This window comes from Prunus avium, chromosome 3, assembly GCF_965620075.1.
Source record: "Prunus avium chromosome 3, drPruAviu1.hap1.1, whole genome shotgun sequence".
NCBI lineage: Eukaryota > Viridiplantae > Streptophyta > Magnoliopsida > Rosales > Rosaceae > Prunus > Prunus avium.
The window spans coordinates 7192446-7257741 of NC_142286.1; the positions used below are offsets into that span (position 1 = coordinate 7192446).

The 65296-nt window shown below is 37.5% G+C and overlaps 3 protein-coding genes, 1 long non-coding RNA gene and 1 pseudogene across 7 annotated transcripts; 4 read left to right on the forward strand and 1 right to left on the reverse strand.

Moving 5' to 3' along the window:
- Positions 1-24335: 24335 nt before the first annotated feature.
- On the forward strand, positions 24336-28904 carry LOC110750406 (phospholipase D alpha 1). 3 transcript variants are annotated; one of them, XM_021950730.2, is made up of 4 exons: positions 24336-24656; positions 24791-24896; positions 25839-27738; positions 28241-28904. In XM_021950730.2, the coding sequence occupies exons 2-4, from the start codon at positions 24798-24800 to the stop codon at positions 28672-28674; spliced, it is 2433 nt and encodes an 810-aa protein (XP_021806422.1). In that variant the 5' UTR covers positions 24336-24656; positions 24791-24797; the 3' UTR covers positions 28675-28904. The 3 variants fall into 3 exon arrangements, with proteins under 3 accessions (XP_021806422.1, XP_021806420.1, XP_021806419.1); XM_021950728.2 differs by having other exon boundaries at positions 24336-24546; XM_021950727.2 differs by having other exon boundaries at positions 24553-24691.
- Positions 28905-34886: 5982 nt separating this feature from the next.
- LOC110750401 (cytochrome P450 family protein) lies at positions 34887-35857 on the forward strand. The gene is made up of 2 exons (XM_021950717.2): positions 34887-35283; positions 35429-35857. The coding sequence occupies exons 1-2, from the start codon at positions 35106-35108 to the stop codon at positions 35635-35637; spliced, it is 387 nt and encodes a 128-aa protein (XP_021806409.1). The 5' UTR covers positions 34887-35105; the 3' UTR covers positions 35638-35857.
- A 4209-nt stretch (positions 35858-40066) lies between these two features.
- LOC110750420 (putative disease resistance protein RGA1) lies at positions 40067-43667 on the forward strand (annotated as a pseudogene).
- Positions 43668-43732: 65 nt separating this feature from the next.
- On the forward strand, positions 43733-46067 carry LOC110750421 (putative disease resistance protein At3g14460). Its single transcript, XM_021950753.2, has 3 exons — positions 43733-44321; positions 45643-45738; positions 45840-46067. Exons 1-2 carry the CDS (start codon positions 43748-43750, stop codon positions 45702-45704), a joined length of 636 nt encoding a protein of 211 aa, XP_021806445.2. The 5' UTR covers positions 43733-43747; the 3' UTR covers positions 45705-45738; positions 45840-46067.
- Positions 46068-48663: 2596 nt separating this feature from the next.
- Positions 48664-51060, reverse strand: LOC110750403 (uncharacterized). Of its 2 annotated transcripts, none has more exons than XR_002525719.2 (3): positions 50792-51059; positions 50520-50677; positions 48664-48859 (listed from the first exon to the last, which is right to left on the reverse strand). It is a non-coding gene; the product is annotated as an uncharacterized LOC110750403 (long non-coding RNA). The 2 variants fall into 2 exon arrangements; XR_015834354.1 differs by lacking the exon at positions 48664-48859 and adding an exon at positions 48868-49877 and having other exon boundaries at positions 50792-51060.
- Positions 51061-65296: the final 14236 nt, after the last annotated feature.

A 65296-nucleotide genomic window follows, 5' to 3' on the forward strand; every position in this document is an offset into this window, starting at 1 on the left:
AAGTTAGGTCATGCACCAATTTGCCAACCACAGATTTTACTGGTCCTCACAACTAGAAGAAGAAATTTTGAGTTATGAGAGGTTGACGATGGCCCAAAATATGCTTTTTGGGTTGGTTGAGGTTGAAAGGTGGAGGATCTGCAACGTTAGGTAAGTAGCTTAACCCATAGCCACTGTTGAAGAATTTCCCATACCCAATTTCTTTCAAGTCAAAGACTGTAATTAAGTTGATCGCATCCACAGTACACAGATCATAATGGGTTTTTTCCCGTAACTGATTTCAATTTTCAGTTTCAGTTTTGAGCGGGGATTCGTACCCATGCCACAACTGAAGCTTCTTTTGGTCATTGTCATGCATGTTATTATATTTATATACAAGTCATTGTAGCTGAATATTATATGTGAAATAACATCTCCATCAAACCTCAGTATGATTGAACCAAAAACAAAAACAAACAAAAACCTCAGTATCCTATATAAATTTTTATTTTTCACATACCCAGGTTTTCATCACTTATTTATAATATTCAATACAAATATCATCCTTCATTATTTTTCATAATAATCTTCCCTATAAAACATCTCTATCTCACGCAAATATTAATGAGAGAGAGTATTTGTGAGCGTACATAATATTCATCTTAAATCATTAGAAATTTACTTTGCAATTGATCCATATCTTATCATTAGAGTGTGTCTAAATGAATTGGATGTGTATAATTAAAATTTGGTAATTAGTGAGTATATTTTGTAAGTAATAGAGCCTGCCGGCCGGCATTAGATGCAATTTTAGTCATACAAGCCCACCATACAATTAAGTTTTATCAATTTATTTTGTTAAATTAGTAGATTATTAATTAAATAAACATGTCTCAGAGTTTCGTTCATATTTTCCATAATTTTTTTAACAATTTTCATTATTTTTATTCAATTTTATACATCGAAATTTCCACATTTTCATAACATAAGATAACTAATGGTGGGCTTTAGTGCCCGTTTGGCATTGCTTATTTTGAGTGATAAGTGATTTTTTTTTTAAATTTGGGAACCCCAGCCCGTTTGGTAAACTATGAGAAAATCACTTATTGTTAAAAATTGTTGTGAGAGAAAGCTATAAGGGAAAGCAACTAATGAGGTGCTTTCATTTTCTGATTATGTAGGAATCAATTTCGAAGAGGGGTGATGGGTTTAATGATTATGCGGCAATCATTTTCTGATTATGCAGGAATCAGTACCAACAACACTTTTAACAAAAAGTTTACCAAACTCCAAATTGCTTTCTCTCACAGCAAATCTAACAGCAATTATTTTCACAGCACAGCAATGCCAAACTGGCCCTTAGTGTGTGGTCTTCTAAAGTTTTGGGTGTTTGAAGTTTAGTAAAAATGAACATCTCTCATTGATCTCTTATATTATTCCTTTTATTTATTTATTTTGTTAAATTTGGAAGGCCCATACCCTTATTATAATTCTAACACATTTTCTCAAAACCCCCTCCCTCTTCAACTTGAGCTGACCAAAATTGTCATTTTCTTTATCTTTTAAATTTAAACTAAAAATAAAAGAAGAACAAGAGCTTTATTGTTAGGGCTTGTAGTTCCTACACCCAATGTCTTATCTTTAAATTCCCCGTTTTCTAATATCACTTGTATTAAAAAAATAATTATTATCAAACTAGACCTTAGATTTAATTAGTTTTCAATGCCTATTACATATAAGATTACATATGTGATTTAATTATTAGAAAATTTTCAACTAAACGCATTATTTGAAATCAAATTAAAAATAAAATTGAGTTTTGAGAATTACCATGGGATAGGATGCCGAATTTTAAGGGCTTGTTTGCTTATACTTAAGAATAAGAAGAAACGTGGTTGGCCCAAGAGCTGTATGTAGATTCTTCTTTTTGGTTACAACTTACAACATTAATGTGGGTTATGGGTCTGATTTTTGTTGGATAGTTCCTGTGGGTTATGGTAGGATAAAATATTGTTTCTAGGCACATAGGTAACTATCTTTCAGACTTTATTTGTGCCCACAACCTTGAGGGGATATGCAAATATAAGCCCGGACTAACATTGTGTGTGTCAATGTTTTGCACACCCAAAGACGAAGGCAAACCCAAACACGCTAATGATAAATTAGAAATTGTAACTGCAAAAATTAGTTTCTATAGTAGTTTAGTTTTTCTAGAAAACAATTGAGGTATTGTAGAGAGAGTATATATATGTATATATGAAGTGGGAGAGAGGGGCAAAGGGAACAAGAAAAGAAAAGGAAATAGCTAGTTTAGGGTTTTCTTTTTAAAATAAGTAATGGTTTAGGTTTTTTTTTTTTTTTGGTAGCATAGGGGGCAAACGCCCAAAGAGACAAAACAGCTAACTAAAGAAAGATAAGACGAGACCTGGGGTCTCCCCTTGTATCAGCAGCCAGGAAGTCAGTAATGTAAGCAGGAGCCTCATCAAAGATATGCAGACCTGGGTTAAAATCAAAACTTTTAGCAGCCAAAGCATCAGCAACACAGTTCTGTTCACGAAAAATGTGTCTAACTGAGCAATTCCAATCAGCACCCATTTTTAGTTTGCAGCAATTAATGATGCTGAAAAAGGGGTGGGTAGAAGAAGTGAGGGTGTTGATAAGAGTCACAGCAACCTTGGAGTCACTTTCTACTTCCACAGTCCGGAACCCAGAGTCCCAAGCTAGGGAGAGTCCCCAGAAGATACCCCACAACTCAGCCTCAAGGACAGAGCCAATACCCAGGTTCACAGAATAGCCCTTAAGCCAACCACCATTTGTGTCTCTTAAAACACCAGCAGCGCCAATATGACCTGTAGTGTTATTCCGACTACCGTCAGAGTTGATCTTACAGCTTCCAGGATTGGGACTATTCCAAGACAGCTGGGTCAAAGCATGAATAGAGGTACCAAAAAAAGGTTTGTTGGCAGCGTACCATTCATTAGCATACTGAAGGATAATTTGCCTTGGTTCAGCATGCAAAGTAAAGTTTTGGTCAAAAACACCTTTGCATCTCCATTTCCAAATAAACCAAAGGGTTAACGTAAAAATCAGATGCCAAGGTAGACCATGAAATACCTTCCTTTTATTCTTCAGATTCAGCAGGATCCAATCATCAAAGTCAAGGGAGCCAAGATCCCCAACATCAATGCCAATGCCAATCCAAGTAGCAATAGAGCTAGGACAGTCTTTGGACAGGTGCTCAATTGTTTCCATAGGAGCAGCACATCTAGGACAGTTCATGATTTGAGTGAGGCCCCTTTTCTGTCTTTGAACATTTGTAAGTAACTTCTTGTGGCAAAAAAGCCAGAGGAAGGTTTTAGTCTTGGGAGGGAGGTGCAGCTGCCAAATAAACTCCCAAGCCCACTTGAGTGTGGGATCATCAAGAGAGAAAGTATTGTAGGCAGAATTAACAGAAAAGTCACCATTAGGGGTGAGCCTCCAAATATTTTTGTCAACTCCACTACCAGGGAAGCCAGCATGGGTGCTTAGAATAATCTGGATAATATTATCAGGGAGACATTCCCTCAAGCAATTAAGCTCCCAGGTACCATTATCAAGAAAATCACTTACATTCAACTGGAGCATATCTTCAGCTAGATCAAAGAGGGCATGCTGTTGGAGGGGGCCACAACTTAGCCAATTATCTGTCCAGAATCTCACATTTTCCCCAGAACCTACTCTCCACTTGAGGCCTTTAGAAAGAGTTGAAATACCATATAAGACTCCCCTCCAAGCACTAGAACAACACTGGAAGTTAGAAACCGTAGCAGTTAAGATGTCACGCTGCTTTAGATATTTAGCTTTAAAGACCTCAGCCCATAGCCCTTGCTCATGTTGAAGGAGTCTCCAACCGGATTTTGCCAAGAGAGCTTGGTTCATCCAAGCCATTTTCTTAATACCCAAACCACCAGCTGTCTTGGGTTTGCAGGAAGTTTCCCAATTCACTAAATGAATTGTGGCTTTATCCGCAGTGTGCCCCCAAAGAAAGTTTCTGTTCAACTGATCAAGCCTATCACAGACAGAAACGGGCAATTTGACAGTTTGCATGGTATACAGCGGGATAGCAGCAGTCACAGATTGTAGAAGAGTTATTCTACCAGCCATAGAGAGGGTGTGGTGTTTCCACGAAGCTAACCTTTTTTGAACTTTAGCAATGACCTCTTGATAAGTTGTTTTGTCCACCCTAGTGTGAATAAGAGGGACACCAAGGTACTTTCCAAGGTTAGAGCTGTAGGGGGAGCCACTTATAGCAGCAATAGAGTTGGCCAAGTCGGAGCAGATGTTTGGGGAGACACAAATTCTAGATTTATCAAAGCTAACTTTTTGGCCAGAGAGTTGACAGAAATCCTCCAAGCAAAGTTTCATCAAGTGAGCTTGATGGATGGATGCTTCCCCAAAAAGGATAAGGTCATCTGCAAAAAAGAGGTGAGAAATCTTTGGACCTCCATGACAAATTTGAATCGGTTTCCAGGTCCTATCATGAATTTTTTGCTGAATGAGGTGAGAGAGTTTTTCCATGCAGAGAACAAATATGTAGGGGGAGAGAGGATCCCCTTGCCTTATACCGCAATGAGGAGAGAAAGCAGCAGTTAACTCACCATTAAGAATGGCCTTGTATTGAACAGTAGAAATACACTGCATTAATAATTCCAGGATTCTCCCTCTAATTCCCACCTCCCACAACACCTCCCGAATAAAGTGCCAGTGCAGCCGATCATAAGCTTTAGAAAGATCAATTTTCCAAGCAATAAATCCTTTTTTACCTTTAGCAGCTTTGAATTTATGCAGCACCTCTTGAGCAATAACAATGTTATCTGTAATCTGCCGTCCAGGGACGAAGCTTACTTGATTCAGACTAACAAGCTTAGTCATACAAGGGCGAAGCCTAGCCACAAGGATTTTAGAGACCACTTTATAGAGCGTGTTGCAGAGGCTGATAGGCCTAAGTTGAGTCATGGAGACAGGTCTCTCCACTTTAGGGACCAAGGCAATAAGGGTTTCATTGATGTGATCAGGAAGGGTGGCAGTTTGGAAGCACTCATTGGTAAACGAGATGATATCATTAGAGCAAACCTCCCAGAATTTCTGATAAAAAATAGCAGGGAATCCATCTGGACCAGGGGTCTTTAAACCACCAATGTTGAAAAGGCTCTCTTTAATCTCTTCATTAGACACAGCACAATTCAACCCTGCAAGGTCAGCCTCCTCAAGCTGAGGAAATAAGTGAGGGAGTAAGGAATAATCACCAATTGGGTCAGAAGTGCAAAAAATACCTTGAAAGTAATCAATAACAATTTGCTTCATGCCAGTTTTGTCTGTGGTCCAAGCCCCAGCATCATTGTTAAGGCCTTCCAATTTATTTCTCCTCCTCCTGATAATTGTGGATAGGTGAAAGAACCGAGAATTCTTATCACCTTCTTTAAGCCATGTATTTCTTGATTTCTGTAGCCAGAAGAGCTCTTCTTGTTCAAGAAGCAAATTATAATTGTTGGTTAATTCATCTTCAAGGTCACAAAGATGGGGATTATGCCTCAAACACAGCTTCCTTTGGATACCTGCAAGCCTAGCCAGGAGCCGTCTTTTATTCTGGAAAAGACAACCAAAGACTTGGCGGTTCCAGGAAATAAGAGAGGACTTAAGGCGAGCAGCTTTTTGACTGGCATTACCATCTCCAGTATTCCAATGAGCATGAATAAAGTCAGGGAAGTCAGGGTGAGACATCCACATTGCTTGGAATCTGAAAGGGGTACAATTTCTCTCAGGATAGTGGTTGGAATCTAAGGAGACCAGAACAGGGCAGTGGTCAGAGTTCACTCTAGGAAGGTGAGATAGATGAGCCTCCGGGAATAAAAGCCGCCATTTAATGTTGCACAGACCCCTATCAAGCCTTTTCCAAATAATACCCTCAGCATTCCTCTTATTGCACCATGTAAACTTAGCACCAGAGAAACCCAAATCCACAAGTTGATTACGATCAATCCAATCAATGAAGCTTCTACCACCCTGGTCCAGGTTGCCTCCACATTTTTCATCTGCACTTACAATATCGTTAAAGTCACCTAGGACTAGCCATGGCAGGTGGGAGGCACGAGCAAGGCCATCAAAATAATTCCACAAGGATTCTCTAATTCCCTGGCAAGGGTTAGCATACACCACAGTTAGGAGCCACCACTGATTCCCCAAGGTCACTAAGGCAGTAATAGATTGGCTGGAGTGGGCAACAACCTGGAGAGACACAGAGTTCCCATTCCACAGTAACCAAACACCTCCTGAGAAGCCAATAGCATCAACAATGTGAAAGTGAGAGAAACCCAAATTTTGAGCAACAGTTAGGGCCCTAGACCCACTTATTCTAGGTTCCAAAACAGCCAGGATGTCGATGTCAAAAGTTTTTTTTAGATCCTTAATAGTGCGAGCACAACTATTCTTACCAGCACCACGTACATTCCAAGCAGCAATATTCATTAAAAGATGGAGAATGAGGAAAAGTGACCTTAGGGAGACCCTAATTCTGTGTATGCCCAGTCTCAACGACTGCAGGGGCATCATGATAAGGAAGCATACCAGCTTCAAGTCCACTGACCGAATGACCTTGGTCCAGGCATTCACTTTGTTGTTCCATGTCATCAGACGTATCCCTCATCTCTGTATTCACCCCTACAATAGGCTCCATATTGTAATCATCAGGGGGTTCAGGTCCAAGCAGAGTGCCACCCTTAGCCAAGTAGAGATCATAGGGGAGGGGCCCATCTACATTGAAGGAGAAGGCTCCACGAACATCATCCTGCAAATCAGAACCATTTACTTGCATGCCAAAAGTTTCCACAACTGGGAAGTTCAGAGGTTTAGTACCACCTCTATTTTTCCAAAGTTTCTTCGAGCCAGTACCAAACCTATTTAAATCCCTTCCCCCAAGTGTCCCAGTAGAGTTTGTGATATCCTTGAGAGGCTTTTTAAAGACCCAGGGAGAGGAGCCATAGGAGGTTGGGCTTTTGTTCCCATGGGGTGTAGCTTTGCCATCAAGGATCTCTGCAGGCTTAGCCACGGTTTTGCTAGTCTTGTTTGAGCTAGAAGCAGTTGCTTTGCCAGGGGGGAAATCTTCCATGACTGTTCCGTTTTCAATTTTTCCTTCCTCATTCAGGACATTAAACCGAGAGCCATTGTTTTCATTAGAATTCTTTGGGTTCCTCTTGCTAATTTCAGCGCCCTTTCCTGAGTCGTTCAGGATCTTCTTCTTAAAATTCCTTGTCTTCATCAACATCCATTCTCCATGTATCTTAGCTGGATTTTCAGCAGCCAGAGTAGCAGGGCTATCAACTTGTGGCTCATCATTTTTATTCGTAGTGCTCACTTCCATACCTTCAACAGAGTCAGCTATCTTTTGTTTAGCTTGCACAATAATAGGACAGGTATCCCTTCCATGGCCATAACATCCACATTCAAAGCAGACCAGGTTAATGCCTTCATAAACAACTCCAAAGGTACGGCCTTCAATCTCAATAAAAGGGGTGAGGGGTTTACTTAAATCCAGTTCAATGCAAATTCTGGCAAACTTACCACGGGCTTGGCTCATTGTGTTGGCATCAACCTTGATTGTATTCCCTATCAGATTCCCAATTTTCTCCAACACATCATAGCGGAAGTATTCAACATTCAAACCATTGATACGCACCCAAGCAGTCATATGAGAGATTTTTCCCTCCTGGGCATTAAATCCAGGTTTCCATTTTTGAGTCACCACGTACTGACCAGCAATTTGCCAGGGACCGCTGGTGAGGACATATCTCATATCTTCTTCATACACAAATTTAACTATGAAATAGTTGTTGTCTAAATCAATAAGGCTCATTGGGCCCTTGAGCGCCCACTTCTGGAGAAGACGAGCTCTTAGGAAAGTGAAAGCTAAGGGGCGACCCATGAGCTTGATAATCACTGCCGTACGCCAGGGCCGATACAACGCATTCTTGATTTTCTCAGAGAATTGGATTGAGGGAATCGTTCCTGATTTGATAGTAATATCATCATCGCCAATTTCCATTTGTTCTTCAGCCATACCAAAGTCTCCAGCCACTTTGTCTTTAAAGCTCATAGGAATTGGGGGCAGTTGGGGGGGAGGTAAATCAGAGTCCAATTCATCGATAGCCAAGACTTCTTGGGTGCGGGCGCGTTTTCCACCAGCAGATGGGCCATCCTTTGTAGGACCTTCAGCAGAGAAGACAAAATCAGTCATGGTTGGTGTTGCAGTGGGCGGCGACGTCGACGTTAGGTTTTGGAGGTGAGGCAGCAAAGAGTTGAAAAGGAAAGCAGGGGAGGCAGAAAGGTCAAGGCGCGTGGGGCGCGTTCTCTTCCATCATCTTTCACTCCAATTTAATGGTTTAGGTTTTTTGGGCTGGCCAAATGGATGATTATTGTCCCTTGCTTTTTTTGGAAGAGTAGCTGACACTTTCTATTTTTGTTTTATTTTATTTTTTTGCCAAGTAGCTCATGCTTTCTAATAGATGTCACCAAAATGTTTCTTTAGTTGATGTTTTCGAATAAGTGTCAGGTATAAAAGGTTTTTTCTTGATGGTTTTTAATGGGCTTATTTATGGATATGCCCCCTGTGCTTTCAAAGTAGTCTCAGATTACTTTGAAATGTCTCAATATACCACCAACACTTTCAATAAGTGTCTCACGTTAGCTATTCCGTCAGATTTAAGAGAAGTTTCATTAGCTAATGTGGCCCCCACTTCTTTTCAATCTCTTAACAAGGGAGAGGAAGGGTTAGTTAGGTCGAGAAAAGGGGGTATTTGGGAGAAGAATGTTAGGGTTTAGGAATCTCTGAGGTAGAGTTCAGATTTGGGAGAATCATTCTAAAAAGGTTGGAGAAAATGCAACAAATGAATCGCTAAACGTGCAAATATACAAATGTGAAATCAAAATCAAAACCCAAATTAAGTTCAGACGTTGAATCTTGGATGGGTCTCTATGAAGCAAGAGAAAGGGAAAGAAAAAAGTTAGGGCTACAGAAATTAAACAAAAAACAAGAAACAGAGTGCAGAATCTTACCCAGAGGTGACGACTAAAGTTTCGAAGAGAAAACGAGGAGGCAAAATTGGAGATAGTTGATTATGTTGGTATGCTGGTTATGGCTCTCTATATGTTTGTCGACGGAAGCTTACGAGTGACCGTGAAGTACAAAAAGAAAGCGAGAGACATGAAGGAGCTAAATCTGAACTCCATCTCAGAGATTCCTAAACTCTAACCTTCTTCTCCCAAATTCCCTCTTTTCTCTCAAATACTCCCTTTTCTCAACCTGACTAATCGTCCCTCTCCCTTGTTAAGAGATTGAAAAGAAGTGAGGGCCACATCAGCTAACAGAGCTTCTCTCAAATCTGACGGAATAGCTAACGTGAGACACTTATTGAAAATGTAGGTGGTATATTGAGACATTTCAAAGAATATGTGGTAATCTAAGACTACTTTGAAAGCACATGGGGCATATCTATAAATAAGCCTTTTTAATAAGTGTCATGTATAAGGGGTTTTTCCTTGATGGCTCTTAATAAGTGTCAAGTATAAAGGGTTTTTTCCTTAATGCTTTTTAGTAAGTGTCATGTATAAAGGGCTTTATTTGACGTTTTTAAAAAAGTCTTAAAGTTTAGTAGAATAGTTGATGGTTTTTCAACAAACGTGAACTATGAACTATCAACTGAGGCCTAATTTCTTGTCGTGATGCCTCCCAAGTTCACTCTCCTGTTTCTTGCGGTTGAGAGGATATGCTACTAGTTGTAGAGCAGCAAGATGACCAAACTGTTGGCAAGTCCAACATTGACGAGGAGCACGAGAGAATGGGGCAGGACCCAAAATACCATTGGCAACGGTGGATGAAGAGCGATAGGTAGGAGGCCGGTGAGGAGCAGCAAATTGAGACCCACGAGGATGAGAAGACCGAAAATTGGTGGAGCGACGAGGAGTGGAGCCACGAGGAGAACTAGGAAGCCGCTGAGATGCAACAAAAGCAGAGGGTTGAGGAGGCAAGAACAATTGAGCGGTCATGGCTTGTTGAGCTTCGAAAGAGAGCAGACGAGTGCGAAGATCCGGGAAGGAAGGAAGTGGTGGGAAGAAGAGAGTAGCAGTGACTAGAGTGCTATAGTCAGGGCCCAAGCCGCGAAGAACATACGTAACCAAGTCAGTAGGAGAGACGGGGTCTTGAATGGCAGCAAGTTGATCAGCAAGTGCTTTGGCAAGATTGAGATATTCAGAGATAGTCTGGGAGCCTTTGGTGATGGACATGAGGCGCATCTTCAACTGAGCAGAATTGGCAACAGAGTATTGAGAGAAATTTCGGGCCAAAGAGTCCCAAATAGCCTAGGAGGTGTCAAGACCAACAACTTGAGAAAGAACAGATTCCGAAAGAGTGGCACGAAGCTGACTGATGAGAGATTGATCGGTTTGATACCACGAGATGTAGTCAGGATTGGGGAGAGTGGCAGGCGTCGCATCAGTAGTTTTAGACTTAGGATCAGGAATGGTGGCTGCAGGACAAAGATGAGAGCCATCAACAAAACGCCAAAGATTTTGGCCAATTAGAAAAGGTTTAACTTGGCTTTCCCATAGAAGATAATTGGTTTCATTGAGCTTGATGGAGACAAGAGTAGCAATATTAGGGGTCGAAGAATGAGAGGAAGATGAAGATGCCATGGAAAAGAGAGGGAAACTGACGAAGAATAGAAGTCAGAAACTGGAAAAAGGAGAAATAAGAAGTCAGAAACTGGAAAAAGGAGAAATAAGAATTGGATGAAGGCTATTGCTCTGATACCATGTAGAGAAGGCTTATATTCCAATGATATTGAACTATACAGGAACACAATATTTATACAGGTATTGCTCGAGTAACAGTCCTATACTAATTACAGAGTAAATTACAGAGTTAATTCTATAACTGAAAGCTGTTACAGATTATATTGAATGGGTGTCATTGATTGGGGGGTTACTGGTGTAACTCCCTAACACTAGTAATTAATCCGAGGACCGAAACTCTTATGTGTAGAGATGTTTGCCTAATCCTCTAAGATGTAGCCTAGTTTTTTCATACTTGTTTTCAAATCCATCTCATCAATATATATATATATACAGTTATTCTCTTATCCGGATGTCCGCACGTTATTATCGTGCGGATCCTATTGTAAACAGGCAGGAAAACAAAGAGGGGTAGTACAAAATACACTGCGTCCGCACGATAATAACGTCTGGATGTCCGCATAAGAGAATTTCTGTAATATATAGCATTTGTACAACCTCTATTTATAAAGTATGCATTCTAGTGTTGAGTTGGCATGTAAAGTACTTTAAAACATTTTTGTTGTGACTAGTCATTAAAGCACCGCTTCCCTTTGGTTATATCTCTTCATTAAGAGGTAACCCTTCATTAAGAGTTGTACTCGTTGAAGCTTATTAATTATTTGGAGATTGAGAAACCAAAAGACACAACTGAAAGATCCAAAAATCCTTCAGAAGGTAAATCCAACTGTTTGACCGGTAGCATTTCCCCACCGGCCGATTTTTAAGAAGGCACGGATTTTTCCGACCGGTCGATTTTGAAAATGACAACTTTTTCCTCCAATTTGAGAAAAATAGGGGACCACGTTTTTGCACATTTAAGAAAAACTTCTTTAGCATCTCCCAACTAGAATAATTTATGTCTAGAAAACAATTGGCGGACCACAACATTGAATCATTGATGCATATGCATGGGAGGGGATTTCACTAGATTAATGGTTCAGATGAATATCGGACTGTATATAAGGAAAAAAAGGAAAAACAAAACACATTTCTCCCGTATGGAGTTGCAAAGAAACTACACCATCAATTGAATGGTTCAGATGAATCATTGATGCATAAGATGGTAGGATAAAATATTGTTTTAAGGCACGTAAGTATCTTATTTATGCCCCACAACCTTTAGGAGATATGCAAATATATATATATATATATATATAGGTTATGTTTTCCTGCATATTTACAACCTCTATTTATAAAGTATCTATTCTAGTGTAGTTGAGTTGGCATGTAAAGTCTTTAAAGCACAGCTTTCCTTTGGTTACATCTCTTCATTAAGAGGTAGATTCAATTTCTCAACCATCTCCCTTCTCCCACTTTATCTCTCCTCTAACCCCTCTCACTTTGACAGCCACATCTCCACCATCCTCCCTCTGTCTCTTTTCCAACCACCAACCTACCTGGGTTTTATTTATTTATTAACAAACTGATTTTACACAAAATTGGATTTGAGATGGCTGTGGGATTATGGGGTTTGAAAGAAAGGGAACAACAACACATAAAGATCAATTGAGGAAGTACTCAATGTTGTTATAAAAAAATTAAAAAAAGCGAAGATGTCAAAGAACTCTCATGATATTGATTACTTCCTTGGAAAATTTGTTCTCTTTCTGCACTTTTTGCTGTATTGTTATTTCTTTGTGGTTGGTGGTGCGCAGTTAAATACACGAAAATCAAGCGTAAATATGCCCTCATTACTTAATATACATTCTTGATTAGGTGCGGTGGTGGTGGAGTTAGGCGGGGAGAGAGGTGAAGAGTGGGGGACGAGGGGTTGGGTTCCGGGTGGGTGCGGGGTGGTGATCGCTGGGATGTGGGGTGTGGGTTGACTGCTTCTTATTTTCACGCCTTCTGTTTGCCTCACAAACATACAGTATCAATATGAAGAGGAAAACCAAACACATATTATATTAGAATTAAGAAGTTTTAGGATGAAAGCCAAACACAAATCGACCACTATGAACAATAAGACATGAACTGCAGTAAATACAGAGACAATTCACATTGAAACGTCAAAAGAAACAAACTCACCAAAGCCATAGATTTTCGAGAAACAAACTCATAGAGAAACACAGAGAATGAGGGGGAGACCTGTCACCTCTGCGGGCGGAGCGTTCAACACAACCGATGCAAATGAGTGAGACACAATGCGGGCTAGCTAGGGTTTGAAATAATTGGGCTTCGACAAATGGGCCAGTATTATCAACCAAAACAAACAAGTTGGGCTTTTACCAAACCACCCGAACTCCATATATATATATATAGGGGGCGGATTCGTGGCATTATGTTTTTGACACAAATTTTGACACAATTTTATAACCTTTGGATGCAAGCACTTTCAACGGTTAAGATTATATGTGATTTCACTATTTAACTTACAAATTAATGAATAATAAAATATTAAACTCCCGACTTTTCTATTTTTGGGGTCAAATTCTCCACTTTTCTAGGTAACTTTAATGTGCCAATAAAAATCACTCTCTCTCCTCAATAAAATTCGCAATAAACAGTAATTAATCTCATTCTCCTCAGAAACAATCGATTTTTAGGAAGTTCACCGTCGGGGGCAACCATCTTGACGTTTGTCTCAAGGAGTCTGGAGGGGCAACCCAACTTGAGACTTCAAGTCTAGTCTTCACTCCCATGAAATATCTGAAAGCTCGCATGGTTCAATCAATTGTAACAGTAGGATCGATTTTTTTTTTTTTTTTTGGTCGAAACACACTTTCAATTACGAAAGGGAAAGAGAGGGCCACTGCCCAAAACAACCAAAAAAAGCACCAGGCAAAGCTAAACCCTGGGTTAACAACTTAAACACCCCAGGGGACTAAAGGAGGAGGCACACACGCCTACCACTCCAGACTGAAACCAAAAAAGCAACAAAAGTCACCAACCAGGTAGGAAAAACAACCTAGGACGCCGCCTCAGAAGACGAGCGTCAGCTCCTAACTGGCCAAACTAAAAATTAGTTCTGTGGAGGACAAGGAAGACCATCACTTTGTAGAACAAACACCAGGGAGGATGGGGGTCTGTTGAGCCAGACTTCATCGCACATTCTCCGCTTTGCTACTTGAGCTGCAGCATCCGCTGCTCTGTTGGCTCTCCTCGAAATCCACTTCCAGGAGCAAGTACCAAACCGTCTACTCTTTTCCTTTAAAGCTGCAAGGATTGGGTAGATTGTCCATCTGCCTCGACATATATTCCCTTTTATGCTTTGAATCAACTCCTTTGAATCAGATTCACACTCTAAGTGTATGTTGCCCAAATCTGAGGCGACCTCCAGACCATTTAAGGCTGCATGCGCTTCAGCTTCAATAGGAGAAGAGGCTAGATTAAGTGGCCTTTGAAGATGAAATTACATCTGGACTTCCAAATTTCCCAGCAGGTAAAGCTGATCGTTGAGAATAATTTCATTATCTCCTTTCCCATGTCCTTCAGGCTTAAGACTTCCAACAACCATCTATCAAACGTTAAAAGAAGAACCATTAAAAGAACAATAGGGTAACCACAGATGCATCCTTCAGAAATTCTTTAAAACAAATATTGAAAGCAAAACTAACCTAACCACTTTGCACAAAGAACAAAACATTTCAAACAAATTAATTGATGGAAATGTCATGTGTCAGTGATGTAAAAGGTTAATCAAGGAGAATTGTTACTGACACTTCAAAATACAAATAACACATAACTAGAGTCCTATTTCATGAACTTGTGTAGCCTATCCAAGTATGGCGTAAGAAATGTAGTGTCCGATCAATGTTTCATTCTTGAATAATGATAAAGTGAGGGAATCTTTTGCCACTGTTAAAGTAGATTTTCATGCTTCTTAAACAAGACTAATGGATAATGGAATGAGAGCTAAGCTGGCCTCACACTACTCTAAGGGGGTGTATTCAATTAAGATTTTAAAAGAGTTTGAAAGAGTTTAAAAGTTTGGGTGTATTCAATTCAGATTTTAAAAGAGTTTGTAAAAATTTGGGTGTATTCAATTCAGATTTCAATTGATAATAAAAAAATACATCGAAATCTAGGTGTATTCAATTATGACTTTTTAAAAATCAAACAAAATTTAGGTGTATTCAAAAAGTCATTTATTTTGAAGGAATTAATAAGTTGCCCGATTTCGTTAGAAATTAAAGTGGTAAGTATATATAAAAAAGGCCCTAACAAATCTTATGTCAACCCTAGAAACTTTGAACATGCTCTACGCTTTCCAGTCCTTGAACGTGTGTGCTTGTCAAGTGGATTTATGTATGTATGATCTTTGATCATGTGTTTGAATATTTGTTGTTGCTACATCACCATATTTCGATGAACAATAGCATATATATATCGATGTATATATAATCTTCACGTGGCATGTAATCGATGTACACACTACTACGTTTTTCTATTTGCGCGACGAAGGCCAAATCGTCGCATAAAAAATCATCGCGCGACGGACAATCATATGCGTAGCGCAAACTAGAACGACGAAGAACTTTCGTCGCATAAAAGATCATCGAGCGACAAAAAATCATATGCGTAGCGCACACTAGAGCGACGAAGAAATTTCGTCGCATAAAAGATCATCGCGCGAGGAAAATAATATGCGTAGCGCAAACTCTAGCGATGAAGAAATTTCGTCGCATAAAAGATCATCGCGCAACGGAAAAACGACCGTCGCGTAAAACAAGGGGAAAAAACCGCGAACAAATATTCTGGCGGTTAATTCTTGCGCGACGACTAAACTCGTCGCAAAAGACATGTTTGCGCGACAAAAAACTATCCGTCACGCAAGGTACGATATACAAAACCATTAATCCTAAGCCTTAATTTTTAATTTTGCCATCTAAATCATATGTTTTTCATTGATTTTAGTGAAGATCATCATTCATACCCTTTTAATTATGGGAATGGTAGAGGAGAATCTTTTTGTATGGTTATCAACCTCAATACGAATAAATTTCAGGGTTATCAATTTACATACGAATCTTTTTGTAGGGTTATCAACCTCCATATGTTTTGAAACTAAAAAGTGCTCATTCAACTCTACAAAACTAATTTCAACGATCCAACCGTTAAACGTGTTTGTATATACTGTGAGATTGTATACCCCAAAAATCGCAAATAACAAATATTTAGAGATCTAGAAATGGGACAAAATATTCAAATGTTATAAATGAACACGTTTGCGCGACGACGATGTATTCGTCGCGCTATGACGTTTAGCGCAACTACAAAATAGTACGTCACGCATAATAAATAGCGGGAAACAAACAGTGTTCCATAATTGCGCGACGAAAATTCCAGTCGCGCTAAGGTATAATGCGTGACAAAAAAAAAATTTGTCGTCGCGCAAAAAATTTAGCGGGAAAAAAACCGCGGGTTTATCGCTTTGGCGCCAAATGATTGCGCAACGAACTTTGCGCGACGATTAATTCGTCGCGCAAATTCATTGTATTCTCGTGCGACGACGATTGGTATTTGAGCGACGAATATATGCGCGACGGTTAACGTTTAATACGTTGCGCAAAAATGGATGTCGGCACCACCATGCGCGCCGGGGAAAATAGTTTGCGGGACGGCAAATACGTTTGCGCGTCGAACAATATGCGACGAATATGTTTATTTGTCGCGCAATGGCTTACGGTTTAGCGCGACGAAATAATCTCTCCGTCGCGCAAAATCGTCGTTTATTACTTATTCAGTTTCAGCCATGGCAGAGGCAAACTACAAAAAAATTGCAGCTTGCCTCAGCCACTCTCTCCCTCTATCTCGAACGTCATATGCCAAGCAAACGCATCAATCTCATTTCGTTTATGAGTTAAACTATTTCTGCCTCCGGTAAGTTCATTGATTATGTATTTTTTGTCGTTAGTGTAAAAATATTACTGTAAATTCATACTAACGCCATTAATTTCGTTGTATATAGGGATATTATATGTGATTAGCGATTTGTGGAGAATGATTGCGAAGGTATTATATAAAATTAATTACATTATATTTAAATTGTGTTGTGAAATTATATTTATATTATGTTGTTCAGTTATGCACGTTGATGTACGAAGTTAATTGAAATTAACTTCATACATTTTTTTTTTGTAAAGCTTAGTTCCCGTTCGAGGTTAACACCCTTCAACTCTTCCCTCACTCTCATTATCTCATACTTTGCAAGTTGAATTTCAAACTAATACTTTTATTAGATAAACTCTTCTCTCACTCTCATAATTCTATTAGACCTTCACCAACTTTCTGACAATGAACAAACCAATTATCTTTGCATCCTTATGCCTTCTTCTAATAACTCCCATGGTGGTTTTCGCCGACTACTCCGGTGAGGCTGAGGCCACTGAAGCTGGGCAGGGGCACAAACCCCAGGCCCAAAAATTAAAAGTCGCAGTCATCACATCCGTACTATTTACCGATGCAATGGGTGTTGGCATTCCCATTCTTGGGAAAGCCATATCTTGTCTAAATCCAAGAAGCAGCCAGTTTTCAATAATCAAGGCTTCTGTAGCCGGTGTCATATTGGCCACCGGCTTCATTCATGTCCTTCCTGATGCCTTCGACAACTTGACGTCTCCATGCCTAAAGGAGAACCTGTGGGGGAAGTTTCCTTTCATTGGGCATGGAGACGTCAAGTTCTCGAAGGCATCAGGAAGGACATGAATGAAGCCGGTGACCAATATGACACCGGCTACAAAAGCCTTGATTATTGAAAACAGGCTGCTACCCGGATTTAAACAAGGTATGGCCTTCCCAAGAATGGGAATGCCAACACCCATTGCGCTGGCAAACAATACGGATGCAATTGATGCGACTTTTAATCTTAGGGCTTGGGGTTTGTGCCCCTGCCTAGTTTCAGTAGTCTCAACCTCATCGGAGCAGTCGGCGAAAACCACAATGGGAGTTATTAGAAGGCATAAGGATGCGAAGATAATTGGTTTGTTCATTGTGAAAAAGTTGGTGAACATCTAATAGAATTATGAGAGTGAGAGAAGAGTTTATCTAATAAAAGTATTAGTTTGAAATTCAACTTGCAAAGTATGAGATAATGAGAGTGAGGGAAGAGTTGAAGGGTGTTAACACCTTATATAAGGAGATGATATTCATGTAAAATATCATGACAAGTTCATGAGGGATTCTGTTTCAACCCCAAAATAAGGCACGCGAAAGTTGCATATCAAAGAAATTCCTTCCTTACAAGGAAGTCTAATTTTCATCTTTAATAAATAAATAAATAAATAAGAGTTTTTTTTCTCTATAATATGCATAAAATGATGTAGCTTAAATCTAAGAATCTTGTGTAAAAGAAATACCTTCGATTGGGTGTAGTTTCTTTGCAACTCCATACCGGAGAAATGTGTTTTTTCCTTCTTTTTTACCCTTCACTGGGCTTGGTTGCTGCCATTGGGACTTTGATGGTGGATGCCTACGCCACTTCTTATTACAGCAGGTCTCACTCCAAGAACAATAACTCTCAGCCTACAGAGAGTGGTGGTGATGTGGAAGAGCACGTGCATGTCCTGGCAGCCGGGGTCATGTTGGCCACTGCCTTGCCTTAAGCAGAACCCAAAAACCAGCTTCATTAGGAGAGAGAGAGAGAGAGAGAGAGAGAGAGAGAGAGAGAGAGAGAGAAGAGTTGAAGGGGTGAGAGGAGTTGAAGGGGTGGTACCTACTTATATAGGAGAGAAGAGATATTCATGGTTCGTGAGGGAGTTTATGACTTAGTTTAGTACTCATCGCCTTTATGTTTCTTGGATTCCATGCACATCCTTTATCTCTCTTTGTTATTTTACGACTTGATATCTTCACACCCTTTTCCGTGTCAACTGGCCAACACAAATGACGTTGAGGGAGGCTAACCAATTGCCATTTTCTTGATCTTTTAAGCTAAACATAAAAGAAGAACACCCATCTAAATATTTAACTAGTTTTCAATGCATATTATCTATAACATATCTACTTATTAGGAAAATTACGACTAGATGCATCATATGAAGTCAATTTCCAAAGTAAAATTTGACTTTTGAGAATTACCATAGGATGCCTAATTTTGAGGGCTTGTTTGCTTATAAACATGATTGGCCCAAGCAAAGCTTTTGCTAGATTTTGATTGCTCAAGCTTCGTACAAGAAGGAAAAGATTGATATGGGCCACGGACAACCCATCGTTTTGGGCTACGCTTTGCAAAAGATTGGTTGAGTTTACTATAACATCTTACTGTCTATCCCTGGGATAACCCAAACTTTTTCTTTTGGGTTACCAACATTACAGTCTTCTTCACTTCGCTGTCTGTGATGAATTTTTTTAAATGAATCACAGTGATTCTATTAAGCATGTTTACATATCAAGAATGGGAGAAGCGATGCATTGGGGAATTTAGATAAAAGAATCAAGGTATTGGAATCAAATCAACTACTTCCCTTAGTTGATTCCATTACCGATTTTGAGGACATTCTATTACAGATTTTAAAGTGGAATTCACATAATCTTTTATTCCTTATGTGTTAGTAAACACAGTGAAAGTCATGAATTGTAATGATTCTAATACTCATGTGTTATTAAACACAGGAAAAGCAGGAATTTGAATCATTCCAAATAAGTAAACGTGTCATAAAATCATTATACTCCAATTTCCAGTTGAACATTTGAAAGCTGCTCAATTTGGGCAAAGTTGAAGTCCATATTTGTCGCATAAAAAAATTGAAATGTATGAGATATAAAATAATGGCATCAAAAGTTTTTTCAATTTCTTCTTTTATTTATGAAAAACGACACATAGAATGTGTATTTGATTGTGAGAAAGCGATTCACGAATACAATTTATGGTATCACATCCCTCTTTATATACGATTTTTTTCCGATCACAAAAATAGTACAAGTGATTTTAACACACCTCTTTTAACCTCGTACACTCTATTTGTGAGTTTAAAAAAAATTGTAAAACATTTGATTTGATGTACGAATGGCTAAAAGAGATGAATTGACACATTGAATATTGAAATACAAGGACAATTATTTAAGCGACATAGCTAGGACAGAGAGTGGTAATGATTGAGTGGTTGGATGGGTCGGTGATAAGAAAACGACATCAACATTAGCGTTTTGCATCTAATTGCATCAAAGGATTAAATTGTGACAAGGTTCATTGTCTAGCCATAAAGTAGTGAATGTTCCTTTTTTATATTCAAATTGGAATACAAATATTACTATTTAAAAAATTTACGAAAACTATGTGCGGACTGCAGAGAGCGTAATAGGCGCGTTGTCTGTAGTCAAACTCAAACTGGAAGTGAAAGTGACAGCGCAAGAAACGTGGCAGGGGCACTTTCGATTAGGACTCCGAGGTGGGCCATCCTTATCCACACATGTGACAAATCATGATGTAGAGGGCCCACAATCAGACCTCCCCACTAATTACATTATGACAGGCATTTTTCCTCTGTCGGCAAGCTCTATTTCTGACAAGAATAAATAAAAGAGGAAAAAACTGGTGTGTAATTATGTGCTAAGATTTGGGCCATATGATAAAATTATGTACCAAATGAGTGACTGTGATGAGATATTTCCAACATTTTTTAATCATGAATTATAGACAAAAGATAAAGTGAAAAAATTACCCTGTTTCACAACTTCCTTTGTATTAAAGAGGCACTATAAGGACAACCACTGGCGGATCCACAGAGGCGCAAGGAAGTGCGCACCTCCTCTCGCCGGAAACTTTCTTGGGGATGCCGGAATTTGCCCCTTTGCTAGTGCCTACCAATTGTTCGACTAAATACCTCAAAGACGTTGTATTGTTGCTGCTGTGTGAGACTCTGAATATTTACCTTATAATGTTGGGCTCGATCTCATGAGCATATAGGAGAAAACGGTTCATCAATTGGAGCTCCACAGCCAAAGTTATGAATTTTCGAAGTTTTTCTAGAATATTTGAAGTTAAGTTGCAGAGGCACAGTTCAAGGAAGAAGAAGACTCCGTGTCCACGCTTCTGATTTTTATTTTTTTTAAATGGTCCAATAGCAAGTCGACACATGTCTATTTCTAATTGGCCTAACTTAAAAAATTAATTAAAAACTCATATGTGTGCCAAAAAATTCACCGAAAATTACCCCAAACTTTTAATCACATGTACTTTTATTTCATGACCTCCAATTTACATATGCTTTTGGTTAGATTAATTGGTATTGACTTTTGTTAGATTAATTATGTAATTGACATGGATTTTGTTCATATTTGATATGAATTTTGGTAAACTAATTTTGTCAATGACAAGGATTTTGTTTATATTAATTGATATCCATATAGACTATAATCAATTAGTTGTAGACGTAAAACTCTTATTTGTTTTAATTATGAGTGACATTAGTATTGTTTAAATTCTAAGGGCATTTGGCTGTATAAATGTTTTTTTGAATTTTTAGCCCTTTTTTTTTAACATACTACACAGATGTTAGGACTTGAACCCAGGACCTTGCTTGAGCCCTTGCGAATTTTTAGCCTTTTAAATATTGCACCTCCCCTGAAAAATTTCTGGATCCGCCACTAAGGACAACAAAGAGACACTATATGAGACAGGAACTATTATAGAATAAAAGTTGTGAAAAATGACTATTTTAACACAAACACCATAAATAAATGAGAACAAACTAAATGATGTTTGCAATAAAGGGTTTTGTCAACATCGTGGTGGTGTAATTTTGTGTAAGTTCGCATCATGAAAATATTTTGTTAAAAACATTTATTTTGTTAGGGGAAGCCCACGGTTAATACCCTGCCCCCCAAAAAAAGAAGATAAAATTGTGTTACCCCACATGTTTTTTCAACCTATTTCAACATTTTTTCCCAATATCATTTGATTAAGAAAAAGGTTGGTATTAACGGGGTCTAACCCAGTGGAAAATGACTTGGATCTGTAGACTAATAATCATATGTTCGAATTTTTATGTCATCGTGATAGTGTGCGTGTACTGGCGGACCCATGAATTTTTCAACGGAGATGCAATTTTTAAATGCACAAAACTTGATTGATGAACAAATTTTTATAAAGACTTGGAATTCTCTCAACAAAAAAAAAAAGATATGAACATGATGTTTTATAAAGACTTTTTTAATATTTAGCTAAGATGTTTTGTAAAGATTTGGATGGAGTTCTCTCTTAAAAAAAAAAAAAAAAAAGACTTAGTGTGGTGGGGACTGAAAAAATCTCTCAAAAGATCATATTTTTTTTAGGGAGCTGATTTTCCCACTTCCCTTTTCTCCACTTACACTCCCTTTTGCTTTTTAATACTTTTTTTTTTTCTCTTTCTTTCCAATTCTAGCCTTAGCCTACATTAAGGTTTTGATAACTGAAATTAAGAAAAGTTAACCTCAAATAAAACAAAAAACAAAAATAAATTTTGGAAATGGATAGAAATGTAAGTATCTTCACCAAATTCTTTGTTTTTTCAGCTAAGTATGTGAGTACTATTTATCTTTGTTGTAGTTAATAGATAATAAACTTTTTGGGCTAACATGTTTATAGGTAGATGAACCAAAGAATGCTACTAACCAAACTATCATTAGGAGCTTAGATATGCAAAGAACAAAATTGATTAAAAAGTATTGAAAAGCAAAAGGGAGTGTAAGTGGAGAAAAGGGGAGTGGGAAAATCATCTCCTTTTTTTTTTTTTTTCTTTACAGCAGCATGAGAGGTTTAATTTCCTAACTTTCCTCTCTTCGGTGTACAGTAAGGACATCAACTTCATCTTCTCCAATGGACCTGTCATCAATGGCGAACCTATTAAGGCGCAAGGAGGTGCAGTTGCACCTTCCATCACCATTTATTTTTATATTACTCAATTTACTTAAGTTTTCAATGTAAATGAGGAAGTACCCCCATTTGGATTCAAATAAAAATACTAGAAAATCAAATTCCCACCAAATCAAAATATGAAATCAGTTTTAGTGCAAAATATGATTTAGGCTGAAAATGATGGCTCATTAAGTGAATATATACTTCATACTAAAATCCCATAAAATCAAGTTTTCTTAGTTAATATTTTTACATAAAATAATTTTTCATGTATGACATGAATGCATGAAGGTACCCAAGGTCAATTTAGCTAAAAACCCTTAGATATTCAATCCACATAAATTTTTTAGCCTTTTAAAATTGCACCTTCGCTAAAAAATTTATGGGTCCGCCAATGCCTATCATTCTTCTGTGTTTATTTTTTAGGTGCAACTTTCTCTGCCCCATTTTCCAGGAAAATTAGAAAAAAGAAAAAAATGCCAAGCAAAACCCTCTCCTCCAAAACCCCACTCACACTTATCTTTTTCACTCTTCACTCTTCTTCATCAACCCACCGTATTTCTCTTTGGCCCCATGTCATTTTTTTTTCCTGGTAGCAGTTAGTTTATTCTCCCCCTGTGTATAATAAGGACACTATTATTTTTTCACCTGATCCAAAATGACATTGTTTTGGTCAGGGTGTTTTTATAAATTTTTTTTAAAAAAGAGAAGAGCAGAATGCTTACAGCGCACAGCGCACAACAAAGGAAGAGTCAATTCGCTGAGTCCTTTTGTCAAACAGATGGAGTGCACCAGAAACTAAGCAGAGTTGCAACTTTCTTGCATCTTCAAGGATTTCCACCTCTTTGTGCCTCTATATTAATATTATCCAATAACTCAGTATTTTCCCAATACTTTGTGGTTAGATTGTAATAGTTGGGAATTATGGGATGGGATCCGAAATCCCAAATATGTCATATTCTCTAACACTTGTATATTTTATATATTAATATAGATTGCTCTAGTCTGAATGCACGTGGCCAAGAATGGGGGGCGGTGATGAAGTCATAGATGCAATTTAATACCACGTTATAAAATATCAACAGGAATAATTGATTATAAATTAATATTGGCCAAGCCGGCAATTTATTAGTAAAATTATTTGGAAACACTCACCAAATAATTAAAAAAGTTTAACTTTTAACTTTTCTCACTTATGGAGAATCAAATTTATAATTTGTAACTAAAGTGATTAAGAGTATTTATCATTGTAGAGTTCTTAGCAATATATTTATTCACAAACTGGTGTTTGGTTTTCTAGTTTTTCTTTTATTGTAGTTGTAAAAATTTGTTTTGATATGCTTCGTTGGTTTTTCTCTTTTCATTGAAAAAAATTAGTTTATTGATATACATGGGTTAGGTGAGTTGGCCAGAATTGTGAGCTCACCTCATTACACCCCAGTTTAAATTTCATGGATTAGCGCTTGTATTTTTTTGGTTGGACTATCGCTTGTACTTTAAAAAAAAAAAAAGTGATCTGTTCTACTGTGGTTATCAAACTTTATCATAAGACTCAGTATTTTCATAAAATCATTTACTTCAGTCTGAAATTGGAGTAAAAAAAAGAAAAAGAACCAAAAAATGAATGGGCATGACTGCAATATAAAAAATGACAAGGGACTCGCATACAAAGCTAATCATGGAGACATGGAAAGGAAAGAGAAGAACCATTCATCTTTCTACACGGGTTGCTTAAAAAGCTTATTTAGCGGATCTCAATTTCTTCCCTTTCCTGGACTTTTCACATTCTGAGGGTGTAAGAAGAGTGCGCATCAACTTTTATCTTTTTTTATATCTACACGTTTAGCCAATACCGGATCACACCTCTGTTCTTCTTTGCTCTGCTTCTACTCTCTCAGATCTCTCTCTCTCTCTCTCTGAAACCAAAAGTGAGTTCTTCCCAACTCATCCAACTCTGATTAATAATTGAATTCTCAATCACTATTCATTTGGATCAACGTTAATTCTCATTGCAATATAGTAAAAAAGAATTTGTTGGGTACATTTCTTTCTGTGTGATCTGATCGGTTTCTGGTTAGTTTTGAGTGAAGTTTCCATTTTTATGGTTATTTGGTGGTTTGGGGATTTGTTACGAATTGGGTTTTGTTTCTTTTGTTTGATCATCGACTGTAGGTGAGAAATGGCGGAGCCCCAAGGGCACTGGCTTCATGGAACGCTTCACGCTACGATCTATGAGGTTGATAAGCTACACAGTAGTAGTGGAAATTTCCTCCGTAAGGTATATGCTATATGATTTTAATTTTTTCGTTTGTTGTTTATCGTTTAGATCCGAGCTGATAATGGTGATTTGAGATCTTTTGTGAATCTGTGATCGTATAATTTTATGACCATATAATTGTGTATGCGCGCGTATGTATGTTCTGGTCATTGGAATGTATAGTGAGCATGCAAGTTGCAGGAATGGTTCACTAAATTTATTTCAGTATATAAAAAGAGTTTTTTTTTTGTCTATGGTGTTCCTGAAAAAAAATGAGAAAACCGGGACCATTTGGATTTAGATATAAAATAGAAGTCCAGGACATTTGTGATATTGTTTAAGTAGGCATTTCTGTTGACTGTATGGTAGCATTGTTCATGTAATCACACAGATGGAGATAAAATTTATAAATAAATAAAAATAAGGAAAAATAATTGACGTTTTGAGGTCAATGAAGAGGTTTTTATTTTTATTATTAGGTAAAACACCAAAGAACTTGAATGTAAACAATAATTTCCTGAGAAGCTTGGTTGTGGATGTAACTTGAATGATACATTTCAGCAAAGTGTGAATTAGAATTCTATTGGGATGGGCAGCTTGCTGGGGCAAAGGCTAGATGTATTTGCTCACCCCCTTCTACATTCTTTGCGGCACATATGATAGTTGTTGACAATTTTGTCTGTTTCATTCCATGGATTTTACACGTGTTGCTTAACAACTCTGGTCAGTTTGGATATCATTTTCTTTCCTGGGAGTTGCAGATACTCCTACATAAGTAACTCAAAACTATTATCAGTCTTTCTGCTTTTTTTTCCTTTTGTTATTGGTAAACTTTCTAACCACTTGATGCTTTTGAAGTTACTTGTAGGATGTTCTTTGTCACAAGATCATGATAAATTAGAAACATAGCTTATCTTTTGTTCTAACCTTCATACATCTCTTTCATGAAATTTTACTGTGCAGATTACAGGAAAAATTGAGGAGACTGTTGGTATTGGCAAAGGAGTTAGTAGACTTTATGCAACCGTTGATCTGGAAAGGGCTAGGGTTGGTAGAACCAGAGTTATAGAGAAAGAACCCTCTAATCCTAGGTGGTATGAGTCTTTCCACATTTATTGTGCCCACATTGCTTCAAATGTTATATTTACTGTCAAAGAGTCTAATCCTATTGGGGCGTCGTTAATTGGAAGAGCATATGTACCTGTTGACGATCTTTTTGAGGGGGAAGAAGTGGATAGGTGGGCTGAGATTTTGGACGAAAAGAAAAGACCCGTTCATGGAAATCCTAAGATACATGTGAAGCTACAATTTTTCCATGTTACAAAGGACCGCAGTTGGGGTCTGGGTATTAGGAGTCCTAAATTTCCTGGAGTTCCATTTACATTTTTCTCACAGAGACAAGGATGTAAGGTTAACCTTTACCAAGATGCTCATATCCCCGATAACTTTATTCCTAAAATTCCTCTTGCTGGAGGCAAGTTTTATGAGCCCCACAGATGCTGGGAAGATATCTTTGATGCAATTTCTAATGCAAAACACCTGATCTACATTACTGGCTGGTCAGTGTATACTGAAATTTCCTTGGTAAGGGACTCAAGGAGGCCAAAGCCTGGTGGTGACATCACCATCGGTGAATTGCTTAAAAAGAAAGCAAGTGAAGGTGTTAGGGTTCTTGTGCTTGTTTGGGATGACAGAACCTCCGTTGGTTTATTAAAAAAAGATGGACTCATGGCAACCCATGATGAAGAAACTGCACAATTCTTCCAGAATACTGACGTGCACTGTGTCTTATGCCCTCGTAATCCTGATGGTGGTGGAAGCATTGTTCAGGGTGCACAAATCTCTACCATGTTCACTCATCACCAGAAGATTGTGGTTGTGGACAATGACATGCCAAATGGAGGATCAGAGAGGAGAAGAATTGTGAGTTTCGTTGGTGGTCTTGATCTGTGTGATGGAAGATATGATACCCCCTTCCATTCACTTTTCAGGACATTAGATACTGCACACCATGATGATTTCCATCAGCCAAATTTTACTGGTGCATCCATTACAAAAGGTGGTCCGAGAGAACCTTGGCATGATATTCACTCTCGACTAGAAGGGCCTATTGCTTGGGATGTTTTGTTTAACTTCGAGCAGAGATGGAGAAAGCAAGGTGGTAAAGATCTACTTGTTCAGCTAAGAGAGCTAGACAATGTCATTATTCCCCCTTCTCCTGTTATGTATCCGGATGACCATGAGACTTGGAATGTTCAGTTATTCAGATCAATTGATGGAGGAGCTGCTTTTGGCTTCCCGGATACACCTGAAGATGCGGCCAATGCTGGGCTTGTTAGTGGGAAGGATAACATCATTGACCGAAGCATTCAGGACGCTTATATCCATGCTATTCGACGTGCAAAGAATTTCATTTATATTGAAAATCAGTACTTTCTTGGTAGCTCTTTTGCCTGGGCAGCTGATGGTATAAAGCCTGAGGACATTGGCGCCTTGCATGTAATTCCAAGGGAGCTTTCGCTTAAGATTTGTGACAAGATTGAAAAAGGAGAGAGGTTTACTGTCTATGTCGTTGTCCCAATGTGGCCAGAGGGGATCCCAGAGTCAGCATCTGTTCAGGCAATATTAGACTGGCAGAGGAGGACTATGGATATGATGTATGCAGATATTTTTCACAGTTTTAAAGAGAAAGGCATCGAGGAGGATCCTCGGAATTATTTGACATTTTTCTGCCTTGGGAACCGGGAGGTGAAGAAGCCTGGAGAATATGAACCCTCGGAGACACCAGAACCAGATTCAGATTATATTAGAGCTCAGGAAGCCCGGCGCTTCATGATTTATGTTCATACCAAGATGATGATAGGTAAGTCTTACCATTATAAACTTTATGAAACTCACTTTTGACACATCTTTCCTTTGGATTTATTATAGCATTAACGTTGCTCCTGATCCAACATCTCCATTCACATGAACTAAGCCCAACTCTCTACTGAACTCACTTTTGTGCTTGGTTCAAACTTCAGAATTTATCTAACATTTATCTTGGTTTGTGGTGGTTATGGGGACAATTTATAGTAGGAAGTGATGTGCAATTCTTGTTTTTGTTTTTTTGTTTTCTTGTTCCGAGTGTCGGTAATGTAGCTATCATTACCTGCTTCTTGATCCTAATTCAAACACCGGGAAGCTTCTTCAATTTTATGGCGTTTATCATTATACCGTACAATAACAATATTAGATAGTCTGTTACAAAGAAATCTGTGAAACTTTCTGCCGTAGTGTTGCATTTCATAGAACAACGCTGATTTCACTCTGCCTATCTTGAATATTACAAATCACATAATTGACTCACCCTTTTGTTTTTGTAGTTGACGATGAGTACATTATTATTGGATCTGCCAACATCAACCAGAGATCAATGGATGGTGCCAGGGACTCTGAAATCGCCATGGGAGCCTACCAACCATATCATCTGTCGGTCAGGGAGCCAGCACGTGGTCAGATCCATGGTTTCCGCATGGCACTATGGTACGAGCACCTTGGCATGCTCGACGAGAAGTTCCTCCAGCCAGAAAGCGTTGAATGTGTTACGAAGGTGAACCAGATTGCTGACAAATACTGGGATCTTTATTCAAGTGAATCTCTTAATCATGACTTGCCTGGTCACTTGCTCCGATATCCAATTGGCATTTCCAGCGAAGGAACCGTCACCGAGTTGCCAGGATGTGAATTCTTCCCCGACACCAAGGCACGTGTCCTAGGTGGCAAGTCTGACTACCTTCCTCCGATCCTTACTACTTAAGTGCGTCTTTTTTTCACGTGGTTTTGTCAAAGTAAAAACTTCTTACGTTGTTTTTGTTTTAACACTACTATTTGTGATAGTAGATTAATAAGTGTATTTGTGTCACAACCTGCATAGATGTTTTTAATGGCAGGATGTTCATAGCAGGTTTAATAATGGATATGTGGTAATGCTGTTGTGTGACTTGTGAGCCATGTTTTATTGTGTGTATCTTATTTGGTTTTTTTCCTTATCTGGCCCTACATAGTTTATAATGTGCTCAAGCTCTGCGTTAGTTTCTTTTTTATAACAATTCTTTTGTTGCGATGTCAGTAAGAAATCTTTGTTCTAATTCCTGCAAATGGAACATTTCAACTTCTTTTTTTGGTCAAAAGCCAAACAAATGTACTGATGCGAGGGGTTCCACTATATTGGGAGACATGTACTGTCGCATAATATAACAGCCGCGCAACAAATGAGATGAGACTTTGACGTTTGTTAAATTTCTAATTAAAAAATGTACACAGCCGACAAGTGTTAAACTCCAATTTGTTGTGAGAATAAACTCCGTTTTAAGGGGACAAGTAATTTCTATGAGAAAATTAATTGGAAAATTTTATTAGAAAACAAAATAGAATTTCTATTCACCAAATCAACAATTTGTAGTGTTCATTTGTTTTTGGATAGGCCAAAAATCAGTTCTATGGAGAATCACTTCTTCAAATAATTAGTTCAAGTGCCTATTTGGCATTGCTTATTTGGGGTGATAAGTGATTTTTTTTTAAAATTGGAAAATCCAGCCCGTTTGGTAAACTGTGAGAAAATCACTTATTATTAAAAATTGCTATGAGAGAAAGCTATAAGGGAAAGCAGCTAATGAGGTGCTTTCATTTTCTAATTATGCTGGAATCAGTTTTGAAGAGGCGCTGAGTTTAATGATTATGCCACAATCATTTTCTGATTATGAGGAAATCAATATCAACAACACTTTTAACAAAAAGTTTACCAAACCCCAAACTGCTTTCCCTCACAGCTGATTTCTCTCATAGCAAATCTGACAGCGATTATTTTCACAGCACAGCAATGCCAAATTGGCCCTAAGTAGTTTTAAGTGATTTAATGGAGAATTAGTCTATGGAGAATCACTCATGGCCATTTTGGGATTGTTGTACTGTGAAAATAATTACTTTCGGATTTGATGTAAGAAAAATCAGCTCTCAATAAAAGTAGTTTGGCGTTTGGTAAACTTTATATTAAAAATGATTTTGATACAAAAATCAATTTAAGAGTGTTTGGTAAATGTTTGTGTAAAATAGTTGTGAGCTGTGTATAATAACTAAAAAAGATATGATGTTGAAATAATTATTTTTTAGTCTCACTTTTTTTTTTGGCCAAAATATTGTCACTTTCAAGTATGCAAATCTTTTATTAAATATTTTTGTTGAAAGACAACCTAAAAAAATAGCATTAAAAAATGTAAAACAAAATTAACCCACCCTCTCTGCACCTTTCTCCCTGCCAGCCTGATAAAAAAAAATGGAAAATGCTATGCTTACCACATTTTTCATACCACATTCATACCACCTCTCTAATAGAGGTGGGCCCCATTGTATTGGTGGGCTCCACCTCTATTAGAGAGGTGGTATGAATGTGGTATGAAAAATGTGGTATGTCTAGCATTACCCTATAAAAATTACATGTAACGGGAATAGCACTGTTTCGCTATCCCCGGTTAATAACATAATGGCACGTGGAAAAATTATCCTACGGTCATTGTGTTATTGACCAGAGATAGCAAAAAGTGATATCCCGTTACATGAGAGTTTCTTTGCAGCCTGACCTACCCTCCCACAGACCCACCCTGATCTTGACAATCAACACCCTGAAAAGCTCCCACACAGTCAACAATGTCAAAGTCAAGATCCAATACAAGGACAGTATTCTGCCTTCTGCCAAACCAGCAGAGGCCGATCTTTGCTGGCAAGCAGCTCCATGATGGTCGCAACCTTGCCGACTACAACATCCAAAAATAATCCACTCTCCACCTTGTGCTTTGACTTCGTGGCAGATAGAGAGATTTATGCCTCTCTTTGACTGTTTGAAGCTTAGGGACGAAAAATCCTCTCTTGCTCTATCAAATTATTCAAAGATTCCAATTTGTTGTGTGCAATAATGCTTTGTCAATGGAAATGGGAGGAGTTGGAATGGGTTGCTTTATCAAAAATGTTCCCAGGAGGTTTGAGAGGGTTTTCACCTTTGAAAGGCTGTTAGAAGAATGAGACGGCCTCTAGGAGAAGAAGATGAGGGATAGTTGAAACGTGCTGGGCTAGAAGAAGATGAGGGATATATGATGTAAATTAGAAAAGTTAACAAGAAAATTATAGGCACTTCAGTAAAATTCATTAAACACCGCTAGTAAGCTAAAATAAACGCAGCCTTTGAGCTGCTTTCCAAAATCACGGATGCTGATAGCTATTTTATGTTAGGACCAATTTTTGGTATATTAGCAATTTCCTGTTACAAAAACATAGAGTAGGTCTTTGAGTGTAACCTACAGTTTTCAAGTGACGTTTTGCTATCTTGGATCAGTGTGGCTCAGAGACAATGCCAAGGTATGTTTTGCATCCATGCATTCATATTTGCATATTTGTAAGGTCATCAAAAGTGGCTGTCAGATGTACAAGACTGATATATGGTTTCAGTCTTACATAATCCAGTGCTAGACATTAGTGAGTTTTTTAACGATGGTTTTATTTAAGTAAAAGGGTTCTGTTGTCTTTATATTGGGTTTTTAATTAAGTGGCTTTATTTGTTTTAAAGAAATAATTTATTTGTTAAAAAGCCCATTTTTGCTAAAAGCCTTTTTTGGTCTCTGACCTAGTTTTTAAGCGTGTAATTTAAGAAAGGAACTTAGCCGTTTTGTTCGGGTGGTCTGCAACGTTGAATAAAAAGCACGACAAAATATTTGCAGAGAGTTTTTTTGAGAGTTCATATTGAAAACTCATGTGGCTGTTCCTTGTTAGCCTCCATGAGTGATTAAATCATCATCTTTTCATATATGTGTGAGTTCATAAGCATTATGCATGTTGGTGATAAACAATCGTGCCTTGAGGTGTGAGCAGCCGAGACCAGAGTTGTGCCATCTCTTGTTGACGAAGGAAGACAAGATCGCTGATTGGGTTGAGTAGCAAAGGCGAGTAGGCAAGTCTGCCTTGTGAGCATTAGTTTTGTGAGTTGAGACTTGTAAGACCTTTTTGTATTCTTTCTCATAGTGATTTGTTCTCCAGCATAGTGCCTGTAGTTGTTTTCCTCATCTTGAGGTTTTTACTGTGTCAACATATCGTGTGTCCCTTTGTGCAATTGTTTGCGTTTTTATTTGAATTTATTCCACTGCGTATTCTGGAGTTTTTTTTGTTTACAGGATTGTTGCAGTGTTTCAATCCTGCTGTGGTGTTTAAGTATTAAGAAACAGATCAATTGGCCATTCTAGGGAATTTCATTTTATCCCAAAAGCAATTATCTCGTCTTTTACCAAACCGGGTGTACTTAAATTTTTTTTATTTATCAAAAATCACTTTTTAGCCTAAATAATCAATGCCAAACGGGCACTTAAAATCACTTAAAGTAATTATATGAAGATGCATATGACATATGGTTTTCCTCAAAAGTGATTTTGGCCTATTCAGAATCACTCCTAAACAAGCCCGCAATTAACTAACAGTGTGTTTGGATGAGGAAATTTAAAAATACAAAGGATTTCATAAATGACGGAAATTAATGTTCTAGAATTTTTAAAGTTTCTTGTTTGGGTGACGAATTTAAAACACGGAATTTAACATTTATTTGAAAAGTTATCTTTTTAAAAACTCAATCTCTCTTGGGATTTTAGAAATGACGACTTTTAGATAGAATTTAAAGTTGAGATTTATGATCTCCAAATTCCATGTTTTTTCCCATGCGGAATTTCTAAATTTCTATGTTTTTTTTATCCAAACACGTGAATTGGTTCATGTCAATTTAGAAATTCCAACTTTTGTCAAAATCCCAAGTTTATTTCCCTCATCCAAACGCACCATAAGAGTGCTGCTATTTCCACCATCCTGTCCTATTTTCTCACCCACCTTATCTTCATACTCACCATATAAATTTGAAAAAACACAATCCTATTTTTCCACCCACCATTATTCCTAAAATACCCTTTAATTATTAATTTTATTTTTTATTTTTTCTCATTCTTTCTTCTCTTCCTTCTCCCCTCCCCTCCCTCGACTATTCAATGCTCATTCAATCTTCCACCATGAAGCACGTTGGTTCCTTCATCTTCGGAAAATCTTGAGAGGTCCTTTTTTTTTTTTTTTTTTTGCCATTCTATTCTTTAAAATTTCAGCGTTGTAGTTGGGTGGGTGGGTGCTGAATTTTTGCTTCTTTTTGTTTTCCATACAAACTTGAACAACTCACTTGCCCAGTAATCTACCATGAAAGCAACATGTTTGAAGCAAAGAGCCCATAAAGATAGAATGAAAGTATCGTTAAAAAAAAATGCAAACACTGTTTAGGTATATGTAATATAATGGGAATATAGACTGCCAATTACTTTTATGAAGATTCAAAATTTACCTTCCAACTAGTGAAGTGGATGAGATGAGATTGAGAAGGCAACAGAGGTTGGCGGCTGCCTCAAGAGTGCAAAACAAAAATGAATGGGCTTGTGACGCGATATACGTGCGTTGGTGTTTTTCTTTTCTTTTCTTTTTTTCAGTTTTTTTAATTCTTAATGGGTGAAACATGTTTTTCCCCTAGATTCTTAGTAGTCATTTTACAAAGCAGTAAATTTGTCTCTAAAATTTGGAAAATAAGGTGGGTGAAAAAATAAGACAAGAGGGTGGAAATAACAGCATTCTTAACTAATTATAACGTTCCGAACTCAAACAAATTTTTTTTTAAATTATAAATTTTATAACGTTCAGGACTTTTTGTTAGAAAAGAATCTATCAGTAACCTCGTTTGTAAATATTTCTTTTGATTATAGAAAAAAATTGGGAAAGAAAAAAGAAGTTCTATAAGAAAATTGAGGTCATAATCAGATTGGACTGCAAATACACGGCTTCTTCCAAGTTCTCTCGACAAATCGTACATGCAAGAAAAGCACGCGGAGTTTCGGTTGGACCATGAAAATCGTACTGTTGCGGTGGTGCTTCCGTTGCAGGACACGTGTCACCATGGCCAAATCATTGACTTCCAATTCTCTGTGTTCACACTTGGTGGCCAATCAGATTTAACCTTCAAACTACAAAATTTGGTAGGAGAAAGAAGCTGCCACTAGAATTATGTCAGCGTGAGACATTTTTTTATCTAATTTTGCTCGTGAGATTTAAATTCAGGATATTTTCTAAAGTGGGGACTGATTTCACTTAGATTCCGTTTGGTGGGCATGATTACATGGTAGAATTGGGTTTATAATCCTAATCAGCTGTTTGGAGGCCCAATGGGGCTCGTCCCATTATTTGTTAAAGCTTATATACGTATCGAAATTATGTTTACTTAATGGGTTCGTCGTTAACTCGCTTGTATGAGGGTGGTAATTTAAAATTTCAATTCCATAGCCGGTTGTCATTTATTATCATTAGACTCAATGACTAAGGACTTTGAATACATAAGTAACTATTCTTAACTACTTGAGTGATAACTTATCGCGTGACTGGCATTGTGTTTACGTAGTTATGGACTACCCTTTGGGAAAGGGTTAACGGTAGCCATAGAGGAATCTCAAGCTTGAAGAGCACATCAACTAACCCCACAACTAGTTTCAATGACATTTTTTAATTGGCTTTTAAAACAATATTTTGCACTCCTTCAAACACCTTATCCACAATACAAATCCAACAAAAGTTGACCGCTTACTTCATCCCCAAGACCCATTTGGCATCTCTCTAATTCTCTAGAAAAACGCAGTTAACCAAACCACTCAACCCAAACTAAAAGCCAAAACCAACACTTCAACCTTTGCCTTCCTCGAAAATACAGAATGCAATAGAGAATTCCAGATGCTCACGTTTTTTTTTTGTTTTTTTTATATAATTTAAATAAATATATATATATAAAATAATTATTTATAACTATAAACTGTTCGGAGATTCGAACTCGTTAAACAAAATTGAGTGATAGAAAGTGTTCAAGCTTGTTAAATAACCCCCACAACCTAACTACCAAAATTAATTTATTGTTTCCACGTCAACAATTCCCAGTTATTTATTTTATCATAAATTACCCTCCTTTTTAATTTTTATCCAACAAAACAGAGTCCATATATATGCCAATCGCGACCGCCTGTTCATGTACGTCTGTAACCTGTACGCACAACGCAAACATAAAAAATCCTCTTCGGTCGGTGGCCCGAAACCCTCTCTTCCTTCCCTTTCCTTGTCTAATTCTTCTGTGTTTGTTGTTCCACCATGTCTTCTATGCTGAGCTCTCAAGGTCTGGTCTTGGCCACAGCCATGGCCGTCTCAAGCACTCTCGTCTTCCTTGCTTTCTCTAGGCAGAAGACTTTCCTACCAACCCAACTTTCTGATAGCTACAATTCCCAGCAAAATCCAAAGAAAACTGCTCTGCGTTCTTGCTTGTGTTCAGGTACTTGGGTTTCTGTTTCTCCTATTAATTCTTTCTCTTCTTGTTTTCCTTGGCTCTGTGATCCCTTTTCTTTTTCTGGTTTTTTTTTTCTTTCTTGAAGAATTGTGGCAAAGATTTTATGGTTCTTGGTTTTATTTTTTTTCAGGTGATAAGAAGAGGGAGAGGAAGAAAAAGAAAGTGCATTTTGCTGAAATTGTTGAGGAGGAGCCAATTGGCGGTGGAGAAGAAATGGTGGCGGGAAAGCAGAGCAAAGTTGAGAGAAGAAGTTGCAGAAACGAAATTCCTGAGAATCGGATCGCTTTGTACAATGGAATTCTCAAGAACCGTGTGCAAAGGATGCAGTGTTCCCATTGACCTCTGGAAATTTCTGGTGTTGCTTGGGATCTTGGTTGACACAAGAAAAATCTTGGTTTTCTGTGGTTGTAAATTTGTTCTTTTTTTTTTTTTTTTTTGTTCTTCCCAAATGTGGTTGTAAATACTTCGAACTTTGTCCAATTAAATAAGTAAATTTGGGCAAGGTTTTTTTTTTTTCTCTCTATTTTCTACCAATCAAATTAGAAATCTTTGAGTATAATTCTTGTTTCTGGTCTTATTACAACAAATTATTGGCTTTTATTTTTTCTTTTCTTCTATTTTGCTTTGAATTTTGGGATTCTTCATAAGAGAACGGGTTACATACACTCGTTCTAATCCTTTTCAAAACAATTGATAAAAATGAAAATTATTATTTAAAAAATAAATATTGATGTTATCTTAGACACCCTCACCGTTCTTTTTGGTGAGGTCCCGAGTGTTTGAATTCCTCAATTTTGCCTCATTTAAAAAATTTATGTTGATTAGATATTTGTTTCTCTGCGCTCGTCGTAAAAAACTTGTAGTTCAAGTCATAAAGAACTTGTAGTTCAAGTGTTATTCAACTTCTCGACAATATGATCAAGTTAGTGTTAAAATCTTTAATGACATGAAACATAAACAAATCCACGCGTTCCTTAGGAAGAAGGGGAAGCCTTGGTGTCCCCTCCAGTCAAGAATTTAAACCCAACGATGACCAGAAGTACTTGTTTTGAGTTTGACAAGAACTAATAATTGTACTCTCGATCAGTCCCATTCATAGGCTTGAGGTTAAAATATGAACCGTGTGAATCCAAAACTCGGAACGGACCACATCCACATTACTTGTTCGAACTCAAGTTTGAAAGTGAATCAATCAATAAAGAAAGGAAAAATTTCAAGTTTAAAGGACTGCCAACAAGCAACCCATTGGAGCTCTTTCGACCGCTGAATCAGAGGCGTGGGGGGGCCCCATGGAGATGATTTTACAAGTAGCCTAAGGTGCCCAACTTAGTTGACCAAACCAACGGCTCTAGTGTATTGGACAATAATTTTTGTTGAACTGACAACACTTCCAATTCGTAGCACTGGTGCATAATAGAATCATCTTGATCTTTTATCTGTCAACTCTGAGTGAGTTGGGCTTGATTTCGTAATATTTATTACTCACTATCTTACTGAATTTATTTTTTCCGATTTATTGTAGGCAAGAACCTTCTTTTAAGGTGTGTTCTTCTAGTACATCTCCTATATTTACTCTTTATTAATGAAATTCTGCTTGTTAAAAAAAAGAACACTTCCTTATTGTTTTTTGTTTAATTTATGTTCAACTTTTTGCTTAAAAGAACGGGAGTGGTTGGTAATGCTGAGCTTAATTTGCAATATCTAATGGACGTGTGGCAGGCAGATAGTGGGGTTGGTGATGTAGGTGCTCAGTTGATACCTGGGCAATAAGGACCACAGAAGCCTGTGATCTCTCACCAGATTTATTGGCCATGCACCCCCATTAATTTTGTATCAACTTTTGGGTGAGAGCAACCAAACATTACCTTAGCTCTATTCACTATCCATTGTGGTTTAGACATTTCAAGAGCCGAATAGGTAGTCGCAAACTCATTTTCTTATAAACTTTAGTGAAACTTTCTTATAGCTCTCGAGATTATATATATAGTCTGTTTTCATCTGTAGATTATTCTATTTTTCAGATGCATATTTTTGTGTCATAGTTACTTTTATCTTCTCTTCATTAATTAATGTACTCAGATGCAATGAATATTTCATTTTTTAGTCAATGTATGTCTCCTTTTCAAAGCGGTTTATTGAATTTCTTGTGATGGTTATTTGTTGTCTGAGTATTACAATTAGTTGGTGAGGCTTTTTGTGAACGTACATGCATAACCAATGCGTTACCATTTAGTTCTTATCATTTGTTATCATAACTTAATCACTAATTTTTCTAATGCCACCCATTGTTATGGCAACTCAAGGCAACCACTATTCACATGAGATATGAAGAGAGGAATTTGTATGGATTTTGGTGTGAGAACTGAAGAACATGGCTATGTATTTATAGAAAAAAAAAAAAAGTCTGAATTTTTGGGTTTTTATTTTCCAATTATTTTGGTATGTAAATTGACCGCTAACGTCACACTGACATCAGCTTGCCCAAGTAGCAACCCAGGCAAGTCTTGCCTTTGGGTTTGCACAGTTTCATGGGGCCCACTTCTTGCCATGACAATTTTTGGTGGGGGTTGTTTTTGGAGCCTAGGCCCTCTTTTGCCATGACAAAAAGGGATGGATGGAAGTGCTCTTGGAGCCCCAATGGGTTTGCTCTTACAACTTGAATTCTCCTTTTTGCCCCTCTATCATGAAATGGTATACCGAACAGGAAAATGTTGGGGAGAGCACATTTATAATTAATGGAAGTTGAGCTGTACACGTGTCAAAGAAGTTCTTAACCATATGGGTGAATTTTAAAGTACGCAAAGTCAAATTCACCCAAATGGTTAATAGCAGTATCAAATCCAATTTACCAATTACCACTGATGAATATTATGATGTTTGCTTACAAGCAGCATTCTCCAGTCTTGCTCTTATAAAACTAGCCTAGACCTTACTTTTTTTTTTTGATCGAAACCTAGACCTTACTTGTTTTTAGCTTATCGGGAAAAAAAGGAAAAACAACTTGTTGATTTCAGCTTCACTTAGGAGATAAGAAGCCATCAAATTTTTAAATTTTTTGAATAAGAGGCTGTTTGGAGGATGCTTTGATCAAGCAAACAAGAAAAGAATAAGGGAACGAGGTAAGGGAAAGAAAAAGTAAGGAATTAAAAGAGAAGAAACAAACAAGTTAGGGAAGAGAGAAATTCTATTCGTGTTGATTGGCAAGTGTGGGTTTGTTGTCGTGGTGGTGCCTGAAATGACTTACAAGCATTCTTCATCAGCCTCAACATACTAGCTGGGGAGAAATGAGAATGCCTACAACAATTCCCAACACTACCTTGTTATCATTTGCATTAAAAGATTTCTTCCTTTTCCCTTTCTTTTTTCTTCTACTAGAAATCCATTTCTAGAGCAAACAAATGGCTGAAGCACTCACTACTACAATTATGTTAAACAACGACACCCAATAGACGACCGTTTATATAAAAACTGTCGTGGTATTTTAAAAGACGACGAGTGTTATAATACCGTCGTGATAAGGTGCCTAATACGCTGATGCTTTGGGTTAATTTATAAAGTTGCGACGATACCTTATTACAACCGTCGTGTTTTTAGGAGGCGCTAAACAAAATTTAACTTTTAAGTTCTCGAGCGCGGAGCTTTTCAGAAAACCCACGCTCTCTCAAACACTGTACTACATCACGACCTTTCAGAAGAAAACCCTTTCTCACATCTATGAAGCACATCTCCCTCGCGCCGTCCACCGAACTTGCCTTGATCGCCATCTCCGTCGAGCCGTTCAGGTCACCGATCTTGCCGCGTTCGTCATCTCCCTCGCGCTGCCCATGGAAGCTACCCTTCCTCATCGCGACCATTTTTAAGCCCCCATCTGGATTCCCATCTTCCATTTCATAAGCTTTAGATTAGATCTTCTTCCTCGTGGACCAGAAAGGTACGAAGTTACTTTTCTAGGAGTTTGCTTAGGCTTCTTCTGATTTGTTGTCTAAAAATCCGATGCAAATTTTCATGATTTTTTTGTTTGCAGCGAGGATCTTTTGAATCCTTCAGTTCCCATGGATCTCAGACTCTCCGGGATTCTCATGGGTAGCCAAACTCTCTCTCTCTCTCTCTCTCTCTCTCTGTGTATTCTCTTCGTGTTGTGTGTGCGGCTGCACTCATTGGATTGTTGATTTTGGTAATTATCAAAAGAGCAGGGCAGGGCAGAGGAACAGAGAAGATAAATTTAATAGATCCATGGTTGAGAAAATTTCCGTTTGAAGCTCCCCAAAGCCGAACATCGATGCAAGTAAGGCCCTCTTTGTTTCCTTAATTCCTTTGAAAGTCCCTAATTTTAATGACTGAAAAAAAAAAACAGAAAACAAAGATGCATGCTTTATGGTTTTTAGTTCGTGAAGCATTGAAGCTGATTATATTGATTTGGATTTTTCAGGGCGTGTGCCCCATATGATGAGGTTGCCAACACTTGGGCTCCCACCATATCGTGTATTTACATTGGAAGAAATTGATGATGCAACAAACAATTTCGATGCCCGAATTTGATGGGAGAAGGATCTCAGGGATTGGTATTAACATTGAATTTGTGATGTTTATTGGCTTTGAATGCATTATTTGATTGAGCCAACATTATTGTTCATCAACTTGATAGCATTATTTATGTGCAATATTTACATTACAGGTCTACAAAGGCTGGCTCAGAAATGGTTTACCAGTACAAGTGAAATGTGTGAAATTAAAGTAGAAGCAGTTGCCCCAAAACTTGAACCAGAGCATGGAAGCCTTGTCAAAGCTGAGGAGTAGGCATTTGGTCAGCCTTCTTGGACACTGCATTGTCACTTATCAGGACCATCTAACTACAACTAGCACTGTATTTATTGTTCTTGAGAACATCTCAAATGGCTCTTTGGTGGACCATCTCACTGGTAAAGCTCGAACTAAAAGCAATTATCAGATCATCAAGAAAAGGGTTACTTAAAATACTCAAAGCAATTCTAATACACTTTAGTTTGGCAGATTGGAGAAAGAAGAAGTGGCTGAAATGGCCACAGAGAATGGCTGTTACCATATATATGTATGTTTCTTTAAAAGAATTAAAGGAATCTTTGTTTTTTAGTTCAGATTTTCTGCTGTTGGTATGGGTTATAGGTTTGGATTTAGGTATTGATTATAGATAATTGGAGTAGTTCAGTTAAACCCATTCTCTTACTTTGGCTCTGCTTTTTATCCCTATTGTTATTTTCAGGAATACTTTGTTTATGGTTATCTTTTCTCAGATCAGCTCACACAAGACGCACTGTGCATGGACAAAAACAACATGACTGCTGAAGTAAGATTTGTGTTTGTGGAGTTTGATGTTAATTTTGCAAGTCTTGTAGAAGGGCTTGCTGTTGCTGATATTGTTACAGGGGAGGGGAATACAACAACTTGGAAAATGTGCAAGAAGGCAGAGCTATGTCAACCCAAGAACAAATTGATAAAGTTCAGATCAAATTAGTAGAATTTGTGAGCTCCTTTATTTTAATTTATTGGTAGGAAGTATGTGTGTAATAGAATAAAGATTGGTCGACTATGTAATTACTTTCGAATCTTCAAGTTTTATGAAAGAAATAATTTTTGAGTGCATATATTTGTTAATAAAGCATTATAATTGGTTTTCTAGTTACAATCATTGTATAGAATCATAGGAAACAAAAAACTAAAATGTAAAAGGTTGAGAACTTATTAGACGACATATTTAAAGATAATAAAACAATGGTTTTATTGGAAAAACTGTCGTCTGTGCATATAATTAATGACCATTTTCAACACAATACCGTCGTTTTTACCCATAAATTACGACGGTTTTAAACAAAAACCGTCGTCTTTAACCATAAATAACGACGGTTTTTAAAAACCGTCGTCTTTACCCATAAATAACGACGGTTTTGAACAAAAAAGGGTCGTCTTTAGTAAGAACAACGATGATTTTAGTAAAAACCGTCGTCTTTACACATAAACAACGATGGTGAAAAGCCGTCGTAGTTTGATACTCCAAAAGACGACTGTCGATTTAACGACGGTTTTCAAAGTATTACAACGAAGGTGAATTCCGGTCGTCTATTTCGTTTTTTGTAGTAGTGACTCATTTCCATGCTCATTGAACAGTTGGCCTCAATCATCCAACAAGAGGTCAAACTAGTTGTGGGTGTTAAGAAAGAAGTGGCAAAGCTCACCAGCAATTTCAAAGATATTGAAGTTGTGCTCGAGAATGCAGAGGAGAGGCAGGTGAATGAGGTGGATGTGAGACAATGGCTGGAGAGGTTGAAGGATGTATCCTACGAGATGGACGACGTGTTGGACAAGTGGAGTACTGAAATCCTGAAGCAACATATTCAGAAACAAGAAGCTGGTAATGCTGGTAGTACTAGTACTACCAAGAAGGTATGTTTCTGCATTCCTGCCCCTTGGTTTTGTTTTGGCCATCAAGTAGTTCTTCTTCATGACATTGCTGTGAAGATAAAAGAACTAAATGAAAGATTAGCTCTGATTGCTAGTGAAAGACAAAAGTATGACTTTCAATCCACGAAAAGAGGAATTGAACAAATTGAACGACAAAAAAGTTCTTCTTTCGTTGATAAGACATTTGGTCTCGAGTCGACGAAAAGGACAAAGTGGTAGAAAAGTTGGTGAGTGGCAGTGGTCAAGGAGGGGCGACCTGCCTTGTCATCCCTATTATAGGGATGAGAGGGATTGGCTAGACAACTCTTGCCCAACTTGCCTATAATGATGAAAAGGTTCAAGCTCATTTCAACACTAGACTATGGGTTTGTGTCTCAGATCCTTTTGATGAGATCAAAATTGCCAAAGCCATCATTGAGGGTCTGACAAAAGAGACCCCAGCTTCAAATGAGTTGCAAACTCTGAAGTCCATTATACATGAGTCCGTTAAGGGCAAGAAGTTCCTTCTTGTCCTAGATGATGTGTGGAACCAAGACTATAGAAAGTGGGAACAATTAAAGCTACCTTTACAAAACGGGGCTGTGGGTAGTAGAATATTGGTGACCACACGAAAAGAGGAAGTTGCGAGGATGGTGGTGGGAGCATCCACTGATATTGTCAATTTGGAGGTGTTGAGTGAAGAAAATTGTTGGGCATTGTTCTATCACATTGCACTGGCTGATAGAGAAAAAAGAGAGTCTAAAGTGTTAGAATTTATTGGTAAAGAAATTGTCAAAAAGTGTAAGGGCCTGCCCCTTCTTGCAAAGACAATGGGTGGTCTTATGTGCTACAAGAAAACGAAGAAAGAATGGGAAGACGTTTTGAATAGTAAGATATGGAAGTTAGATGTGGTTGAGGAACAAGTTTTCCAACCACTGTTACTAAGTTATTATGATTTGGCCCCGGCAATCAAACGTTGTCTTTTGTATTGTGTCATTTTCCCAAAAGATTATGAATTTGCTAAAGATGAGTTGATTGAGTTATGGATGTCACAAAATTATCTTAATTCAATTGAAAACAAAGAAAAAGAAGCAGTAGGCGAAATGTACTTTGATATCAAGAATTTGAGGAAGATGAACTTGGAAATATAACCCGGTGCAAGATGCATGATGTTGTGCATGACTTTCTACAATTTCTAACTAAGAATGAATGCTTAGTTTTGGAGGTTGAGGGTGATAATAATAAGAGAATAATGGAGTTTGATGGATATAAGGAGGTTCGTCATTTGACATTAATGTTTGCACCCGAAGGTCCACTAATTCCGAGTTCCTTGTGCAACTGCAAGAATTTACGGACTCTCTTGCAAGTTTTGATTCAACGATTACTAGTTTTGGTCGAGAGTTAATTTCACAAGTAAAATGCCTTAGAATGTTGAATCTGAGTTATAACTCCTTGAAAGAAGTTCCAAATGAGGTTGGAGAATTGGCACATTTGAGGTATCTTGATTTGTCCTGGAATTACGATTTGATGAAATTGCCTGACACCATGTGTAATTTAATCAATTTGCAAACCTTGAGACTCATTAATTGCGTGGCACTTGAAAAGATTACCTGAAGCCATGGGAAAGCTGATTAACTTGCAGCATCTTCATGTTATGGGTTGTGCTGATCTAAAGTTGCCTAAGGAGATTGCAAGGTTAACAAGTCTACGAAGGCTAGATGAAGTTCGCATCCATGGCGATGATGACGTTGATAACAACAAAGAAGCATTATTCGAGTTAAGTGATTTGAGAAACATGGACCAGCTTCGTGGGAGTTTCCGAATAGAATTTCTGGAGGATCTCAAGGACGCGAGGCAGGCCGAGAAAGCGCATTTGGTGAACAAAAATTTCCTTGTCAGTCTGGAATTCGAGTTCCCCTCAGTTGGAACAGCGCAACACAACGAGGAAGAAATAGTGAATGCCTTACAACCACATCCAAAGCTGGAATCCTTATCTATCTCATTCTACAATGGCACCACACTCCGGCCACATTGGATGACGTCGTTAAACAAATTGAGAAGCCTTTACCTCAGATATTGCGACTTTGTTGAGTTTGTGCCTCCTTTGGGGAGATTGGAGTCCCTTGAAGTACTGGTGATAGTCAATTGGGATAGCTTGAAAAAGGTAGGAGTTGAGTTTTTGGGAATAGATGGAACAATAGAAACGCAAACGTCGTCGTCGTCATCACTTATTTTATTCCCAAGTTTGAAAAGACTTGAATTCTTGGTTTTGCCCATGTGGAAAGAGTGGGAAGGAATGACAAGGTGGAGTGAAGAAGAGGATTCTCATAAGACAATTACAATAATGCCCTGCCTTTCTTCCTTACGAATTGGTTATTGCGGTTTGCTTAAAACACTGCCCAACTTCTTACAAAATACACCGCTCAAGGAGCTTGTCATCGGTTTCAGCTGTCAAATTCTTGCACAAGGTTGCCGAAAAGGCAGAGGAGAGTGGCCCAAGATTTCTCACATCACAAACATCAAAGTTGATAAAGAATTTGTACAAAAAGACGGAGTTTACCAAACTGATGATGATAAGATGCCAAGTGCCGCTTCCACCTCTTCTTCTGGTAATGTCTATTAACATTTCATTTTGTTAATGTCTATCTATATTATTCATTTATCATCACAAATTTTCCTCTTTTCTTTATGTTTGTATTTTCTTTGAGAAATTCCATGTCTATTTATTCAAATACCAAATTGATGATAAAAAAAGACTGCTGTTATTTCCACCGCCTGTACTATTTCTCTACTCACCTTATCTTCCAACACACCATGTAAATTTGAAAAAAAAATACAATTCTATCTTTCCACCCACCATTATTCCTAAAATACCCTTTATAAATCACCTTATGTGGCATGCCAACTCATCTAATACAGATAAGTTTTTTTTTAAATTTTTTAAATTATTATATCATAATTAAAGCAATAATTACCAAAAAAAATCTTTCCATCTCCCTCTTTCTTCTTCCTCCTCGCCCACCCTCATCCCACAAAATTTCCATTATTGCTAGATTTCTCACCGGCGCCGCTAAACCCATCTCGCTCACTCATTCTCCCATGACGGTTCCCTATCTTCACCATGGCAGTTGTATCGGATTTGTCACTACCGCTGCATCATGATTCATGCCTCTCTCATCTTCTATACTTTCTAGATCTATATATGAAGATAATTGGTTTAGATAATTACATTGTTTTGTGTGTTTGGGATACAATAACTAATAATTATAAAACCTATCAATGAATCGATTTGTTTTAAGACTTCAACTAGGAAAGTTATTGAGATATTTGTTGTGGCGAAGAAAGAAAAGATTTTTTCAGATTTGCAGGAAGAGTTTAGTTGGATTTTTTAGATGGTCTCAAGAGGAAGGTTTCTATAGGATTAGCCTTTTGAATTATCCAACAGTACTTGAATTGATGTAGAGAGAGAATGATGAATGTATTGATGTGATTTGCGGCGCCAGTGAGAATTGCAGATATAATGGAATTTCCAAGGAGAAGAGAAGGGTGAGAGGAGGAGGAGGAAGACGGGGGGTCGGACATAGAAAAAAAATTTATGGGTAATTGTTTAGTGATTAAGAGATAATAAAAAATTAAAATACCCTACCCTTTAATTATTTCTAAAATATCCTTTTTTCCTTAAGTCCTTAGAAGTCATTTTACAAAGGGATAAATTTGTCTTTGAAATTTTGAAAATAAGGTGGGTGAGAAAATATGATAGTTGGGTGGAAATAGTAGCACTCTACAAAAAAACTCACATGTGGTGGGGGTAATGTAAAGATAAATATAAAGTTGTTGGAGAATGTTTTTATTTTTTTATATTTTGCAAATATTTTTTAAGATGATATATATATAATTTTTTAATAGTTTGAAATTCATTGGGTTATGTAGGTATAAAAAAATTTCTCAAAAATTGTGTCGGGCTAGGATTGGCCCTACCTGGCCAAGCCTAGATCTGTGCCGACGACCCCCATTTCCAAATTCCAGGTACGTACTCTACTGCTTATACGATGAATGTTGTGCATAAATTATATCTATTCTATCTACAATTACCGAAGCTGAAGAAGGTTTTGATTTTCTTATGTCAGTAGCTGAAGGTATTTTCTGGCATGCAAAGAGAGAAGTCTCATTTGAATTCACACTTTGAAGATAATCTTGTCGGAAGTGCGTACATTGTACACTAGGGGAAATAATTATAATATCCGATGTGTATGTATAGCCAATAATTCAATCACGAACTCTGTTGAGATGTTATATTATATTACGATCTCTGTTGAGATGTTATATATCACTATGATTTGAAATATAAGATAATATGTACATTATACCCAATAATTCAATCTTCAACTGTATTGAGATGTTATATTATATTATGATCTCCATTGAGATGTTATATATCTCTCTGATCTGAAATATCAGATAATATGTACAATATAGCCAATAATTCAATCATCAACACTTGATAGTCTAAACTACTCTAATCTATGACGAGAGGAATCCAACTCGAGCACAAAAGGGCTAACACATTGCTCATGGTCAACTGGCTACACTAATGCACTGGCTTTTATATCTGATTTTCATGTAATATGGGATTTTCTTATCTCAGCAACTGAAGATTTTCATGGCAGTTGAATTTTCTTTCAAGTAGACCAAATTGATGTTACAGGAAGTGCTTTCAAATGGATGTGGAAGAAATCATTGGAATTCTTGTAGCAGCTCCACAAAATTGGTGAAATACAGGGCTAAGAGAGTGAGTGAAACTTGTCACGAGGGTTTTCCTATCCTAGCTTCGCCCCTCTGCATGCATGGCTCTGCTTGATCAAAAATAAAATGGCTACAATGACAGGAGTTGGGTCTGGTTATCTCAGGAAAACCTATGCTTCCATACTTTATAACAGCTGCAGCCACAATGGAACCAGCCACTACCTTCCCCAGATATTCCAGATCGTCCTGTTTACAACTAAGAAAACATTTAGATCATGTGAATGTTTAGAGAACCATTGCATGTTTTTAAAAAAATTAACAAAAGATATAACGGTGCCTTTTAAATCTTGTGGTTCCTGATTAGTTAGTAAGGAAGGAAGGAAGGAATTTTGAGCAGATTTTTTATATTCTTCTCTTCCAATAAATCGCGTTCTCTTGTTGGCCTCTTATTAGCTCCATCCCATCTGTTTTAGCGAAAGGATTCATGTAGCCAATCGCAATCGGTTGGGACAAGATTTAGTTGATTTCATATACAGTGGCGGATCCAGGAATTTTGTTTGCAGGGGTCAACGTCTAAAAGGTAAAAAAAACTTATACAAAATAGAACCAAAAAAAAAATTGAAACGATAATATTATAATTCTTAATTAATAGAAAAAAACCACAGTACAATTGTCCACGACGAGTTTTCATATTCTTAGGTTGACAAGGACCCTTTTGTAGATATGCTGTTCGAACTTCGTTTCGAATGTTAGGATCATAATCCAACATTTGAGGTCGAAGTCCAGGGTCTGCAGGAAGATTATTCATAAGATCTTGTAACTCACTTTCTTTCGAACTACCCACATCTCTTGAGTCTGAACTATCCACATTATCCGAACTAGAAGTAGTTGATGAGAACTTTCTCTTATAGAATCTTTCCATAACTTCCTATTCAAAAAACATACAAACTAATTAATCATCCAAATTGCAAAGATTTATTCTAACTAACCAAAATAATCAACATATTAATCAATCCTATTAAAGCATAAAAAGATTAGGAAATAGGTAACATAATTTCAATTTGAGGGATAAAATCCATCATATTAAAACATACAAACTAATTAAATCATACAAAATAACATATAATTAATTAAAAACTCTAATTCATTCAAACTAATCAACATATTAATCAATCTCATTAAAGCATAAAAAGATTAGGAAATAGGTAACATAATTTCAATTTGAGGGACAAAATCCATCATATTAAAACATACAAACTAATTAAATCATACAAACTAACATATAATTAATTAAAAACTCTATTTCATTCAAACTAATCAACATATTAATCAATCTCATCAAAGCACAAAAAGATTAGGAAATAGGAGGATAACATATTTTCAATTTTGAGAGGAAATTTCAAACCAAATTGAATTTGGGGTTTGCTGCCGCCACTAGATGAGGAGGTCGCCGACGCCGGAGGGTTATTCACGTGGGGAGGCTATCGGATTGAGTGAAGGATGAGTAGAATTAGGGGTTGGGGTTGGAGATTTAGGGTTTGAATGAGAGGAATGAGTGAAAAACTCATTCCCCAATCTTTTTTATCGAGCTGCATTTCTGTCTGTGCCTTTTTTTTTGTTTTTTTTACCTGAGCCAAAACGACGTCGTTTTGGCCAGGTCGTTTTATAAAAAAATCCACTTAAGTGGAACGACGTCGTTTTGACGTCAGGAAACAAAAAAAAAATTCTGAAGTGCTGGGCTCCTCGCGTGCGCGTTGGGCAGCAAGTGAGCTTGCTTGCTCTTGGCCATGGCTGCCCTTCTTTGGGGCATTTCATCAAACACCTTCTGGGCATTTGCAGGGGTCAAGTTCCTGGGTTCCAATGGAGGATTCCTAGCAGGCGGGGGTCAATTGACCCCCCTTGCCCCTACGTGGATCCGCCACTGTTCATATACCAAGTGTATTATTCAGTCCTTTGATGCCATCATGCCAGGTTTGGTATAAAAAAAAGGGAGCTTCACTAATATACTCAAAACATGAGTTGAACTTATAAAAAAAACCCACATGAAATGCACTTTAGAAACTCACCCAAAATCCATTTACTACATAAAAAATGAGTGTTGAAGTTCCTATAAATTACAAGACTGCCATTGATAAACTTAAAACAAGCCAAACACAAAAAACTCAAAAAAAAAAAAACCTAAAATAAGCCCAGCAAGCCCGAAGTACATTGTTAATACCATGTCATAGAAGCACATTGTTAATACCATGTCATATAAGTACATTGTTAATACAATTTCATACAAATAATTCAAAAAAAAAATTCCAAAAAAAGCCCAACAAGACATCCGATATCCTTTGTAGAAACCACCTCCAATTGTTCATAGTTTCACAAGAAACAATCGCAAAGGCAAAAGAAAATACTTCTACAAGAAAAAAAAAGTGCACTGTTAATACTATGTCATAGAACTATCTTCCTATTAAAAATCACATTATGCATATCATAAACTTTAAGTGCACAGCTATATATAGAGAGAGAGCAACGTATAGAGCATGCTTTGTTACTGAAAATCTATTAATACTATGTCATAAAAGTACACTGTTAATACTATGTTATAGAAATCAACTCAATTGCAAGGTATGAACGTAGTATAACAACTGTTCATACCACTTACTGGAAATTAACAACTACATCATTTAATTTGCATAATAGGTACGATAAAAGTGTAGAACTCCATATCACTCAAAATCAATACTTAACAATGATAAAAATACAGAGAATTGACCCCATCTCAACGAGAAATTTTTATATGTTCCGGGTACATTACGTGGTTGGTGTACCATCCAATAAACATAGGACATGTGGAATTATTGTCCAACTTACTGCATTTCTTTTTATGACATGTGGCGGGCTGCATTAGAAATATTCCATATGTCCTCTGTCTATTGGATGGTACACCAGCCACGTGGTGTACCCGGAACACCCAAAAATTACTCCATCTCAACAATAGTTGCAAGGCCTGACATTCAGAATGATGAAGCAACCTTGGAAGCTAAAGAGTGTGTTGAGGACATGCTACAAAAGACATCTATGACAGATGATCATGAAGAAAAAGCTGGACTTGAAGAAGGGAAGAAGGCGATTGAAGCCCCTAGTAAACCAGACACTCCACTTATCACACAAACAGATGAGACACACTTGCTAGAAGTAGGAAATCCTGATATATTCGAAGTATATCTTGAAATTGGGTCAGAAGACATCATCTAGGAGAGTCCAAAAGAACCTGAGTACCAAAACGAATTCCTTAAGGAAACTCCCAAAGCCAATGACATTGCAAGTGAAACAGTTACCGATGATGAAAATTCAGAACGACCTTTCAGCAATCCATGCATGAAGATAGAACAAGAGAATCACAATAGTGTGGTTTGTTTGACATACTTTCCCTGCCAATATCAAATAGTTACATATAGTAACAAGGGAATTGCCTCAAAAGCATCAAAATGAAAATAATAAGTTATGTTGATCAGCATTCCCAAATTGTCAATCCTTCCATCTATTTCCAAGTCGACAAATAAATTGTCTAAATTTCTTCGGCTAAATTAAGCAAGTCCTTAATGAACTCAGAGAGATAAAAGCATTCCCAAAATTGCTCGGTACATATATTCATACATACATGAATATATATATATATGGACTAAAGGAAGACTTGGTTATGTCCAACCCAAAATTGCTCAGTATATATATTCATACATACATACTGATTGGTGAATTGTTGAATTAAAGGTAGACTTGACTTAAATTACCACATTCTCTTAAAAATTCAGCAGCAAAATCAACAATTTGCAACCAAAAATTTACCAACATAACCAAATGACAATGCAAAGCAGGAGAAGCAACATGCAACCAAATAAACAAATTCATTTAGCTCACGAAAATGGAAATTTGAAAATAAAATTATGAAATTCAAACCACATGCATGCATTAATTCCACTGAGAAGCTACAATTCACAAAACGCAACCAAAATCAAAATACCAAAAACTAATAAGAACAAAAACATCAGGATAAGGTAGTAACGCAACAGTACCTGAGCCGATAAAAGAATCTTAATTCTGGTTCGAGATCAAACCGCCGATAGCCATTTCGCTCTGTACATTTTGATGAAGCTAAAGCTCAAACAATCAACTGTTTCAGCTCAACAAGCTCTCACACCATTTCATAATTCAGAGCTCAGCAACCAAAGAACTGAATGCAAGGCAGGGAGTGAAATGACAGCATTTTCACACTCTCAAAAGCTAAAATTGATTCCAAATAACTATACTATCAGCGAGAGCATGAGGAAAGGATTAGAATCCATACCTGGATTGGCGACAACGGTCGCCGGAACCGCCCCCGGAACCGCCCAAAAGGTGTCCGAAAACTCGAAACCCTCGAAGGTTCATGGAGCTCGCGACAACGAAAGGAGGCTGGGCTCTCCGAGGTTGGGCTCAAGCGTGGTTCGTCGGCCTCCTCTAGTCATTTTCCGACCAGTCACGCGTCTAGCCGTGGCTGGAGCACGAAGATCGCTGGCCAAAACTGGTTTCTGCGAAGGGAGAGAGACGAAAGAGAGAGTGCCCAAAAATTTTCAAAAAAACTATTTTAATACTAAAAGGATAATAAAGGTATTTCATTTAACTAATTAAACTAAAATATTGTAACAGCTGTCATTTTTTGGGTTTTTTTTGGGTGTGTTTATATACATTGAGTGGTGTAGGGTTTCTTTATAGAACTATGGTTAGGAATGGGTATTTTACTAATTTTCTATAAATAAAAAATATATATATAAAATATTCATTTAACGTCTTGCTTTTGGGATGTCAAAAGTAACGGTTGAAAATTCAGCCTTCATTCCAGATCAGCTTTGATAATTCAGTTGGAGTGATGTGAGATATTATTTCTAGCCGTTAAATGTCTATATGGCACTTTTGACACATCGATTCGGGATTCTCTTAAAGGCCAAAGAGCAGGGTCAGCCTTGTTGGGCCAGTTTAATTTTTTAGGTGAAAGGATCGGTTTATCCTTTTAAAGCCTAAGCATCTACTGAACCTAAGAACATCCATCAAAAGCCACATCTGTTCTTTTCTTCTATGCCAGATGAAGTAGTCAAAGCATGGAAAGTAGACTTGAAAAATCCAATCGTCAAAAGCCATTGGAGAAAAGGTTGAAATATAGCTAAAAACAAATCCAAGTAAACATGCTCTTCATTCATTTAGCTTTTGATTTGCGTTTCATGATCTATGTTCCTCTCTTTTCCATTTCTTCTTCCAATTTCATACAACAAATCAATGCAATTTTTCTTTTCAATTTTTTGTGTGATTTCAGGTTCTTTTAGTGTGCGGTCGTTTGAAATTCGTTGAAAGTTTTGGATTTCTTGTGGTTTTTGAATTGGAGCTTGCATTGATTAGGAGGTATGTATTTTTTGTCAGATCCGAGTTTATTTTCGAATTTTTTTCTTTACTGTTCAGTCAAACAATATGGGTAGAATATTTTCAGGTTGTATTTCATTCTTCGAAAGGATGTATTTATAATACAAGGTTACAAACCCTAGCAGGGTTATACTAGGAAATAAGATAAAGTCCTAATTACATAAGATCTATATAAAAGGAAAATAAATATAATCCTAATATGCTAGGAAGTAAATCTCCTAATTACACTAGGATCTCGCTAACACTCCCCCTCAAGTTGGAGCAAAGATGTCACACATGCCCAACTTGTCAAGTGAGTTGAGGAAGATATTGGAAGAAACAGATTTTGTAAGGACATCGGCTAACTGATACTCAGAACTGACGAATGGGAAGGAAACAATCTTCGCATCCAATTTCTCTTTAATGAAATTTCAATCAACCTCCACATGCTTTGTACGATCATGTTGCACCAGGTTATGGGCAATTGCAATTGCAGCCTTATTGTCACAATATAAATCCATAGGTTTATGTGGCCCAAAACCAAGATCTCTCAACAATCTCCTCAACCATAGTAACTCACATACGCCTTGAGCCATCCCACGATACTCGGCTTCAGCACTAGATCGAGACACCACCTTTTGTTTCTTACTTCTCCAAGTAACAAGATTACCACCGACAAACATGAAATACCCAGACATAGAACGTCTATCACTGGTTGAACCAGCCCAATCAGCATCTGTATACCCTTCCACATCTGTATGATCATATTTGCAAAACATTAACCCATTGCGAGGAGTTACTTTCAGATATCTCAAAATGCGCATCACAGCACCCATATGATCTTCGCTAGGAGAATGCATAAACTGACTCACTACACTCACTGCATATGCAATATCAGGACGTGTATGAGCTAAATAAATCAATTTCCCCACAAGTCGTTGATAACGCTCTTTATCTGTAGGGACTTGATCAAGATACAACCCCAACTTATAATTCTGTACACTATGGGTATTAATTGGTTTACAATCCAACATTCTAGTCTCTGCAAGTAAATCCAAAATATACTTTCTTTGTGACAGAAAGATACCATGTTTAGATCTAGCAACTTCAATCCCAAGAAATTACTTCAAATCACCAAATGACTTCATCTCAAACTCGGAAGCCAGATACTTCTGAAGATTTTGCATTTCTGCCTGATCATCTCCAGTCACAATCATATCATCAACATAAATAATTAAACCTGTCAATTTATATTTATGACGCTTTATAAACAAAGTATGGTCTGAGTTACTCTGCACGTACCCAAATTTCTTCATAGATGCTGCAAATTGTTGTTAATATTATGTTAACTCGCAATTGTACGGGGCAATTAGTAGTATAGCAAGACAAGTACGAGGTCGTACCCACGAAGACTGAGAAGTTAAAACTAGTTATGTACTTAGATTACCAAATTCAAGAAAGTAGGAGGTTATGTCTAAAACAGAATTTAAAATAAGAGTGGTTGTGATTGTTGAACAAAAGAAGCAAAATGAAATTGCAAACAAAAACAAGTAAACAAATGTAACAAAGAGTGATTTTAAGAGTTGGAAAACAGATTTGGAGACTAGGGCATTCAAATCACCATAACAATTCAATTCTGGGTTATAAGGAGTCAAGTAACAAGTCTAATTCATATTCAAAGATTGATTCTAGCTAAAGTATGATTAGGCCATGATGTCTAGTTCTAACCTTGTGTTCCTAATTCCCTAATTTGATCATTTGTTGTCTAGCCTAAATTAAGCATTAGGAACCCATTAAGCAAAGAAGAATAATTTAAACAACCAAGCATGTATCTAATCCCTGTTGTCGAATGTCCATACATACTCTTCCTATTCATAGTTCAATTTGAATCAAAGCATGGTGTCTACTCTTGATTCAAACCAAGATAGCTAACATACAAGTTCTAATGGTGATCAATCATTCAAACAAGTATATTAACTGATAAGCATAGTGAATAAAAACATGGATCATGAACCAAACTTGAAACTCCAAACTTGAAACTTATAAACCCAGAATATTCATGTTAGGTTACATCGAAGCCCTAGTTATGAAATTAGCTGCTCATAATGGAAAAGAAACTTAGATAGAAATGAGAAAACATAAGGAATGCAATAAGAGTAGAAAAACCCCTTTTATGAAGTTCTTGTGGTGTCCAAGACTTCTTCAAGTGCTTCTCCACGTCTAATGCTTCTCCAAGAGGTTCCCCACGTCTAGAATGATGTATGACAGCTAGTAGGTGATTTGGGATGAGTTTGGGTGAGTGGTGATGGCTAAGAAAGAGGAAATTCGTAGGGAAATGGAAGGGAGGTTTTCTGGAGTTGTTTTGGTGATTTGGGGCAGTTTAGAGTATTGGGTTGATTGCTAGAGTGTATGAGGATGATTTCTGGATGTGTTGATGGAATGATGGAAGTGTGGAGGATGGCTGAAGTGAATTTTGTAGCTTGAAGACTTCTCTATTTATAGGGCTAAGAGGGAGGAACATCATGATGAAATCCAACACCACCATTCCTCCTTTAATACAATCCATAACTCCCACTTTATCTTGTCTATGTTAGTGTGGTTGGAATCAATCCCATCCCATACTTCTTTTGCTGCACCTCAAGCTTTCTTCACATGGGTGTTCAAAGGTGTTCAATTGTGGCTGCCTTTTGCTGCCAACCCATGTGGGTTTTCTTTTGGTTGCTGGAAATAAAAGATTCTTCTGAACCAGGCTTGGTGTAGGAAGGCCTGAGATTTCAATATGTATCCAATGGGGCTCAAATTTGGATATGTCATAATAGACACCCATTGGAACAACTTGTATGAAGAATGCATTCCCATATGAGCAACACAAGTGTACGTTTTGGGCCTTGCAAGTTGACTGCCGAAAAATAAACTGGAATGTATGGTGTGCATTTTGATGAGCCCACGGATTGGGCTTGACTTCATCAATTGATACATTTTAGCAGTCCATCTTGCAGTTCAGAATATCTTCTTTCCAACCACATATAAATTGGGCCAATACAAGTTGGGAGGAGGAAGTTAAGGCCGAAACAAATTTCTAACTCAGTCTGCTCCTATCCAAAGCCATCATTGCTACCTAAGGCCCAATGAACTGAATGATAAACAGAAAAGGGATTAAAAGCACAAGTTTAACTTAATAACATAACCAAATCATAAGCTAGAGGGGTGCAAACTGATATACAATTATGAACTTATCACAAATCTCCCAAACCATGCTCTTGGAGACTGCTTCAATCCATATAAGGACTTCCGTAGCTTACACACAACACCCTTCTTGGAGGTTACAAGAATACCAGGAGGGAGATTCATGTAAATCTCCTCCTTGAGGTCACCATGTAGAAACACATTTTTTACATCGAATTGCAATAAGGGCCAGTCACGATTAGTAGCCAGCGACAATAGTACACGCACAGTATTGAGCTTTGCCACTGGAGCACAAGTCTCCTAATAATCCACTCCATAGGTCTGAGTATAACCCTTTGCTACCAATCTAGCCTTGTAATGGTCAATGAAACCATCAGCCTTATGCTTCAAAGTAAACACCCATCTGCATCCAACAGCTTTCTTCCCTCGTGGCAAATGAACTAAATCCCATGTTTTATTCTTGTTCAAGGCATCCATTTCAACATTCATGGCATCCATCCATTTGGGGTTAGATAAAGCATCCTACAACTTAGTTGGCACACATACACTAGATAATTGACACAAATATGATGCATATGACTTAGACAAACGATGATTGACACATAATGGCTAATAGGATATTTAGACTTGGCATGTATATCAGGAGAATATTGTACTTTAGGTTTCCCACGAGTGTTTCGTGGGGGTAACTGATAAATTGACACAGATAGATAATTAGAAATTACCTCACTTGATTCACTATCATGAGTAGATTGGGGCACTAGCAAGGGGGGAGGGGGGTGGGGGGGGGGGGGGAGAGGGGGGGGGGGGGTATTGCATCGAACTCATCCATACAAGAATCACTGTCACTATTTTTAGATACAGGCCACTGGTCACTTGTTTCAATGCCACCGGTCGTTTCGACACCGAGAGTACCTGCTTCATCTCCAGATATGGGCGACCGGTCAAGTTCCAAAGGGCAACCGGTCGTTTCTTCACAGAGACTACATGTTTCATCTTCAGATATGGGCGACTGGTCGCTTGCTTTAGTGCGACCTGTCGTTTCCTTCCCAAGAGCAGTATCTTTAAACACATCATTCTCCAATTCAAGTTCTAGATTCTCCAATCCAAGACTCTCCAATTCACTCCCCCCTCTCCCCCTGAATTGGAGACGAGGGAGAGATATAATAGGACACTTCTTCATGGAAAGTCACGTCCAAAGTACCATGCACCTTCTAGGTAGGTCGATGATAGCACTTATAACCCTTTTGAGTAGAAGAGTAACCAATGAAGACACATCGCAGAGCACAAGGATCAAGTTTACTCCGTTGATAAGAGTAGACATGAACATAGGCAACACACCCAAAAACTTTAGGAGGCAACTTAGAGACGGAGACAGGGGAATTATGGTCACCAAACACATCATGCGAAGTCTTGAAATCAAGAACCCAGCTAGGAGTACGATTAATTAAATAGGCAGTATATAGAACAGTATGCCCCCAAATATGATGGGGAACAGACATATCCAATATGAGTGAGCGGGCAACTTCAAGCAATTGTCAGTTCTTTCTTTCAGACACACCATTTTGTTGAGAGGTAAAAGGGGTTGTCGTTTGGTTAATAATACCTTGAGCACGGAAGAAAGACGCCAAAGTATTATTCACATATTTGCCTCCGTTATCAGTTTGGAATACTTTGACCCGAGCATGAAACTAAATAGACACCATAGTACAAAACTCTAGAAGGATGGAAACAACATCATTTTTATTTTCAGCAAGAAAACCCAAGTGAGTCGGATACAATCATCAATAAATGTGACGAAACAACGAAATCCGTTCGAAGTAACGCGAGCCGAACCCCACATATCAGAATGCACTAAATCAAAAGGCTTAGCAGCTTTACTGTCACTCAAAGGAAACATAGTACGATGGCTTTTGGCAAAAAGGCATGTCTCACACTTAAAACTGGACTCATCACAATAGCGGAATAAAGATGGAAACAGACGCTTAAGGTAGCCAAATGACAGGTGTCCCAAGCGACGATGCCATAACCAAATTTGTTGTTTGTCTTTGACACTGCAACTTTGAACAGTATTAACAACACGATCACAAATTGGTGCAGAAGGCAATGTCAAATAATATAATCCCCCTATCCGTTTACCATGCCCAATCGTCTCGTGAGTCTTAGCATCATAAGTCATATGATCAGAAGCACCAATATCAATTATCCAAGTATTTGAGCAATTACCTATAATAGAGTCAGAAACACACAAATTTGCAGAAGCAGTAGTAACATCATCAACAATAGAGTTATGACCCATGATTGCAGTAGAAACTCAACAGATCACGGCAAAGTATACAACGGAACACAGCAAAGGCACAAATACGGAAAATACACGAAGATAGACACAAACACAGTAGAGGCACAAACACGACAACACAACACACAAACCCAAGAGGGCACACACGGCACAGGTAGAAAAAAAATATATATGTAGGGCTAGAACAGGGGTGGGCACAAAACACAAGTCACCAGAAAAGTTGGCTCTGATGCCAAGTCAAACAATATGGGTAGAATATTTTCAGGTTGTATTTCATTCTCCGAAATGAGGTATTTATAATACAAGGTTACAAACCCTAGCAAGGTTATACTAGGAAATAAGATAAAGTCTTAATTACATAAGATCTATACAAAAGGGAAATAAATAGAATCCTAATATACTAGGAAGTAAATCTCCTAATTACACTAGGATCTTGCTAACATGTTCTACTTAGAGGTGGACAAAAAACTGCCACCACTTCAATAATATACTTTGGCCTACCAAATTATAATGGAGATATAATTGTTAATTTCAAGTTTATGCATGAACTACATTACTGATTCTGAGGTCTAAGTTTGTGTGTTTAAATTCAGTTTATGATTGCTTATGTTAGAGATAGTTCAGTGAATTTTCATACAGGTGCTGTATTACAGTTTGGCATACACGACATTGCAGTTTTGCAAATATTGCATTGCAGTTTTGCCAATATTGCATTGCATTTTCCATTTAATTACAATTGGCTAAATTATTTTATTATTTCCTAGCATTGGAAGTATAATCTTATGAACATTAATAATTATATATGATTTTATGAAATATAGTTTGTTTTTCAGTAATGAAGCATGAAAGATTACATTTTTTTAATTGAAAATCCCACTTAAATATGAGAACTTTTGGTTTTTCTAGAAACTGAAGTGCAGTTTTTGATCTTCTTCTTCTATTGTAGTTTTCATGTTTTGATGTGAAGCTAAGTTTTTATGTTGTTGAGGTATGTATTTTCTTGATCAAATTGTTATTTGAATTTTCTAGTTATTTTTCAGTTTTTATAAGTTGATTTTTCAACTCTTTGATGTAGTTTTTGTTTTTGCTTTATCTTTTTTGATCATATTTGAGATTGAGGTGCTATTTGGTTAGGGATTTTTGTAGAATTTGTTGTAGAGGTATGAGTACTTTGAATCTCTTGTTTGTTTATAATTTTGGTATTATTTTGTTGATTTTTTTATATTATGTTTCGTTTTGATTTGAGTTGCTGTGTTGATTTCTTTAGGCTGCTGATTTTCTTAGGAGAGAGAAAGGACTTTTAGTGGCTCCCTAAAAAATACTCCTAGTAGCTCTCTAAAAAATAAAGAGCATGATTATAGATGCTCTAACCAACATAGAGACTGATCTACCTCATGGTTGGATTGATAAATGTAATGTATTTACTGTTATATTCACAAAACCTTAAAAAGAAAAATCTGCAATCTCTGTTTTCAATTTTATTTTAAACATAAAAACAAAGGTTCGATGCCATGTTATATCACTGGAGGAGTTGAACCATGAATATGACTTGATTCCTAGCTAGTCCCTCCATTATTATTTATAAGTGGCATTGAGTTCTAGTGTACTACGAGTACTGCATCCACCTAAAATTGAGTTGAAGCAAAGCTTTTGTTCTATGATCTCCTTCATCTCCATTATCTAATTACTTAATAATTATCTCTAATAAGCCATATATTTTGTATTATATATTTAACAAGGCACTCATAGAGTTATTCATCCATCTCCGCAATGTTGAAGTTCATATTGGAATCTAATTAGCAACTTTGAAGTCCATATATGGCTGACAAAGAGTCGTGTGTGGCCTCCAATGGTGATAACATCAGCATGGCTGCCGACAAAAGATACTACCAAAGCTTCGAGCCCAATGACGTAGACAATAGATACTAGCATAGGGGAGGTTTTATGTTTGAAATCAAATGAAAACAGGGATTGCAGGTTTCCATGTTTTGCCTTTTTAGGTTTTTGTGGGTTTTAGTTTTGAGGGCATTTGAGTATTTTTTAGGTGAGTTTTTTGCTATTTTTGAAAATTTTATAAAAACTGACATTTATGAAAGTATGGGGTAAATTTTGGCTATTTTTTTTATTAAAACTCCATGCATTTGAATCCCACCCACATGATCCATAAGAAGTGACTGTAAGTTTTTCCATGTATTTTGTGAGTTTGCCTTTTCATTATTATGAGGTGTCATATAAATAATAAATAAAGTTATATTTAAATTAAGATATTATGAGACTTTTTATTCAAATAATGATTAAATGGAATAACTGTTTCAGGAGGTGGGTATCATCCACTATCTCCACGTTTTGGCTAGCAGTTGTCTCTTAATAGGAGAGTCAGTTGCCTCTCATATTCACATGTTCATATTCTGTATGCTTGTCCTATTGAAAGCCTTGACATTTTGGAATACTGAGAGGAGAAGATCATCTTGTATATCTGATTATGACTAATTCAAGTAAGTCTTATCTCTAACTGTTCCATTGTTTAATTGTCAAATTTATGTTATGGTGTGGTTTAAGTGCTAAATTGGTTCAAGATTATTTTGCATATAGTAAACCTTACAGTGACCAATGCTAAACATAGACATAGATCAAGTGAGAACCAACTACCAAGTGTTGCATTCCTAAAAGGACACAAATTAATGTGCAAACAACCAATTAAAAATACCCGCAAGTGCACGAATCTAATGAAGTATAGATTATGTAAGTACGGGGTCGATCCCACGAAGAACTTGTCGGTTTCCTATAAGTTCTAATTTGAGTACGTAAAGAACACTAATTTTACACAACACACAAACACAATACAAATTGGAAACTAAAAATGAAGTAAGGAAGATAAAAGAAATGAAACAACACAAGAAAACAAAGAAAAACACAAACAGCACTTTCTATCACCCGTTTATCACCATTTGGACAGATTCGTTTCTCTGTTTTTCAGTTTCGACCTCTGTCCAGTTTTTGACCTATAACTTTCCAACCGTTTATCCAAAATTCACGTTCTTTATACGGTTGGAATCAGCACAAAAAATGCAAGAACACTACGCGGACCACAAGTCCAAAACAATTACGGAAACAAACAAAATTCAGTAACAAAGACACAAAACGTGTCAAACACGCAACTCACACACACATTGGGGGGGTTTTTTGATTTGGTTCAAGTGACCTATTTCTATTGCATGAAAGTAAATGGACTTTGAATTTAAATGTGAATGGCAGAGATGAATTATCAAAATGTGAAATTAAAATGTAACAAACACTAGGGTTTCGGAATCCACCCTAAACAATTCTACCCATGTTCATGGATACTCAAGTGATGAACTCTAAATGTATTGATGAAGATGTTCGCAATCAAGACCATGGGTCGTGGCTCAAGACGCATTGATTCTCTCTAATATACGTAAAGTGCATGGTTCGTGCTACAATACTTGTGCCCTCCTCATAACCGAACCTAGGTATGGTTCGTACTTCGATTCGATTGCAAGGAAAACCCATTAAGTTCAAAGAGAATATGAACATCACAAGAACCCTAATAGCATGGTGTTTACATTAGGTATTCAAGAAACCAATTCACATGGATGGTTCTTACTCCATCCATCTATTGCTTAGGAAAACATGAAGATACACATAATCCCAACAACCTCAAGAAGCATGCTTTCAAAGGTAATCAATCAAGGAAAACACACATCAAGGATAGATTAATTTGGTGAATTGGAATTCATCAATTGTTGTCAAGAAACCAATTCACATGATGCTCACTTAAACAAGTTCAATCATTTGTTGCTAATTAGAAATTGTGTTCTTGGTTATCTTACACAACTTCTCAACTTTAGCTACATGCATACAACCTAAGGTGATTAAGCAAAGGAAGCAAACACATATCATAAAATTCAATTAGTGAATGGGGTTCATCAACAACATCTAGAAATTCATACACTCAAGCATCAAAACAATAAGGTAATCATGTTTAGGGCTTCAACCTAAGCCCTAGCTATGGAGTTTAGTTGCTCATACTTATTCCAAATACAAACTCGAAATATAACTAGAAGGAGTTTACAGATTTGGAAATGATGAAAGCTTGAAGTCTTCAATGGTGGAAGTCTTCTCCTTTCTTCCTTGGCTGCACCTCCTTCTCCTTCCTTGCTCTTAGCTCCCCAAAAGCTGCTCTCCAGTTGTGTAGAATGTGGAATAGCCTGATTTCCCACGATCAAAAAGCTCCCAATATCAGATTGCAATTTTGACTTCTCCTCCCTCTCTCCTCCTTTCCAGCTTTTACCTTTTAATATAAAACTACCACCTTTGATAAAGCCTTAGCCCATTGTCCCCATGCCATGATGGAGCTTTGACTTCACAAAGATGCCAAAAGCTCAGAAAATATCTATTTTACAAATGTAATTCCTTGTTACCAAGAGTTATGGTAACAAGAAGTTAAGATGACACAAGGGAGGTAAAAGCTGGCCAAATCCGGATTTCCAGAACTGTGGTAACATGATGGATTGGTTGGATAGGCAATACTTGTCCAATGGAGCTCAAATTTGGATATGTTGTAGTTAACATCCATTGGAACAAGTCTCATGAAGATCATGACCTCATCCGAGCACCAGAGCATGTTGATCCCAGGCCAAGAAGTTGACCTACGAAAATGAACAAAAACAGAATTTATAACTAATAATGCACTTTTAGCTCATTTTCATCCCAACCAAGGCAAAATCTAAGAAAACACAAAAATGAAGTAAAAAGCTATAAAATGTCAAGAACTAACTCAAAATAGTGGGTGAATAACATGAAAAATCATGTGTAAAAATGAACCGAACAAACTTCCCAAACTTATCTTTTGCTAGTCCTCGAGCAAAACAGAAACTAAAACAAGACTCGAAACAAAACTTTTCGAACACTTTCCAAAGAGAGAGTGACTTATGCAAATGACTCAAAAATTTTCACAAGAAAAACTTAGTTTAGACATTAGTCACAAGGCGGCAAAGTTCAGAACACAACATGCTCAAGTGTAGTAGTGTGATGGCCAAATGAAACTCATTCTCCAATTTCAGTTTTCACACAACTTCAAAAAATCATACCAAGCACAAATGTAACTTCAAATCTCACCAAAGTTGTCCTCTCACAAATGAATCACTCGGGAGAGGGTTACAATGCATCACTCAATAATAGACATGAGAATAGAGTTAAACCATAAGGGACTTAACTCAAAATTAGCAAGCTGAAAAACATGCATGAATATGATCTCAAAAAGGATGCTAAACACTCAAAAGCTGAAAAATGTGTGCAAATCAACCACATGACATTTAGGATCAATTTAGGTCTTTATTATAGGTTGTAATGGGGCTAAGGGTGCAAGGTGAGTAAGAAATGAAGGATATGGATACAACAAAATCCAAGGAACTCACAATGTAAGAGCATATAATCGTTGACTAAAAGACTTTGAAACATCACGCTTAAGATTTTCAATTTTTTTTTTTTATTTTTTTATTTTTTTTTTTTTTTAGGGGTGATCAAATAGACCACAAAGCCTTGTACCTCCACTAATTATGATTCACACTCCTTCCTTCCATTCGAACAACCAAGAAACATGGAATTGGATTTGAAACCATTGCCACTTAACCACAACTTTTCTCTTTTCTTTCACCCTTTGAGTGAAGTACTCTTTTTTTTTTTTTTTTTTTTTTGAAATGTAATAACCCTTCCCAAACTTAGCATGAAAAACATATCTAAATTAAAGCTCATGAGTTCCTTAGAAAGGTATATTCTTGTTTTTCAGGCTAAGGCTAGAAGTAAAAATTGGTTACTTGAAAGAAAAGGCTTACATACATATAGGCTCAAGGTGGTTAACAATGGAAAATCATGCTTAAGCATGCATACGGTTAGCTTGAAAGGCACAAACGGTCCAAAGAGGGCCTCAATATCATTTCTCAAATGTCATGTAATCAAATTGCACAAGAATGAGTGACTTTTAAGTGCTCAACCAAATCAATGAATAATGAGATCAAACAACAACTCGGATGACAAGAAAATAAGAATATGTGTATAACACTCATGAATTGAAGCAAAAGGCTCAAAGCTCACATTATATGGTTATACAAGTCTAATTCATGCTTGATACAATTCTTTGGATCATGCAAATCCCTCAACTGGAGAATTATGAAACAAATGGCAAGTGCATAGAGGGTTTCAAACATATCATGCTAGAACGATGCCATTTAGTGAATAACAAATTTTTTTTTTTTTTTTTAGCATTTTCAATCAAGTCATGTAAACATTCATCACAATCTCATCGTATATGTCCGGAAAGTGACTTGAAAACAAAAAGACTCAAAACAGAAAAGAAAACAAAATAAAAGAAAGCAAGAGTTTAAGTGAAACGAAAAAGACTTGCTATCCCTTCCCAAACTTAAAAATAAACATTGTCCTCAATGTTAAAGAACTTAGGCATCAACAATGTTATAACAAGAAATAAAGGGAATAAAGCAAGTAAAAACAAGAACAAACAAGAAATACAACTACAACACGGCTGCAAAACAAAACGAAACAAAACAAAACAAAACCAAACTAAACAAAACAAAACAAAACAAAACAAGCAGAACATTAAGCCCTAACAACAGTCCTACGCACGCAGAAATCCAACCCAAAGAAACGCACAAACCAAAATGAAAGCCCAACCCAAAGGAAAGCCCAAAAGCGAAGGAAGTATATAAAACAAAGAAACTGAGTCAGAAACACATAGAGCGAGGACTCAGAAAAATAAAAAAAAAGTGGGCCCTGATGTCTCGGCTCCTGTGAGTCACGGGATACAAAGTGAGAGACGTGCCGACAAGCAGAGGTCTCTCTCACGGTCCCAAGCCAGAATTATTGCCTTCATAGGAAGGCGTGACGACTTTCGTTTCTTGAAAGCGCTGAAAGGCGGAAATGCAATTAAAGGGGTTGGGGGACAGGTGAGGCGATAGAGGGGGATAGGCCGCAAGGGCCGCGCCAAACCAGAAGCGCAGTGGCTAGGGTTACGTAGAAACTAACTCTATAAAAGAAGAAGAGAAAGAGTTGGGGCAAAACACACAAAACTCAGAAACACACAAAAGAGAAAAGCAAGAACAAAAGAAAAGAAAGTTCAAATGGCCTCTTCCTACCCATTCTCGCTGGATCTCAACCTAGCTCAACCAACTCAGACTCAGGGCCAAGCAGTGGCACCAGTGTGGATGCCCTACTTTGCCTCAGCACGGGGGCACGTGACAGTGAATGACTCGATACTGCTGGACAACGATGTTGCCCTTGGAGTTGCTAGAAATCTAGTGACTCCCAAGGATATACGGGTGCTGGGATCAAGGGATGATAACCGGGTCGTGAGCGATGCTCTGGCACTAAGCGTGCAAAGCACAGCAACAGTCGCAAGTGTGGGTCATCGCCTAATTGCGAAGTCCCATGAGGTGGAGGTGCTAAGAGGTCAGTTGGCGGCAGAGCGAAGTATGGTTGAAGAGTGCCAGAGTATTATTAAAAGTTTAAAAACAGAAAGGGCAAGGATACTAGAGGTGAATCGACACCAGCTGGAGGCGTTGCGGGAAGAGAACAAAAATCTCTCAAAGATGGTAAGTGTTTACGCCCATGACATGAGAAAGCAGCTGGAGGACATAGACCGACCGGGAAAACGCAAGAAAACAGACCGCGAGAGTGGTTACGCTCAAGCTAAGAATGCAATCTTTGGGAGCTCGAGTGATGAGCCCCAAGAGGCTGTGCGTGAAGCCCCGGAAGTGGATAGCCAAAGGGCTAAACTCAAGGGTCCTATGGTCGAGACACCGAGCACTGGAAAAAAATGATTCTAGTGTATTATTGGTGTGCCTGTTTGTCTTTGCCTTTCGGTGAAATTTTTTTTTTTTTTTTTTTTTTTTTTTTTCAATT

Bases quoted from the DNA above. Each gene is read 5' to 3' on its own strand.
- LOC110750421 (XM_021950753.2), top strand. From the start codon at position 43,748: ATGACGTCGTTAAACAAATTGAGAAGCCTTTACCTCAGATATTGCGAC. The intron at 44,322-45,642 runs GTAATGTCTATT...TGGGTTATGTAG, and splicing joins CGCTTCCACCTCTTCTTCTG to GTATAAAAAAATTTCTCAAA.
- LOC110750406 (XM_021950730.2), top strand. From the start codon at position 24,798: ATGGCGGAGCCCCAAGGGCACTGGCTTCATGGAACGCTTCACGCTACG. The intron at 24,897-25,838 runs GTATATGCTATA...TTTACTGTGCAG, and splicing joins GTGGAAATTTCCTCCGTAAG to ATTACAGGAAAAATTGAGGA. The intron at 27,739-28,240 runs GTAAGTCTTACC...TTGTTTTTGTAG, and splicing joins TCATACCAAGATGATGATAG to TTGACGATGAGTACATTATT.
- LOC110750401 (XM_021950717.2), top strand. From the start codon at position 35,106: ATGTCTTCTATGCTGAGCTCTCAAGGTCTGGTCTTGGCCACAGCCATG. The intron at 35,284-35,428 runs GTACTTGGGTTT...ATTTTTTTTCAG, and splicing joins GCGTTCTTGCTTGTGTTCAG to GTGATAAGAAGAGGGAGAGG.